The 70631-nt window shown below is 47.7% G+C and overlaps 1 protein-coding gene across 1 annotated transcript; it reads left to right on the forward strand.

Moving 5' to 3' along the window:
- The first annotated feature begins 12642 nt into the window (after nt 1-12642).
- Nucleotides 12643-46461, forward strand: SCML4 (Scm polycomb group protein like 4). The gene is made up of 7 exons (XM_054393171.1): nt 12643-12843; nt 17298-17427; nt 20332-20532; nt 22337-22528; nt 30485-30751; nt 41471-41631; nt 46336-46461. Exons 1-7 carry the CDS (start codon nt 12643-12645, stop codon nt 46459-46461), a joined length of 1278 nt encoding a protein of 425 aa, XP_054249146.1.
- The last annotated feature ends 24170 nt before the right edge of the window (nt 46462-70631 follow it).

A 70631-nucleotide genomic window follows, 5' to 3' on the forward strand; every position in this document is an offset into this window, starting at 1 on the left:
AAGCTGACATTTAATCAGGATCATTTTGCAGAGCCTGTTGCCTGAGGTATGCAGCACACGAACCACCTGCTCTGGGTTTGTTCTGAGCATTGAGCTTTCAGGTGGTGAAAACAGGGTTGTGGCCAAACAGGGTGTTAAAACCATCTAGAAAAGGGGAGATTGGGGTGTGTGGGAGGGGGGAAATGGATCAAAACAGCTCTGAAAAGTGCAGGTTATGTGCTCATTTAGAAAATGAATGACAGATGTGATCAGCCAGGGGCAAACTTTCCCCCTGGGTGCTGTGTGCTTTAGTAGCCAGCCCCAGTCAGCAAAGCTTTGCTCCCCAGTCACAATGAGTCACACCCTGCTAACTTGCCACATGATGTTCCCACTGCTCCATCTTAGCTCTGGGATATTTTGCAATTTCTCAGCATGTTTTTTATTCCAGATGTGTCTGCTCTGCCTTTTGAGAGCCACCTGCAGCCTCCCACAAAGGCAGATTGAGCACCCCAGCAGCCAGCAAGCCTGCGAGCAGCCACGCTTTGCCTTCCTAGGAAAGGGGGTGCCAGGGTGAAATCACAGCTGATGGCCTGAAACACCACCACCAACCTCTGCCAGCCTGCCCAGTGGTCACTTGGGCACCAGAGTTTTTTCTTATGGAGTGGGAAATGGTGACAATGGAGGTGACTGCCTCGCTCCCAAGAAGTCCTGGGTCACAGGACGTTAGGGGTTGGAAGGGGCCTCTGAAGATCATGGAGTCCAACCCCCCTGCCAGAGCAGGACCATAGAATCCAGCACAGGTCACACAGGAATGCATCCAGATGGGTCTTGAAAGCCTCCAGAGAAGGAGACTCCACAACCCCTCTGGGCAGCCTGTGCCAGTGCTCTGTGACCGTCACAATGCAGAGGTTTCTCCTCATGTTGAGGTGGAACCTCCTGTGCTGTAGTTTCTATCCATTGCCCCTAGTCCTATCACAGAGTGCAAGTGAGCAGAGCCTGTCCCCTCCCTCCTGACCCCCAGCCCTCAGATATTTATAAACATTTGTTAACACAGCAGACTGTGGCAAGGGATGCAAATGTTTTCCTCCTCGATGAAATGAGCATCCTTTTACTTATGCTGTCACGATGTGGTTTGAATAGAAACAGATCTCCTGTGTGTGGAAGGGCAAACTCTGAGCATCTTCAGAAGCTGTGGTCTAAAGACAGAAGTGTAAGAGCTCCTCCAGCCTATGCCAGAAAAGGATGAATCTTTTATAAGTAGTATTTTTCAAAATGTAATCTAGAAGTGCAGCAGATTCCCTAAGGAACAAGGAGAACTTTATGTGAGAATTGTGTGAGATTCCTGCCCTCCCAGAAAAGTTATTTCCCTACTGGCTTTGGTAATATCACTGCTTTGGATTTAGGGGGTTAATTTATTTATTACAGTGTGTGCTGTCCAGTCAAGTGTGGTGGTGGTGGTGGTGGTGGAGAGAAATGGTCCCAGAGGCAGTGGCTGGCTGTTACTGGTGAGAAAAAGGGAGGCAGAACCTGGGATGATGGAGGAGCAGGGGGATCAGAGAAGGCTGCTGAGCCCCTCAAGGGTCCCCAGCATGTTAACCCATTAGGCTGGAACAGGAGAAAGAATGGACTGCTGCTTGCTGCTCAGACTGCCTGGTGAGGATATTTGAATGAGAAAGGGAGGTGTCCCAAATGGGCACATCAGCCCTGGTGATTTCACAGCATCCTGCTTGGACTCCTCCAGGCTTCTCCATGCAACTCTGCCAAGACACTGGGATGCAAGCTGTGCTGTACCCCCGGTCTCCAGACATACACATTAGCCCTGCTCTTCTTTAGTAGTAGAGGTGTAGTTAGAGAGAACCTTGCTTGGTGCTGAGCATGACAGGGACTGGAATTCCATGCTCCTGTGTGCTGGGCAGTGCCCAGGCACTGGGGTGAGTCTGCCTCTTTTGCTCCTTTCTATCTCTTCCACCTTGATGCAGCCTCTTTCATTGTTTTCCAGGAGAAGTTTTGTTGCACCCTGGTCTTTATGAGAAGTGAGGTCCTTGCCTCTTCTCCCTGCCCATCTCCCACCACCTGACTTGAATATGTTGAACTGTCAGGTACCTGCTCCTTCTTCCTGCTACATGGTTTAGTGGGTTGATGGTTGGTCTTGATCTCAGAGGTCTTTTCCAACCTTATTGATTCTTTGATGCTGTGATTCTATAGGTGCAACCTTTTTTTTTTTTTTTTTTTTTTCCTGCAGGAAAGACAATGCATGGCTGGTTCAGGAAAATGCTGGAAATGCTTAATGGAAATTATTTAGATTTTTGTATCCCTAAAATCATAGAACAGTTTGGGTTGGAGGAGACCTTTAAAGGTCACCTAATCCTACTCCCATGCAATGATCAGGGATCTATTTAACAAGGTCAGGTTGCTCAGAGCCCCATCCAACCTGATCTTGAATGTTTCCAGGGATGGAGCATCCTTCCTTGAAGTTGAGCTAGCAGCTCTGGGAAGCTTATCCCATTTATGGCATACACTGGATGACTACCTCCCATAAATGTAAAAACTATGAAAAACTGGGGAGGGGGAAGGGAAGGAAAAAAAAAAGGCAAGTTATAAAATAAGAGGCCAGAGTATTGCCAGACAAGTGAGAGGAAAAAATATGAGTATTAGCCAATTAGAGACTCAGCTGGAGAAGTGAAATGGCTACAATATAAATGTTGCTCATTTTGAATTCATTTGTTCCAAATCTTTGCCCCTGACAATTTAACAGGGAGCAGAGAGGATCCCTGGCTTATGGCTGATGAAAGCATCTGGCTCCTGCACCCAGAGAAGAAAGCAGCTGCATTCAAAAGAGAAGTTGGTGCTGTCCTTGCTGGCCTGAAGGTTGTAGATAAATAGGAGAGTGCTTTGTGTGCCCACAGTTCAAGGAGGGTGAGCTTGTTAACTGTGCAAGAGCTCTGGTAACAAAGTTAATGGCAGGAGGGGAGCCCTGGAAAGCAACCTGTAAATTCCACTGGCAAAGTGTGTGATCAGCAGCGAGGGCGTAGCAACCAGCACCTCCCTGGCTGAATATGTGAACCAGGACCTGCTGGCATACAAAGCCCAATTTAAATTTAATTGCTGCCTCAGCAGCACAGCCTCATTTTACAGGCTGCAGCCCTATCAGGGCTACAGACATTCAGGTATTGACAGAAAGTTTTGCTTTACTGCCATCTAATTAACTGATGGCAGATGTCCTGGGTATCTTCACATCCCCAGCATTCGGGGTTTGAGCTGGGGAAATTGAGGTTGGGAAGATCTTGGTGCTGGAAATCATGTCTGGGAGTTGAAGGAGAGAAGAGTGATGTGCTTTGCATTGCAGTTCTCCCAGTCACTGGAAAAATCATTTGGTCCCAAGACTGCAGATGGCCAGAGGCAGAGCAGCGGGAAGCAGGTGGAGGACCTCTGGGATGTATCTTCAGCTGACTGCAGCTGGAAAGGTAGCAGCCCTCCATCAAACCTGCCTGCATCCAAGGGGATGTTGGTGCAGAATGCAGCATCTCACCAGCCTCCTGAGCAGGAGTGTAACAGCCTGCAGGGGCAATGGGGAAAGGACTGGCACCCTCTGGACAATTTGCAGCCTGGCAGTGCTGAGGGGAGGACTCTGGGGTGAGGTGAGGAAGGTGAGGAGATGAAGTGGAGGTAGGCTGATAGGAAGGCTTGGCAAGCAGAGATTTGGAAGTCTCTAGGCATAACTACTTGTTTAATAAATACCAAACTTAAAACACTCAGCCCTTGGCCTCAGCTCTGCATCCTGCTTTTCCAGGCTTGCAGAAGATTTGCACAGCTCCTGGACTGCTCCACCAGCAGTTCACTACATTTTACCACCCTTAGGATTTCAAGACAGGGAGGTTTAAGAGGCTTTTTAAAGCAAATCAAAAGAACACCTGTCCATGTTTGGCCCATACATGGGACTAAACTCTGGCAGCTGTTCTATCACCCAGTGACCCCTCCCCAGCAGGGAAGGGGGATTGGGAAAAGGAGAGAAGGCTCAGAGGCTGAAATGAAAATGGATTTAATAAAACAGCAGAATTAATCCCAATGTTAACACAAAGCAGATGAAGTTAGCCCAGCAAAGGTGCAGCAGTCACTCAACAGGAAGGCTGTCCTTGAGAGCAGGAGAAGGAAGAGGAGCAGAAGCCAAGCTCAATGAGGATCCCAGGCAGGAGAGTCTGGCAGGAGCCCTCCCTCTCCTGAGCAAACATCCCTCTTTATACAGAGTGTGATGCTGGCAGTGTGGGACACACCTGCAACCAACCCCAGTCAGCTGTCCTGCCTGACTCCAAACTGCTGATGGCCTGCAGCCCATGGCTGGGCTGGGAGTCTGTCCCAGCTGAACCAGGGCACATCTCTGCATACCGAAGTGCTGAGGCAGGAGGTTTCAAGGCAGGGGGTGGAGGGGCTCAAGTTGTTTTGCTGGGACCTTGTCTTGCAACTTGTAAAGTACAGTCTGAGGCAAAGACCTGCAAGAGGACCTCCACCCCCTCCTGCAGCTAGTGGAGGCTGCAGTCTGCCTCCAACCACTTTTCATTCCTGTTTCTCTGCAATGCAGCGGTGCTAGTAGCTCCACGTAACATAAGGAAAAGGAAGGCATTGCCTTTGTTTTCTGCCTTTTTTGCTTGCCCAGCTCAGCAGAGTGACCCTTGCCACTCCTGTGGCCTCCTTGCATCCATTTCTCACATCTCTCCTTTGGTGCTCTGCCCCTGCTCGCTCTCCGCAGAGTTTCATTTCCTCAATCCCCTGCCACAGGCTACTCATCTGCAACACCAAATGTCAGGGCCAATGAAGAGAGGTGAGATCAGGAGGCAAGGCTGGCCTCAGCTGCTCCTGGGGGTCCCATTCTCACCAGGGTTTTCAAGTTCTTCTGGCTCATTAAGCAAACCTGAGTGCAAGAAGGCAGGCAGCTACTGCCCTCCCTGCTGTCACCAGGGTGCAATCCTTCAAAAGAACTCCTCCTCAAGGACAGCACTGTCACTGCTGCTGAATTTAACTTGAAAAAAAAAATCAGGCTGTGAGAGGGAACAATTTTTGCTTTCCTTTGCTTGTAGTAATGAGGAAAATGACAGATGCCATCAATATTTTTTTTTTGGTCAGGATTTTGAAAAATCCTCCCAGCTCCCTGTGCCTTCAGTAAGGCATCCAGGTGGTGAGAGGGGGAAGAGGGCAGGGTACAGCAGTGGGCACTGCTTGTGTGAGACCCAGTCCTTCCCCACCACAATGCAGTGACTGGAGACACCACTCACAGCCCTGCAGGACTTGCTCTCAGCAGCTGAAGAGCCAACCTGCTGCAGGACCCTTTCTGAAGGGGATCTGCCACTTGTGAGCCTGGAGGGGCCAGCAAAGCACCCCTGGCAGCAATGTTAGTGATTTTTCTGCTCACTGGGACATGGTTTGCTCAGTGCTTTCCAGGGCTCATGAAGAAGCCTTCAGCTGTCCCTTCTCGGTTCACAGAAACTGACGTGTGGTGGTGGTTGGGATGTGAGTTTTACATAGAAATTTTCTTCCTGGGGTCAAAATGGGCAAGAAAATCCCTCAGAGAAGCAGTTTCTTCTCATTTAAATCCCCAGTGAAATAAGCAAGAAAAGAGAAAAACCTTTGCAGTTAGCTGTGGAAGAATTTCATACCAGGGCCAAAAATTGTCCAGACCTTTCCTTGAGCAATGGTGAAATGAGTGCTCTCCATGCAACACCATCAGGGAGTCACATCCAGACATGCAGAGAATATTGATTTAATGCTTTTATTAGCAAAACCTGCTACTGTCTGCTTCACCAAACACTTACCTTTCATGTACTGTGTGGTGCTTCCTTGGTATTCATGATGAAAAGATGTGTCATGCCTCATGTCCCCCAAGAGGAGCAGGCAGGTATAAAGCTTTGCTTCCAGATCAAGCAATGCTTCTCATTTTGGTCACCTACTCCACATGCCATCCTCTCCAAGTGGTCACAGTCAAAATGCTGCCCTGCTGTGCACAGAGAAGGGAATATAGTCCTGTTACTGGCTGGAAAATATCCCCTCCCTCCCATTTAATAACCTGCAACCCCCCTACAGAGTGTCCTCTGCTGAGCGACAGCCGAAGGAAAGACAGACAAGATTACAAGAAGTTTCCATCTCTTCCACATATGGCTGGTGGGCTGATCTGGGACACATGAAGCTCTGCAGGAGCAAGAGCTGGAGACAAGGCTGTAAGTGCTGGACGGGATTCCTGGGTCAGAATCCTGCTGCAGCTGGGACTGGGACTGAAAGGCATTCTCCTTCAGCTGCTGTGAAATTGTCTGCTCAGGTGGAGGAGAGGAAATTAACTTAGGACAGGAGGAAATGGCCTCAAGCCAGGGGGGGTTGAGGTTGGATATTAGGAAAAAATCTCTTTATTGAAAGAGTGGTCAGGCACTGGAACAGGCTGCCCAGGGAGGTGCTGGAGTCACCATCCCTGGAGGTGTTCAAAAACTCTGTAGATGTGGCACTTCAGGACATGGTTTATTGGGCATGGTGGTGGTGGGTTGGTGGTTGCACTTGATCTTAGAGGTTTCCTTCAGCCCTAATGATTCTATGGCTGCACTTTTGCATCTCTCTTTGGCTTAAGGCATGAAGAGTTTATTCCTTCCCTATGAAGAGCTTGTTCCTTCCCTGTGAAGAGTTTGTTCCTTCCCTGTGAAGAGCTTGTTCCTTCCCTATGAAGAGTTTGTTCCTTCCCTATGAAGAGCTTGTTCCTTCCCTGTGAAGAGCTTGTTCCTTCCCTGTGAAGAGCTTGTTCCTTCCCTGTGAAGAGTTTGTTCCTTCCCTATGAAGAGTTTGTTCCTTCCCTATGAAGAGCTTGTTCCTTCCCTGTGAAGAGCTTGTTCCTTCCCTATGAAGAGCTTGTTCCTTCCCTATGAAGAGCTTGTTCCTTCCCTGTGAAGAGTTTGTTCCTTCCCTGTGAAGAGCTTGTTCCTTCCCTATGAAGAGCTTGTTCCTTCCCTGTGAAGAGCTTGTTCCTTCCCTATGAAGAGCTTGTTCCTTCCCTGTGAAGAGCTTGTTCCTTCCTTGTGAAGAGCTTGTTCCTTCCCTGTGAAGAGCTTGTTCCTTCCCTGTGAAGAGCTTGTTCCTTCCCTATGAAGAGCTTGTTCCTTCCTTGTGAAGAGCTTGTTCCTTCCTTGTGAAGAGCTTGTTCCTTCCCTGTGAAGAGCTTGTTCCTTCCTTGTGAAGAGCTTGTTCCTTCCCTGTGAAGAGCTTGTTCCTTCCCTATGAAGAGTTTGTTCCTTCCCTATGAAGAGCTTGTTCCTTCCTTGTGAAGAGCTTGTTCCTTCCCTGTGAAGAGCTTGTTCCTTCCCTATGAAGAGCTTGTTCCTTCCCTGTGAAGAGCTTGTTCCTTCCCTATGAAGAGTTTGTTCCTTCCTTGTGAAGAGCTTGTTCCTTCCCTGTGAAGAGCTTGTTCCTTCCCTGTGAAGAGCTTGTTCCTTCCCTGTGAAGAGCTTGTTCCTTCCCTGTGAAGAGCTTGTTCCTTCCCTGTGAAGAGCTTGTTCCTTCCCTATGAAGAGCTTGTTCCTTCCCTATGAAGAGCTTGTTCCTTCCCTATGCATCATGCCTGGGCCAGGCCAGACATGGCTTTGCATGAGATCTGGTGTAAACCAAGTTTAAATTATTATCCTCTGAAATGACTGATATAAAACTTTATGTGACTTTTTTTTTACCTCCAGCCCTTGCAGTTACTGGAGCACAGGTTAAAAGCTGCATTTATTGCAGGCATTTATTTTTTATTAAGAACAGATCTTTGCAGTCCATCAAAAATGCTCAGCTTGGGTAGACACAGACTGCAGCTCCACTCTCAGCTGCAGCTGGCAGCACATTGAGCTGTGTGGCTAATCACACACCAACACATGATGCAGGGCAAGCACAGGCTGTTAGAAACATCCTACAGTGTTGGTCTAGGACATATTTTTCTCTTTACCCCTTCCTGCCTTTCCATGGGAGCAGACTACTGTGCACAGGGTGGTCCTCAGGATCTTCCAGAGTCACAGCAGAAGCTCTGCTGCCTGGAGGGAACAAGGCTTCTCCCTTCCTGCAGCTCTTGCCTGAGCATTGGGCTGGGGAGAAATGTTTCCCTGCTGCCTCCTCTCTGAGATCTGGTGGGGCAATGTGTCAGGCAGGACTGGAAATGAAATTTCCAGATGACAATGTCTGAGAGACAAGCAAGGAAAGGTTGCCCTGTGTCTAGCCCTGCATTAAGTGATGAGAAGCCATAAATGTAAAGCAGTTTCCTGCTGTTATTTTTACACTAAGGACAGGAAAGTGATAGACCCAGGTCAGACTGAAGCTGCACCATCCTCAGCCATCCAAAAGTAGTGCCTGAGGAAAAGTGCAAGGGCAGGGCAAGTGTGTACTGATTTCCCTCCCAAAATACTCTCCCAGGCTGTTTGTCCTGCAGTGATCTCCTGAACCGAGGCGGTGCCTTTGGTGCTAGGCTGCAATTTCCTTCCTTGAACTTGCCTTTAAATTGCATCAAGTTCTCTTAACCTGCCCTGAAGCCAGCAAGCTTTCCAGCTGCTGAGCTGTGGGTCAAGCCCAGGCTGTGGCAGCAGCTGGAACTGCCCCAGGAAAGTCTTCTGAGGTAATTTTGACTTTGTCAGGGAGCTGTCAAACAAGCCCTTGTGTCCTTCTGGTCTCTCCAGCCAAACCACAATCTGACTGTGTGTTTTTTTCCCAGCCTGCCCAAGAGTGTTCTCTGGGCTGTCAGAGGAGGTCATGCTGTCACCTCACACTGTCAGAGGCATGTTTTTGCCTGCCTGCTGTCTTCCTGCACTGTTGAGGACCATGCTTGCCTTCCAGGTTCTGCAGCAGTGTAACACAGTAAGTGCCACCAAAGGCACTCTCCATTTCCTTTAGCAGGGAAAGAAAGCAGAACCAAGTCATGCTTAGGTTTGCAATGAAGTGTAGTATCAGCAGCTTATACACTGCAGCTGACTTCTTGTCTTTGCTGTATCAATTCAGATCTGGCACACTGAGATCATTTTGGGCACAGTTCGGTTGGGTCCTGTGTGTCAGCACAAGGAATTTGAAGAGTTTTTTTCCAAGGCACAGTGTCACAGGTGTTGAGAGTAGAGAAAGAGAGGACAAAAAATATTGTGATGGCTAATATTTGGTGTGCTTCCTGACCATCACATGTTTGGTACTCCATCAGCTGCAAAGAAAGCAGCATTTCAGTCAAAGAAGTGCTTTAGGTCAGCAGCTCTTCTGCTCTTTTGCTTCAGGAGCTGGTAACTTGCAGTTTCTGAGGTTCCACCAGCCACCATCACCCTCAAAGAAGAATACATCAAAGGCAATGCGGTGTGGTGCTCAATGAACACCCACCCCATCTGTCTCATAGCCTCATGGCCACCAGTGGCCCCTGCCACAGGAACCACTGCTCTTCCCCAGGTGGGGAGCAAGCCTGGCCTGGGTAATGCCATCCTTGGCCCCTGCCAAGCTCCTCCATGGAAGTTTGTGCAGCCAGGATTTGTATAAAGCAGAGCAAACTGCACAGCCTGAAGCCCTGCTCTTTCACACTGCGCTTTTGTGCCCAACCCAGGGCAATCCTTGCACTTCCCTTCCCTGCTGAACTCCCTGCCTGCAGCCAGCCTGTAAAGAAACATCTCAGGGATGTTTTGTTTTGGGAGGTGGAAAAGGCACCAAGGGTGTCCCTAAGAAAGCACCACAGGGAGGAAAATGCAGACTGCTGAAGACAGAAGGCAAGCAGTGATGCTCAGGATAGACAGAGACTTTCCATTTGACTCCTGCTGTGCAAGCCTGATGCTTTTAACCCTGAGAGTGTACTCCCTGCACAAAAAAGTCTTTTATTTGGTGAAACTCAGAGCCTCATGGCAGGCTTTGAGGTGGTTCCCAAGCTGGCTGAGCACACCTAGAGGGTTCAACCACAGTGGCCCTGGACAATATGGTATACTGGGCACTGCAGTTTTGTTCTGATGTTAAACATTCAGTGTTTGCATGAGAGCTTGAGTCAGATGATATTGAATATGGGAGATTTCACAGTCAGTCTCTAAGTCCTGTCATGTGTAATGCATGTGGCTAGGCTGAGCAGATACCCCTTGTGTCATTGCAAACCCCTCAGTTTGTAAAAATATTGCAAATAAAAGCATTTACTGGAGGGTAGGGCTGGGAGCTCTCAGTTTTTCTTATCCTACAGCAGCCTGTGTAGCTGCTGACTGGGTAAGAGTAGAGCAGTGAGCTGCTGCTTAGTCAGTCTTGCCTACAAAGCTTTAACAAGGCAAACCACTTGTCTCTGATAGAATCATTTTGGTTAGAAAAGGCCTCTAAGGCCATCAAGTCCAACCATGAACCCACCACCACCATGGCCATTAAACCATGTCCCAAAGTGTCATGTCTACACAGGTTTTGAACACCTCCAGGGATGGTGACCCCAGCAGCAGCCTGGGCAGCCTGTTCCAATGCTACTGAAGCAGAGAAGCCCTTCCTGCTACAGAGCCTTGTCAAAAGAGACCCCTATCACAGGGGGTACCCTTCCCACTCTGGGGATGAGCAGCCCCAGTTTTATTTCCAGCGATGCCAACTCTAATCAGTCCAATCACACTGACTTCTGAAACTGTGAGAAATGTGTAGATTTTCTAGTTTGCAGGTTTGGGGTAGATTTGTAGATTTGTAGTTGTTTGTAGTAACAAAGCTTTACTTGCCTTTTTTTTTTTTTTTTTTTTTTTTGGAGCTTTGAGCATACTTTTGGAGCATACATCTTTGGGCTTTCTCTGGAGCTGAGAGGGCTATGAGTGTGCTCTGTGCAAAGGGAGAGCAGGGAGTCTTCTGTTATCACTGGCCTGAGGGAGCATGAAATTGAAGCCATCAGCCACTGCAAAGCTTATCACAGAGGCATGAGAATTGCTGAGACCCTGATGTCTAACACTGTGTGCAGGCAGGACTGGGACTAGCATTCTGCCCATGTGCAGGAGAGCAGATGCCTGGACAACCAGCATCTGAGAATGTATTTATGCAGTTTTGGGTTTTTTTTTACTGACCTTTGTTAGAACATGACCCTTGCCAGAAGCTGTGGAGGACACTCTATATTCTCTTGGTGCTCTCTCAGTGGCTGTGTATTTGTTTTCTTTATTAAAACCTGGGCAGAGGAAAACAGAGCAGGTTCCACTCCATTAGCCCTGCTCAACTTCATCAACTGCTTGGGCTTGTGGTGAACTAACAGCTTTTGATGGAGTACATCCAAAAGCCCACTACTAACATGCATGGTAAAGCAGGTGCTGTAAAACTGCAGGGAGTAAAGGTTTGGCAATTCCCCTCCAGGGTTGCTACCTCGGAGGTACCTCAGCTTCTGTGTTGTCATAACCCCAGATCCACAGGACTCATTTTTCTGCCCTGGTGTGCTCCTGGACTGGAAATGAGTAAGTTTAGTTTGAAAAAGTGGAGGCTGGGGGGAGACCTCATTGATCTCTACAACTACCTGAAAGGAGGTTGTAGAGAGGTTGATGCTGGTGTCTTCTCACAGGTAATTAGTGATGGAACAAGAGGGAATGGCCTCAAGCTACGACTGGGTAGGTTTAGGCTGGACATTAGGAAACATTTTTTCATAGCAAGAGTGGTCAGGGATTGGAATGTGCTGCACAGGGAGGTGGTGGAGTCCCCAAGCCTGGCTGTATTTAAAGGTGATTTGGATGTGGTGCTTGGGGCTATGGTTTAGGGGTGAACCCTAAAGTAGAGTAAGGTTAATAGTTGGACTTGGTCATCCTGAGGGTCTTTTCCAACCTGAATATTTCTGTGATTTCTGTGATCTGGGCTGTATTTCTTGCTGCTGATTGATGGTACCAGGGAAAATGACAGCAGGAGGAAACTGCCTTTGGATGAAAAACCTCAAGTGATGAATAAATAAAAGCATCTCCTTTCTTTCTTTTCCTTTTCCTTTCCTTTTCTTTTCCTTTTCCTTTCCTTTTCTTTTCCTTTTCCTTTCCTTTTCTTTTCCTTTTCTTTTCCTTTTCCTTTCCTTTTCCTTTCCTTTTCCTTTCCTTTTCCTTTCCTTTTCCTTTCCTTTTCCTTTCCTTTTCCTTTCCTTTTCCTTTCCTTTTCCTTTCCTTTTCCTTTCCTTTTCCTTTCCTTTTCCTTTCCTTTTCCTTTCCTTTTCCTTTCCTTTTCCTTTCCTTTTCCTTTCCTTTTCCTTTCCTTTTCCTTTCCTTTCCTTTTCCTTTCCTTTCCTTTTCCTTTCCTTTTCCTTTCCTTTCCTTTTCCTTTCCTTTCCTTTTCCTTTCCTTTCCTTTTCCTTTCCTTTTCCTTTCCTTCCCTTTTCCTTTCCTTCCCTTTTCCTTTCCTTCCCTTTTCCTTCCCTTTCCTTTTCCTTTCCTTTTCCTTTCCTTTCCTTTCCTTTCTTTTCCTTTCCTTTTCCTTTCCTTTTCCTTTCCTTTTCCTTTCCTTTTCCTTTCCTTTTCCTTTCCTTTTCCTTTCCTTTTCCTTTCCTTTTCCTTTCCTTTTCCTTTCCTTTTCCTTTCCTTTTCCTTTCCTTTTCCTTTCCTTTTCCTTTCCTTTTCCTTTCCTTTTCCTTTCCTTTTCCTTTCCTTTTCCCCTTCTCTTTCTCCTTTCTTCTCTCTTTCTCCTTTCTTCTCTCTTTCTCCTTCTTTCCCTTTTTTCCCTTCTGGTTGATCAGCAGTCCCAGGGCAGATGAGTCACCTGCCGTGCCTGTCCCCCAGCCTGGAGCCCGGGGAGATGCCATCCCCCAGGCGGGTGGGGAGGAAGCGCGGGCGGCCCCCGCTCCAGGCGGCGCCCATCAAAGTGGCTGTCCACAACCTCTACTCAGCTCCTGCAGGTGCTCTGCCAGTCGTGAAGATCCCAAAAAAGAGAGGGAGAAAACCTGGCCACAAGGTAGGTCTGTGATTTCCATGCTCCTTCTCCACCTCCTGCAGGGTTTAACACGTTTTCTCCTGGGACTGCAGGTGAAACACAGGAAGGGAGGCAAAGCTGGGCAAGCATGGGGCAGAGCAATGTAACAGACCTCCAGGTGAGGTCTCCAGTGCAGGCAGAGGGGCAGAATCACCTCTCTCTGGGCCTCACAATTCAAGAAAGATGTTGAGATGCTGGAATGTGTCCAGAGAAGGGCAGCAAGGCTGGTGAGGGGTCTGGAGCACAGCCCTGTGAGGAGTGCCTGAGGGAGCTGGGGGTGTTCAGCCTGGAGAAGAGGAGGCTCAGGGCAGACCTCATTGCTGTCTACAACTACCTGAAGGGAGGTTGCAGCCAGGTGGGGGTTGGTCTCTTCTCCCAGGCAACCAGCAACAGAACAAGAGGACTAAGTCTCAAGCTGTGCAGGAGGAAGTTTAGGCTTGATCTTAGAAGTTCTTCCCAGAAAGAGAGATTGGCCATTGGGATGTGCTGCCCAGGGAGGTGGTGGGGTCGATGTCTCTGGAGGTGTTTAAGACAAGCCTGGCTGAGGCACTTAGTGCCATGGTCTGGTTGATTAGCTAGGGTTGGGTGATTGGTTGGACTTGATGATCTTGGAGGTCTCTTCCAGCCTGGGTGATTCTCTGGTTCTCGATCTGCTGGCCACACTTTTTTGAATCTGAGATGATGTTATCTCTTGTTGAGGGATGACAAGTAGCAAGACATCCTTATATAAGCAATGCTTGAGTTTCTGGAGCTGACACTCATCAGCTGTGTAGCATCCATGGCATCTGGCCTGGCGCTGCTGATTTGCACTATGGGATCCATATACAAAGTGACATTTGCTGTGAGGCACCTTTGCATGCTGAAGTGACCCCCTCTCCCTCAAAAACCACTGCCCCAGAGTGAGCCAAAGGTTTCTTTTATTATTTTTGTTTGTGTGAGATGGGGAACTCTGGCTTGCTTTAATTAGCTGGCTAATTGTATGGCTTTCAGACACCGTGGGATGCAGTTTCAGAACCGACTCCTTGCCCAAATGGCAGACAACCAAATGCTTTATAGCAACCAGAGAGCTGAATTATTACAGAGCAGATGGAAAAATGTTTCTGAATTTTGTAGCAAACTAGGAATTTACAGCTTAGATTTAAATTTATTTTGACCAAGATGTGAATAACAGACATTTTTTAATCACATGCTCTTTATAGCCAGAGGACCTATTGCCTGTGTTCATTGATGTTAAAGAGAAGCTCTGTGTCTTTCTGAAATGGCATCTTATCATGCTTCACCACCAAGCAGAGACCTTTTTTTCTCATGATCCTGGTTCTTTTTTTTTTTTGGTGGTTGTTTGTTTTTTTCAGCTTTGATGATAAAATTTCATCAACTGTTTTTCCTAAACCTGCTTTGTACCCTATGCAGAGCTGCTTGCCATAAAATGCTACATTTTCCCTTAAGGCAATGTTCTTTCTGACTGCCTCCATGTCTTGCAAAAAGTCTGTTCTGGCAGCCAGGAGGGAGGTTAGGAGATGGATTGGGTTTATTTCTCTGGCTGTATGTGAGGGGCAGCCCTGAAGAGCTGTCTACATAGTTACAGGGAAGGCTTTGTGAGCATACTGGGGGGATTCTGTGTGTCAGAGGACATTGGAGTGACATGCACAGGGCAGTACTGCAGCAAAGAGCACCACATCCTTCCCAGAGGGCAATGAAGTGATGGCCCCAGCCAAGCAGCCTGAGGGCAGATTGTCCCCTGTGCTACTGCACTAGGTTCTGCCTCTGGAGGTGGCACCAGCCCAGGGCAAGTGCTTGGCCAGGACCTTGTAAGCTCCTGCCAGACAGGGTGGGTAGGTGAGAGTCACCCTGTGCAGGACAACATGTGGAGTGACAGTTTCCATGACAGGGCACAGGTCCTCCTGCTGCCTTACAAGTCTAGGGAGGTGGTTGAATCCCTATCCCTGAAGGAGTTTAAAAGCCACAGAGATGTGGTGCTGAGCAACATGGTTTAGCACCAGATTTGGTAGAGTTAGAGAATGGTTGGACTTGATCTTAAAGGCCTTTTCCAACTGAATGATTCTAAGTCACTCCTAATGATGACAAATAAGCAGCCAGGCTTTGGACACAGTGGGACCAAGGCTGCACAGACAACCTTACAGTGCCCTGCTTATTCACCCGTCCTGTGCCCCAGCCCTGGATTTTAAGGTTGCAATCATTCTGTTAAGGTTACCTGCCTCACTCACTGCAAAACACTCAGGGGATGTAGGAGGCTGCCTGCAGACTCCCCTGTATCATTTGCTATGTGAAAGAGAAGTATTGCATGACACAAGAAGGAAAAGTGAGAAAGACCTTGGACTGTGTTATGCCTTTGCCAGCACAGTGCTGAACTCCTCTCTGCCCTGGTGACTGATCTGAGCCCTGACTTGTCTCCTTCTGAGCCTCCTATCCTGCAGCCAAATGCACAGAGAGCACAAGTTACAGCCAAGAGCCCCAAAATATGTACTTGGGAACTCTGTGCTTCCCTGGTGTGAGTTTGGTTTAATGGCAACTTTCTGCCCAACCATCAGGAGTCCAGACTGCAGGATCACACCCACACAAGCACTCCTCTTGCTGCACATCTGCAGGGGCTGGAGGGGTTTTGCTCCAGCAAAAGTTCTCATGGCCAAGAGGTGTCTCTGTGCTGCTGGCTGGAAGGGCACAGGCCCCTGTGGATGGGCTGAACTTTCCTTTTATGTGTTTTGTTAGGACAAGGAACAACCAACACAGGAGAAGTAGGAGCCATAAAGATGAGGACCTGTGATCCAAGTGGTTTAAGAAAAGGGCAGGGAAAGTTTGCATCATGGTTCATCTTACTTCTTTCCTCTGTATTTTATTCTACAAGCTGGCAGAGAACTTGTTCAGAAGGGAAAAAAAAACCTGTCTGGGAAATGTTCTTCCCTGTCTTTCATGTTTTTTGGTGTGGGATGACAGAAATACCAGCTAGATGAATCCTGTCTGCTCTGAAGGGCTGTGTGGATTGTAAACAGAAGCTCTAGGACTCAGCAGGGTCCTTCTTGTCCTTGGCATAGTCAGACAAGCCTGCAGCTGGCACCAATGGCACCAAAGCCCATGCTCTCTCTGCATCTAATGCACTGTGACTCTGGTGAAGCAGCACACTTATTTCCTACCCTAAATCCCTGACCAGCTTTCTCTGACCTCTTTTCCATTGTGGAAGGTCCACAAGAGTGGGAGGGTTGGTTGTACATCTTGCTTGGATGCAGCCATTGCCTTTTCTATCTCATGCTGTGCATATCAAAACCTCTGACATGTGATACTCAAGAGCTGAACTCCTTACTGCAAGGATTCCCCAATGTGCTCTGACAGATTTTGTCTGTCTCCTTTTCTCTTTCTTCTTCTCCACTTCTTTTCATTTCCATGTGTATGCTCTCTCTTCTGCCAAGTTCTCAATCAGTCAGCTGGTTGCTTGGGTAGGCTTTTGGGTAGAGAAGAATCAGTCCAAGGCAAGACATCTTTAAGTTGAATACTTTGAGATTTACACTTAGAGATACCCAGGGGTTACTCAAGGTTTCAGTGTCCAGGAGGTGTTTAAGCTGTGCTTGCTAGTGTGTTGTCTCTGTAATCAGGCATTGTTTTATTTTGATCTAATGAAGGCAACAATTCTATGATTCTATGATTCTCAAGCTATCAACCAGCCAGCTGTGTGCTTGGCTCAGCTTCCCCCACCACTTCGCTTCAAAGTGGAGGGAAAAACAAGAGTGATCCCCTCAGGTCCTTTGGAATTATGAGGACCTGATCACCACCTGACTGGTGAGAAATTGCCAGGTGCCAGCAACAGAAAGACATGGTGATATTGCACCCTAAAATTCCCAGCATGTTTCACTTCTCCAAGCTGGGCTGCAGATCACAAAGACTGCTGAGTGCAACAGTGCAGCGGTTTGTATTTACTACCTGATAATGACACACTGCAGACCAAGGGGTGAGCTTATTTACATGGGTGTCAGCCCAAAGTAGACTCTTGGTGCTGCTGGATTTACACAAGATCTACATCCCTGTAACCAGGAGCAGAATTTGGCCCTAAATTATGATGCAGTTAAAGGCCTGGCCTCTTCTGAGTTGCAGAGAATTGTTTACACCCACATGAAATGGGTTGTAAAATGCCGCTGCACTGATTTGGTAGAGTGTTAGACCCAATTTGCTCAGGTGTAAATAACTATCCAGTGGGTGGCATAATATTTGCATCCTGTAGCTTAAAGCATTGCTGTCTGCTGCAAATCAGTCAGGCTTCAGGCTCCAGTATCCTCCTGGGAGCAGAATGGATGCTCCTGGCCAGGAGAGAGTGATGCAATAGCAGATTGCTAATGAACAGGAGTTCATGGGGTGTGACATACACGGAATAAAATTGCAATGTCTTGTGTATACTTTCATTACCCAACTGGTTATTTGTTTTTTCGCAGCTGAAGGCTCGTGCCCTGATGACTCCTTTAGCAATCTCTCCCCCCAGAAGCACGCCAGAGCCAGATGTTAGCTCAATCCCCCAGGATGCAGCTACGATCCCCACCTCGACCACCCCGCAGGCTCTCACAGGTACCCAGCCTCAAGTGCTCCTTGGCCAAGGTGTGATGAGGAACCACGTGCTTCCCAGAACAGGCAGAGCTCATGGAAGTGGGAGGGTTTGCACATGAGACTGGCAACCAGTGACAAAGAACAGCCTCCTGTCCAATTTAGGGGAGGTGGCAGATCCATTGCTCTTGAAACGCAGACGCAAACATCCTGTGAGCTGCACCATTCCACACCCAGCACTCACCAAGCTAAGCCCCAGGGGGCACATGAAGCATCCCTTACAGCTGTGGGGAGAGAGAAGCTTGACTGCAGGCAGGGTTACCAGCACATGGACCCCACTGCCTTAGCCACAGCAGCAGATTTGGCCATGTCTGACTGCAGGCAGGGAAAACACAGCCTCCTTCTTCTTCATTCTTTCCCCCTTTGCTTATATCACCAGAAGTAACACAGGTTGATGCTTTCAAACTGATGTAAATGAGAGGCAAATCAACAAGACAGCTGATTTACCCGGAGATTTCAGCAGAGAAATGGATTAGATAACGCTAGAATCTAAACACAACACATAAATCCCATTATTTCTTAGCTGGGATGCACAGAGGAGAAGTTTTCCATCTGCTCTGGTAGCAGACTGATACTAAATGTAGTGACAATGACACTAATAATATATTTTATTCCCATTTATGCTTCCACATGTGAAGACTGCAAAGTGCTTGGCAAACATCAGCTGAGTGGTGTTTCACAGTGCTGCCCTGAGAGGTGTGCCCTCTGCTGCTTTCAGAGGGAGACAGGCTGGCACAGTCCACAGCCTCACCAGGTCTCAGAGGCTCTTTGGGTCATTTTGGGTTTGGTGGCTGCAGTACCCCTCACCTCTGTCTGCATGTCTCTCTCCCACCAGCACCTTCCCAAGGGTGCATGCAGGCTCCCACCAGAAGAGGGTTTGCAGGAGGTGGGGGCAGGCTGAAGTCAACCTAACTGCACTGAAAGGACCATAGGGGCCCCCACTCCCCAGCCACAAACCCAGGACATTGCCTACAAGCTGCAGAGTCCATCCCTCCTGCTCCACAGCCTAGCCCCAGGCAAACCCAGGGGCTTCTCATGGCAGAAGCCACATCCTGCAGAGTTGGTGAGGTTTGGCATGGTGGTGAGCCAGGAAAGATCGCAGCCTGACAGCCCCCTGCAAGCCATGCATGCTGCTACTGCCTTCCAGAGTGTTATCCCTGTGTTTGTTTGCACCTGGGAGGCTGGCTGGTGATGAGTGTGATTGCTGTTATCCTCCTGCTCACCCAGGAGACACTGCCTGAGCCCCTTCTGCTGCTCACTGAGAGATGGGAGAGCAGAGTGCAGGGTGAGAGTGGCACTAGATTTTCATTAGGGTGATGCAAACTGTAAATTATTTCCAACTTTACACAGCTGTCATTATGTCCTCCACTTTGCTTGATGGTTTTTTGGGGTTTGCCTTTTTTTTTTCTTTTTTTTTTTTTGTCACATATCTGATTTCTGTCAGAGGCTAATGTTATATTGTCTGAAAGATGACAGCTCAAGCACACTCAGCCAGCTATTATAATATGTCTCACTTTAGCCTGACTTTAGGCTGTGTCTTAGTCGCCCTTAGTTACCACAGTGCAAGCTCTGCTTCCTTCAAGATGTAATTAGTCTTAGCCAAGCTTAAAATCAGTTCACACTAGCAAGAGAACATTGATTTTTTTTTTTTTATTTCTTTTTTTTGGGGGCTCTTGCTGGCAGGGAGAAAAACTGCCTTTGGAGGCAATGGTATAAAGGGCATGGTTTGGCACCAGACTTGGTAGTTAAAGAATGGTTGGACTTGATGATCTTAAAGGTCTTTTCCAGCCAAGGCAGTTCTATGATCCTGTGATTCTATGTGCAAGAGGATATTGGGCTCTCCACAGGAGCAGCCCTCCTATGCAGCACAGTCACATGGCTGTGGTCCCACAGGAGGGTTTAGCATCCTGTGTAGAGTTTCCCCTGAGGTGATGCAGCTTGCAGAGTGCTGGGCTGGACATGGATGGTCAGGTAGATCCCAAAGACCAGAGTCTCTGCCACCACACAGTGCAGCATAACCCTCCAGAAATTAGAGCTGCATTGCAGGCAGAAGCAGCAAGGAGCCAAAGATTCCCAAATCTCAGACCAGTGCTTCTCAGAGGACCTCTCAATGAACTAATCTGAAAACACACACAGAGAAAAAAAGCAAACTGAGACACACCTCAGGCTGTAAGGTCAGCTCTGGCAGTCACCATCCTGCACTCCCTGGCCATTTTTTCTGGTCACCAGCTGCATGGACAAGGTAGTTTGTGAGAGAGCAGACCCCAGGCACATTCAGGAACTTCTTTAGCTGCTGTAGCTTATCCTCACCCATGACACTCAGCAAGGTCTGAACTCAGCTGGCCTCACTTAGACCATGGGTGATGAGGGCAAAGAAGCCTGGTTGTGCCAGGGCAAAGGGCAGTGGTTTGCTGGTGAATGGAAGAGTTTGTGAAATGAGGAGGAGGAGAAGAGGAGACCTCACTCTCCACAGCTCCCTGAAAGGAGGTTGGAGCATGGTGGGTTGGTCTCTTCTTCCCGGGAACTAGTGATGGGACGAGAGGAAATGGCCTCAAGTTGCACCAGGGGAGGTTTAGGTTGGATATTAGGAAAAATGTCTTTGCAGAGAGAGTGGTCAGACATTGGAACAGGCTGCCCAGGGAGGTGCTGGAGGCACCATCCATAGAGGTGTTCAAAACGTGTAGACATAGCACTCTGGGACATGGTATAGTGGGCATGGTGGTGCTGGGTTGATGGCTGGACTTGATGACCTCAGAGGTCTTTTCCAACCTTAAGGATTCTATGATTCCATTCTGTCTAAACCCAGCGTTTGCCTGGGTGCTCTCAGGGACAGCTTGTAACCACCTCCTTGGCATTTTGTGCCTACAGTCTGCATTTATGTCAACAAACAAGCCAACCTGGGGCCATACCTCGACAGGAAGAAAGTGCAGCAGCTCCCAGAGCACTTTGGGCCTGAGAGGCCATCGGCAGCCCTGCAGCAGGCTGTGCAAGCCTGCATCAACTGCGCGCTCCAGCAGAAGGAGGTCTTCTCCCTCATCAAGCAGGGCTATGGAGGAGAGATGGTGTCAGGTAAAGCACTTTTGCAAGGGGCTGGTGGTTGTTTGGGAAGTGCTTGAAACCTTAACCTGTGTGGTGGGTTGAAATTACCATCCCCCCCATAAAAAAAAACCCCAAAACTAAAATTTGCCAGAGCAGCTCAGTTGGAAAGCAAATGAAGCTCTCTTTGCAGGCACAAGAAAATCTGGGAATATGGAATGCAATGAAGATGTACAAAATACACAATATTCACAATTTATAAGCAACACAAGAACCCCTACCCCTGGGCAAAACCAGGGGGCTACTAATAGCTTCCCCCTCCCTGCTGCCTTCCCCCACCCTATACAAGGTAAAAGAGAGAGAAGAGCAGAGAGTAGCTTGTTAGTACTTAGCCACAAGAAGAATGCAGCCAAGGTCAGCAACAGCCAAGCAAAAGCCACCAGCTAGCCACTGCTAGAGTGAAGAAGCCCCAAAGGAAAGAGGCAGTTTATACAACTAACTTTATGTTAGTTATCAGACCAATGGGATTATTAGGTGTGCAAAAAAAAAAGATTGGATGTGGCACTTGGAGCCATGGTTGAGTTGTCATGAGGGGTTAGGTATTAGGTTGGACTTGACGGTCTCTGAGGTCTTTTCCAACCTGGGTGATTCTGTGTGATTAGACTTTATCATTATTCTCCCTTTTACATCCAATGGTAATTTATTTACATTCTTCCACTTTTCTACTCAATCTGGGGAAAATTTTCCTAGGCGTCAGCCTGAAGCTGTCACAAGCTGATTCCCAATCCTAACTGTCCCAGCTGTCCTGTTCACATCAGCAGGCTGACAAGCAGCTTGGAAACTCACCATAGCCTGCTTGCGCACCTCTTCAAATGTGAATTCTGAGTGAGCAGAATGGTGCCAAGCAGTCCAGCTGAGCTTTCACCAGGCCTTTATATCGTGGAATGGATGCTCCTCTGTCTCTCCTGGATATGCTTTGTTCAGTACTTCTTTGAAATATATTCAATTTTTTTCCTTACTGTGTCACCTTGGTGGCTCATGGGCATCTGCTGAGCCTGTGCCCATCATTTCTCCTCCCATCAGGCCATGTTGTGCTTTCTCAAAAAAAAAAAAAAAATCGTGTATGTACTTTTTTTTTTTTAAACCATTGTTATTATTGCAGAGCTCAGGATCACCCAATCCTTTCTCTGCACTCTCTCAGTTCTCCTCTCCTACCTTACAGCACAGATCACTGCTCATTCCTCTTCAGTGCTCGGGGTCTCTTGTGTTGCCATCTCCTGAATCACCTTTCACAAGCAACCACTTCCAATTTAATGGAGGATTTCTCATACTGAATTCTGGATAGAATTCCACTGCCAGCCTCCCCTTGTCTGTAAATGCAACTAAACCAGTAGATAAAGACCCATGATGAAACTGGTGGCCCTCTCTTCAGTACAGCCTTGGTACCTTTCCTTCATTCACAGCCATGGCTTTCATTTTTGTCTCTCCAATGTCTTTCATACCCTTTGGTATTGCTGGAGTCAGTGTCTAGCTTGTCACTGGCAGATCACTTTCTTTCCCCTTCCTTGGCCCAGGGTATCAGAATTACCTCCTTGCAGTCACACAACATGGTTTCCAGGGGGATTCATGCATCAGAAATCCTTGCACAGCTGGCCATGCCGCTTCCAAGGAGAAGGTGATCAGGGTCCCTCAGCTCCTCAAGCTCCTCCAGTTTGTTTTGTACTTCGGGTGGGGGAATGATGTAAAAACAAACACTTGTGTGAAATCTTGTCCACTGCTCTCATTCTTCCTCTGCCCTTCATCCCCAGGTACTGAATTTCTCCTGCTTGTTTCCCAGTTTCAGCTTCTTTTGAGGGGAAGCAGCACCTCCTGAGCCTGCTGGCAGTGAACAGCATCGGGTATGTCCTGCGCTTCCTGAAGAAGCTGTGCCGCAGCCTCCTGTGTGACAACCTCTTCAGCAACCAACCCTTCCAGCAGCACAGCACTGCCTTGGAAAGCCCACAGCTGTATGAGAGCAGGATGGAGGCAGGTAGGCTGCTTGGGATCAAGATTGAATGGGCTAAAGAAGTTACTGTGGGGTTTGTGGTCCTGTACTCCGTATGCTAAAGAAATGCAGGACCCTGAGGGACCCATCCAGAGGGGTGGTTTGCAGTATTTTTGCCAGTGGTTCTAGAGGAGGCTTTCAGCTGAGAGCCACAGTGCTGAGCAGCCCCCAGCACTCCTAAGGATCATTTTTCAAAATTATTACTATTTTATATCTCGCTGTTTCTTTCATTTCTTCTCCTAAGGAAACAAGGCTCACATGATCTGATTGCCCTTGTTTCATTCCAGCTCTCTGCTGCCCACTGAGCAGGTGTGCCAGACTTGGTGAACCCCTGCTGCTCTGCCAAAGCCTGTCTGTGGGGCTGGGGGTGGCTGGTGGTGGGAGGGAGCTCAGCAGCTAACCCACTGCATTGCTGTGGGCCCTGGGATGCAGGCTGGAGAGCCAGGGGCTGGTTTCTGTCCAGGTAGTGTCTGGAAAATCCACCTACTGGATTCCTGCTCTGTCCCAAAGGACAGATGGATGAATTACCTCTGCCATGTAAAGCCCTTGAACTTTGGAGAGGGGAAAAGCTGTCTCTTCCCCAGGGCAGCTGATGCCCAGTTCAGGAGCTGTCTATCTGTGGCTGTGCAGCACAGGAACTGCAGTGATGGCCTTGAATCCTTCCTGCTGCTTCCAGCCAGAGCCAGGGAGATACAGAATGTTCCTGTCCATCATCTCCAGTGGGATAACTCCGGTTAGAGGCACTGGGGCTTGAGCCACTTGTGTCTGTGCTTCATGCTGCATTGCCAGAGTCTCCTTTCACCTCCTGGGGAGCCAGCACTGCTCTGCAGCAAGGTCAGCACAGGGGGGACTCAGCTGCATGGAGCAGAGGTGAGGTTCCCCTATGGTGGCAATGATAAGGAGGACAGCAGGAAACCCTCCTGCAGACAGGTCTGTGAGGGCACTTGTTGGGATGGAGCTGGCATGGAAGGAGCAGAGCCATAACAAAGCACCACAGGAAGCCATGCAGAGCAGCCACATCTTTCATTGTTTCTGTTCTCCAGCTTGTAATGGAGATGTTCTTGCTTTTAAAAGCCTGTGCTTTCCAGCCCCTGTGTGCCAATGAATCCAACACAGGTATTGACTTTGGTGCAGTTACTCTTGATTTACACTGGCAGAAGGGAGAGGAGAAGCCTGCATCGTGTCCAGTCATATTAATCCACTTACACCATCCAGGAGTCCCCTTTTGACCTTGCCCCAGAGCACAAGCCCCACAGCCATTACTCAACCCTGCTCACAGCAAGCTGCCAGATGCTAATGGCTGTGCACAGGCCAGGTGGGATTTGTTGGTATTTGCTTCTATTGCTTACAAGGATGTACTACATGCTCAGGAAGTACTCACTCACTGGGCTGTACCCACTAGCCTCTGCATTGGGCTTTGCTGGCTGTGTGCTACTCTTCCTGCCCCTGAGCCCCTCAACCTGCTCTGCCAATGCCTCTTGCACCAGCACCCAGCAGCCCTGCATGTGGGGTGAATATCCCTCTCCAGCCCTCTCCCAACACCAGTGGCTTCACTGCCTCGTCTTGGCACATCTGGGGACACTCTCCATGGCTCTTTCTCAGCTGTAAGAGGAGTTTCTGGCTCATGAGAACGATTTTTGGGCAGCAGGTATGAGATAGCTCCCAAGACTTCATGTGGGAAGTGCCCAGCTTCAGGTCTGCATTACAGCAAATGCTGAGATGTTACCTGGCCTCACAGCATATGGGTCCAAAGCATCTCTGCACTTGCACCCCAGAATCTTCCATGAGGCTGGTAGTGCAATTTGAACTAAAGGCTGGTGGCGAGACCTGAGTGAGCTCTGCAGCAAACGCTCTGAAGTGTGCCAGGATCTACACAGATGGGAAGCCAACAGAGACCCTCTGAAGTGCCTTCATCCACAACCTCTGCATTCAGCTTTCATTAGTTGTCCCATGCTGAGCTGATGGAGGCCTGGGTGAGAAAGGGACATTTCTGGAGCACCTACACACTGCTGACATGCAGCCATACCATGCCAGACTTATTTTTCAGAGGAAAACAGGTTTGCTATAAAACTTCTTGCCAACCTGCTGGTGGGCACAAAAACTGAAGTCCTTGCTCTTGTGTGGGAAGTGTCAAACTTGCTAAGCATCTTCTTTTCCCTTTGAGTCAATCCTTTCCTTGCTCTTTTTGTTCTGAACCTCAGGGTTTGGTAATTTTGTCCATGCAGAGCATGGCTGCAGGTAGCTGCAGCAGATTCGGCCTTATGCAGGGACTCCTGTGGCCATCCTGTTCCCTTGACCTCATCAGTGGGGAAGGCCAGAATGTGAATACAGACCCCAGCCTTGCTCCTCTCTCCATGGCCAAGTCCAGTTTGCATGGGTAGATGCCACATGGTGTCCCCTGTCACTGTGCACAGAAGAGGATCTCTTCCTGTGGCAGTGGCTGGAGGGAGGGCCCCAGATGGAGCAGAAGCACAGCAGGACCTAGAGGCAGTCTGTGGCACATCAGTGCCTCTGTGTACAGGCAGGTGGGCTCTAGGGGTGTCAGTCTTTTCTTGTGGGTATCTGGTCTGTTCTCCCTAGTTGTAAGTGATAGGATGAGAGGAAGTGGCTTCAAGCTGCACCAGAGGAGCTTTAGGCTGGATATTGGAAGAAACTTCTTGATTGAAAGAATTCTGAAAGGATTCTCAAACACTGGAACAGGTTCCCCAGGGAGGATGGCCGAATCCCCACCCTTGGAGGCGTTTCAAAGAAGCAAAGATGTGGTGCTGAGGGAGATGGGTTAGCACCAGCCTTGGTAGTTAGATAATGGTTGGTCTCAGTGATCTTAAAGGTCTCTCTCCAGCTGAAATGATTCCTGTCTACAGGCCCTGGTAGGAGAAGTGCTATAGCAATGACTGTGAGAGTGTGACTGGCAGGCAAGACACTGGTCTGGAGCTGGATTTTGTCAGAGACTTCCCTATTGATTGTGTGGGCAAGTTCCCCTTTCCCTGCTGTGCCTTTATTGGAGTGTCTGTCCAAGAAGGGCAATCATCCCTGTCACCATCTACAAAGCCCTTCTGAAAAAAAGCCAGGAAAAGAAAAAAGGATAGCATGATAGAAAACCACACATTGTTACAATCAATATTTTTGGTTCCAAGCATGAAATAAACAGCAGCTTAGAAAATTCAAGCCCTTAGAGGGCAAGAAAAATGTTGTTTTTTCCCTTTCTAGTACCATGGCTTGTTTAATCTTGTCTTGTTGCATGCTATGAGGAGCAGTGCTCCTGGCTTCTCAGTGCACTCAGAATAAATGGCTTTTACAGCTATCAATAGCTTCAGCTCTCTTCAGCATTTAATTACCTGTAAAGGCCATTTATTGCCTCATATATTCCTCTATCATGAGCATTATCCTTTAAACAATAAATAAAATATTAAGGTCACTCTTAAAGAGGGAGCAGAGGAGCTGCACAAGCCATCCAATCACAGCAAAGTCTAATATAAAAACTTTGTCTGCTCTTTTTGGGTATCTGAATTGACGGCAGAGCCTGCAGTAGAGAAAGAGTAGGATGGAGGCAGGCTCCCTTTCCCTTTCCCTTTCCCTTTCCCTTTCCCTTTCCCTTTCCCTTTCCCTTTCCCTTTCCCTTTCCCTTTCCCTTTCCCTTTCCCTTTCCCTTTCCCTTTCCCTTTCCCTTTCCCTTTCCCTTTCCCTTTCCCTTTCCCTTTCCCTGCCGTGCCCTTCCCTGCCCTGCCCTTCCCCCCCATTCTTCCTTTTTTGTGTCATCTCCTACTCCTCACTCCTACCATTCAGTGCTGGGCTTTGCCCCCTGACCCTTCCTGCACCTCTTTAAGTGCTGCAATATATTTCCTGTAATGGGTTGAGCAGATGTGAACTCCATATTTTAAGCAGCATGATATCATACCTTCCTCAGACCTCTCCTCTCCCAGCCAGGGCTATTCTTTCCTCATCTCCCAGTCACTTTGAGAGGAGGCAGCCACAGTGTCCAAACCCTGCTGAGAGTCTCCCTGTATGGTTTGATCTTTGCCTGCATTCTGTAGCTCCTGAGTTTGGCTCCAGCTCTCCACCCAAGGATGGTATTTGCACTCACCTGGGAGGTAGTGAGGGGAAGTGGGAGGGGATGGTTTCAAGCAACCATGGAAGTTGGAAAATCTGCTTCTCAGCCTTCATGGGAGGAAAAAAGACCAAAAAAGCAGGGGAATACAAAAATAAATTGCAGGAATGAAGGAAATACTTCAGGTAAACTCAAGCATCAGTTCAATCTAGTATAAGCAGGAGAGGGAGAGAGCAGGAAGATCTAAACAGTGTTAAAGAGTGTGAAAGACATGGCTTGGTTCTGCTTTACATCACTTCCTAAAAGATTAAACAAAGAACTTTGTGTCTGCCAAACAGCCTCACACATTTCTGTCATCAGACACAGACCATGGACCTTATCTCCCTTACAGCCTGGGCCTGCATGCATCTATCTAAAGATAAGAGCTTCCTGTGATGGATGAAGGCTTTCCAGCTCTGCCTGCTGTGATTTACTCTGGGATTACTGCACTAGCCCATTCCTTTTGGCTCCATCACCCATCCAGACATGCAGCACATCTGCTGTCACTCCTCAGCAGGTGCTCCTCCACCATGACAGCACCACTCTGCTGCATGCAGCTGCACCCTGCATGGCTGGGCAGGGACTGGACCTTTTCTGTGGCTGTCACGATTTGGCTGGGCAAGGAAAGCATTACAGGGAGGGACATCTGGTTTGTGGCAGTAGAGCTCAATTGCTTCCTGCTCACCAAGGCAGAGTGGCACAGAGATGCATCCCTGAGGGTCCACAGCATCCCTGAGGGTGCAGCAGAGAGGCAGGAAGGGAGAGGCAGCTGGCAGCAAGGGCTCAGGGCTGTCAGACTGTCTGGGGGATAACACCTGCGTGGGTGATAGGAACACACCACTGCACCCACAGGGGAGAAAAAGAGGGGGAGCTGGTCAGTCAGAACAGCAACATGTAAATAAGCCTCCTCCACTTCTGAATGTAGATAATATGAGCACTGAAACCACAGCCACATTGTGGAGATAAAACCTGCAGGGAATTCTCCAGGGCTTAGTTTGAGGCTTTACTGCACCACGTTTTTGTCTCGCTCTGTCCTAGTTGCTCAAAAATGTTTTGTGGCAACCGAAATCCCCCAAGGAGAAGCTGCCACTCAGTTAGCAGCCAGAATCTATTTTTTTTTTTAAGAGAATCTTCTAAAATCAAGTGGTGCCCTGATTGCAAGGACCTCAGCATAGACAATTTTATTTCATTATTTAAACAATTTCCCTGCAGTGTTTGCAGCCCAGACAGCAGCCACATTGTGTTTAATGCAGTAGAACAAGGGAATGAAGCTGGCTGAGAACAGATCAACTTGGTTTTATTGTCCAAGCTGAGTAAAAAGGTAGAATAAATTCACAAGCTAGCTGCTGACAAATAGATTAGATTTAATAATAAAAGGTGCTGGGGTGTATAAATAACCCATATAGGATTTTTTTTTTTTTTGTGAAGTGCTTAGGGATGATTGAAGTCTCGTGGTACACTGGAGAGGTTTTAGTCCAATCTTACAGCACAGGCAAATTGTTTGGGTACTGCCTACCCACAAGTGGAGGCAAAAAAATTTCACTGGCATAGGGATCCAGCCTCTGGCAAAAAATCTTCCTTTGGTCTCTTTTTCATGATTTCAGACTCCCTCTCCCTCTCCTTTATATCACATCAAAATCAGGTTTCTCAGGGCAGTACAGTTTTGTGCCTTAGCACAACACCTCTTCAACCTGTATGAGTTAAACCTGCAACCCCCATTCCTGAGTGCACAGTCTCCTGCAATTCATCACAGGCTTCTTTTGGGCAGGAGGAGGGGATTCTGATGAGTTGCTCCTGTAGTCTGCTAACTGCTCTTATCAACTCAAAGAGCAGGGGTTCTTTGACACCTGGCTGCTTGAGATGATCCCTGCTCCCCCCTGTCCAATGAAGACGTGACTGTGACTTTTCAAATTCCCACAGCACCTTCCCTGGGGAATGTTTCCAGCTAATGAATGGAAGGTCCTGCGTGGTCCATGGCAATAGGCATCATTATTCCCATTTTGAACCCAAAGCAGAGACATGTGGAATAAATGGATCTAGATCAAAAAAAGCCTCATAGGTAGGGTCAGGAACTGAACTGATAGTGTCAAGCTCCTCATCACAGTCTCATACACAACCCATGAGGAGATTTCACCCACACAAAGCCTTGTTTCACAGAGTGCTGAGGGACTCTGACATCAGTCAGAACCCCCCTGGTGTCTGCTCACAAACCTTGGAGTCCTTTAGATCACAAAAGCCCTGTGCCATCTATGAAGCAGGTCTCTCTTAATGTACTGTTTGTTGTTTTGATAGTCTGTGGCTTCTTCATGTTGTAATCTTATTAAAAGAGCATTCTTTTCCTGGAATAAAGAGGTAATGATTCACAAGAGGCATAATTATTCCATGTGGTGCAGGCAGGATGCTGCAGAAGGAGCTATCTTCTTTATGTGTAAGAGGCTTTTATTGCAAGTGTTCTACACAGTAATTAAATTCTTTTGAATAAGGGGCCTTGATTGGATTTTCTTTGGTTTATTGGGAGGAGTCTGAAAAGCAAGGTATTTAGCTCAATTGCCATACAATTTTGGCATCTGTTGGAGGGTAGGGAGAAAGGTTCAGAGTGTCTCATGCCCATCTCTCTTATGCTCATGTTGTGTTAGCTGAACTCTGCTGAGTTTGCCCAGGGAGGTGGTAGAAACCCCATCCCTGGAGGTTTTTAAGGCCAGGCTGGATGGGGCTGTGAGCAACCTGATCTGGTGTGAGGTGTCCCTGCCCATGGCAGGGGAGTTGGAACTGGATGATCCTTGAGGTCCCTTCCAACCCTGACAATTCTGTGATTCTATGAAAGTAGAAAGGACCTTGGATATCAAACCTGCTGGGAGAAGATTGGGGCTGGCCAGAGGAGGACAATAGTGCAGCCATTGAGGTCTCAGCCCAGGCAGGGGAGCAAGATGAAATTGGACCTAGGTCTGAGAGAAACTGGCAAAATCAATCTGTGTACTGCAAAACCTGGGGCTAGACCTGCCTCATGCCTGTGCATTAGACCTCCAGGCAAAGTGGGGCAGAGTAGGGTGGGGTCTATAAGTCTCTGAAACAGGTCTGTAAGTGCAAAATTTGGCTTATTGGGAGGAGTCTGAGCAGCTCCTACATGGTGTGCAAGGTGCAGCACAGAGGAGAGGGCCTGGAGCAGTGGTTTGCATCCATCCGTGGTGCTGGCTCCAAGTGACTCATTCACCCATCCCTGCCTGTGAGAAACCTTGGGAGTGCTCCTCTGCCACCCAGTCTCTTCTCCTTGTAGGATACTCAATGGCTGTATGCAACTGAGGATATTTTCTGATTAATTTTGTTAATTGCAGCCAGAATGCTTTGGGTTATTGCCTTCAGTCCCTTCTGCTGACTGCCAGGTGTTGTGAACCCAACAAACTGCCTGTCCTGTTCTCTGCCTTCCTCCTTTTGACTTTCAATGTCTTAAAGTGAAAGACAGAGCAAGAAATAGCTGCACAGCCTCCCAGTCTGATGACGTTTGGTGAGCACTGTGAGGCAAATGGGACCCGACAGTCAGGGGCCCAGAACTTCACGGAGAATATTGCCCTAAGCTGACACAGATGAGTCATACAGTTTCCCTGTTATGACTCTACTGACTTCTGAGTAGTTGTGCTTCCCTTCATTAGTTATTAATTCTCAGCAAGAATCCCTCCTGCAGCCAGAAAGTTGGAAATGAAGTTAAACATTTTGCCAAAAAAAAAAAAAAAAGGAAGGGGGGGGGGGGAAGGAATTTTGGTAAAAAAATAGTTGTTTTGTTTTTTTTTTTTCTAGGGCTGAATTAAAATTGGTTCTGTTTTACTGACCTTTCTTTTGTGCCTTGGCTTCCTGAGCAGAAACAGCCATACCTGAGGACTACCTGGCTGAGCCTGCCAAGGTGAAGCGCTTGGGTGTGGATCCTGCCGATCCTGCCTTCGGTTGCATGAGCTCCATGTATGCAATGCGCCAGAGTCCTGCAGATGGACGTCCTGCTGGAGCCTCCTCCTCCTCCTGTAGCCATTGGCCCACCCAGATGTCTTCAGTGGGGTCCTCACCTCCTGGCCTGCGGCATCAGACCTCCAGCCCAATGAGGAATGGGATCTATAGTGAAGGAAACAGAAGTGGTGAGTGAATATTTTCCACTCAGGATGTGTCTTGCTGTGCTGGTGCCATGCTGGAGCCTTAGCTCACCTCCAAATGCCCAGGGAGGTTTGTGAGGTAGGTCTGGGCTGACATCCAGATGGATGGATTGACATCCAGATGGATGGATTGACATCCAGATGGATAGGCTGACATCCATCCAGACCTTCAGAAGGTGGAATAGTAACCTACAAAACCCCCAAATCAACCTGTTCAGCATCCAGTGAAAGTTCAGTCATGCTGGCATTCATTGCATAAACAGATGCATTAGGGATAATTATGGGGCAATCCCAGCTGTGTTATCAACACCTTACAGGCATAAATATCAATACACCTATATAAATATATATATCATAGGATCACAGGGTGTTAGGGGTTGGAAGGGACCTCTGAAGAGCATCGAGTCCAACCCCCCTGCCAGAGCAGGACGAGAGAATCCAGCACAGGTCACACAGGAATGCATCCAGATGGGTCTTGAAAGCCTCCAGAGAAGGAGACTCCAAAACCTTTCTGGGCAGCCTGTGCCAGTGCTCTGTGACCCTCACAGTGAAGCAGTTCCTCCTCATGTTGAGGTGGAACCTCCTGTGCTGTAGTTTCCATCCATTGCCCCTTGTCCTATCCCAGGGTGCACCTGAGCAGAGCCTGTCCCCTCCCTCCTGACCCCCAGCCCTCAGATATTTATAAACATTTATTAAATCCCCTCTCAGTCTTCTCCTCTCCAGACTAACCACCCCCAGGGCCCTCACCCTCTCCTCATAGGGCAGTGCTCCAGTCCCTTCAGCAGGCTGGTAGCTCTCCATTGGACTCTCTCCAGCAGATCCCTGTCCCTCTTGAACTGGGGAGCCCAGAACTGGACACAATTTAATAACATAGTAATTGCTGTGATTGTAGTGGAACACTGGAACAGGTTGTACAGGGAGGTGGTGGAGGCCCCATCCCTGGAGATGCTTAAGGTCAGGCTTGATGGGGCTCTGAGCAAAGTCATCTTGTTGGGGATGTGTCTGTTTACTGCATGGGGGTTGGACTAGATGACCTTTAAAGGCCCCTTCCCATCCAAACTAATCTATGATTCTATGAATATATATTTAATTAATAAATATAATATATTTTTTAAAATATTAAAATATACATTTAATTAATATCTATTTAATTAATAGCTTTTTTACTATATATATATATAAATTACATAAACAGATACATTGTGTGGGATTGTGAGGCACTCCCAACTGTGTTATTATCAACTTACAGCTATAAATGTCTATCTGTCTGTCTGTCTATCTATCTGCCTAAGGTATTGCCCCTCAAGACTGATGCTGCCCACAGACAGGTGCCTTTGTTTGTGTCTGGCATTGGCTGTGTGCATACAACACAGAGCAAAGCCAAATATTTGTCCCTACTGCAAGGGTTTTGCTTCCATCCCACCCCTTTGAGCATGGACCACAAACACTGGCCAGCCAACCTTGTCTGTTTTTACAAACATTAGCTCTCTGCTCGAGGCTCTCTTATCCTTCAGGAAGCAAAGTCTCAAGAAGTTTATCTGCAAATTCCAGGGGTGCCATGGGAACCACTGCATTCAATAACCCTTCTTCTTCTTCCCTCAGTTATTTATTATTTTTTCCAGTTCCCCTGCTAGGATTTACATTTGCTGGGTCAGAAGCTCAGCCCATTAGCTCTATTCCTTATTAGCCATGTTGGTTTTTTCTTTTTTTTTTTCTCTCTGGAAATGACCTGGGTTCATCAAATGGGTTGGCTAATTCCCTGAACTTCTGGTAACTTCATCTTTGTTTGCATTTCCCAAGTTCTCCATTAACAGCTCTTTATCAGCAGTGATTCTAACAGTGTCTTCACCCCTTACTAATTAGTCTAACTTCAGTTATGCATTTTTCATCTTGAAGATAGATCTAACAAAGGAGTTGAGTGTCTCAGCCATTTTTAAGTCATTAATTTCTTTCCCCTCTTCATGTATTAATGGACTCTACTGTCACTTCAGGATGATTTTTGGAAAAGCCTTGCTGTTTGCAGAAGCCTTGCTGGATCTCCCAGCCCCTTTGTCTACCACTAGCTCAGTCCACTGCCTTTCTGCCCTTGCATTTCCCCTGGAAACTGCAAGTGGTTCTGCAAATTCTTGCTTGGTAGCCACTTCAGAGCCAATTCCAGTAGCTGCAGAGCTTTGCATAATTCCTTCAACGTCCCTCACCCCCCACCAATGTCAGTATTATTTCTTGTTCCTGAGCACTGGGGGTGCTGGTGGGGGAGAAGTTCAGCATGAGCCACAAGTGTGCACTTGCAACCCAGAAAGCTAACAGTATCCTGGGCTGCATCAAGAGAAGTGTGGCCAGCAGGTCAAGAGAGGGGATTCTCCCCCTCTACACCACTCCCATGAGACCCCACCTGGAGCACTGTGTCCAGTTCTGGAGCCACTGTTACAGGAAACATCTGGAGGTGCTGGAATGTGTCCAGAGAAGGGCCACAAGGATGAGCAGAGGGCTGGAGCTCCTCTCCTATGGAGACAGACTGAGAGAGTTGGGGTGGTTCAGTGTGGAGAAGAGAAGGCTCTGAGGAGACCTTCTTGTGGCCTTCCAGTATCTGAAAGGGGCTACAAGAAAGCTGGGGAGGGAGTTTTTAGGGTGTCAGGTAGTGATAGGACTGAGAGGAATGGATCCAAGCTAGAGGAGAGGAGATTTAGATTAGGAACAAGTTCCTCACCATGAGGGTGGTGAGAGACTGGAACAGGTTGCCCAGGGAGGTGGTGGAAGCCTCATCCCTGGATGCTGTTAAGGCCAGGCTGGATGTGGCTCTGGGCAGCCTGAGGTAGTGTGAGGTGTCCCTGCCCATGGCAGAGGGGATGGAACTGGGTGATCCTTGGGGTCCCTCCCAACCTTGACAATTCTCTGATTCTGTAATTACTCTTTTAAAATATGTATTACCAAGAGTTATCCTTCCATTTTCTTTGTTTATCCAATTCTGTCATCTGAAGCATTCAATATCTGCCCCACACCATCCCTCTGCTGTTAGTTTTGCACTCCTGTTTCCCTGGGTTACCTCACACCCAGACCACAGGGGAGTCTTTGGTTCTTCCTTTACTTACAGAAGTCAACTGTACTCAAAGCAAAGTGATTAGTAGAGAAATGTCCTGCTGCAAACAGCTTGTAAAAGGTTGTCACCAAGACCCAGAGGCCTCAAGTTACAACAAAGAAAAGGAAATTAAAAGCCCTTTGTCTCAGATCTTGTTCCATGCCTCTCGGGTTGGTGCAATCAGGTGCTGGGAGGACAAGAGGCTCACTGTGCACTGCATTCATTTGTCTTCTCCCATTGCTTCCCCAGCAGAACTTCCTCCTAGCAGAACTGGGACCCTTTTGTCAAGATTTTCAGTTGGCAGCTGCCAGGAGCCAAGCTTTAGCAGTGCTGGTGTTTGCTTTGAAAGTCTTTATCGTTCTGCTTGGGAGCAGCCATGGTGATCTCAGCCCTCAGGAAGGGTCAGAGCAGTTCAGAGCAAGTCTCTGCATGTCTAGCCACACATCCTGTCTCCAGCAGGAGACAGCAGCACCCCCCCAGGAAACAGATAAGTGTGGGGATGGTGGTGCTTCCCCACTCCCCCTTCCACCTTCAGAAGTGAGTGGCTCAAAGACTTCCTGACCCAGAGGAGGTGAATTCACATTCAGGAACCCTTCCTAGATTTGTCTTCCCTGCATCCCTCAAGTGGCTTGTTTAATACTTTATGCATGTTCAGCATCCACCTAATTCCCATCCTTAAAAATGTGTTGTGTGGGGAAAAGCCTTCATATCAGGGACTGGGGGCTATGTTCAAGGGGCTGAAGCTTAAAATCAGAGCTCTTTAAGCTGGCTCAGCTGCATTACTTTCTTGTTTTTGACTCTGAACGTCATGGTTCCCCAGACTCAGCCAACATCTTGTGAAAGCTCAGCATTGTCCTGAGCAGGAAGCTAAATTTCAGGAGACAGCTCCTTCTCTTTTAGCACATCTTCCCACAAAATCTGCAGTCTTTGCAAAATGAAAACCTCAAAGATGGCAGATCTCTTTTTCCAGAACTGAACCCAGTGAAAAGTCAGAGTGGCCACACCATAGGCCTGAAAGGAGGTTGGAGTGAGGTGGGGTCTGGTCTATCCTCTCTAGTACCAGGTGATAGGATGAGAGGAAATGGCCTGGAATTGTACCAGGGGAGGGTTAGGTTAGAGATTAGGAAAATTTTCTTTATGGAAAGAGGTGGTCAGGGATTGGCACAGGCTGCCCAGGGAGGTGGTGGAGTCACCACTCCTGGAGGTGTTCAACAAGTGTGTGGGCATGGCACTTGGGGCCACGGTTTGATGGCCATGGTGGTGTTGGGTTTATGGTTGGACTTGATGATCTGAGAGGGCTTTGCCAACCAAAACAGTTCTATGGTTCTGCATTTTTCCTCTTGCTAGGGAATAATTTCCATGCTGCTGAATCATAAGTGAGCAAAGATGAGTCAGTAAGTGGTGCATGCCAGTCTCTGTTCTTATCCTCCTCAGTCTGCAGACTTGCAAGGCAGAGCTGGGCAGGGCTCATTAAAAAGCAGACAGATTTCTCTGTGCATCCTCAAACCAATCCTCATTATTTATGGAGAGGTTTGAAACAAAAAAATAACTTGCCTTTTTTATCACAGTGAGCAGAGATCATGGGAAAAAAAAACCCCAAAACACCCAACCCATAACCACAAAGCACATCTCAGTGTATAGCAGAGCACATCCCTCAAGCAGAATGGATGAGATTAAACCTCAGAGCTCTCATTAATGCAGCTGGAAGCTTGATGCCTAATTCTCCATGATTATGCAAAAAAAAAAAAAAAAAAAAGAAAAAAAAAGAAAAAAAGAAGATTCCAACCAACAACAAAAACAACAACAAAAAAATCTCATTTCAGAAAGCCGGTTGGGGCTGCTACCAGATAAATGTGCACTTGCCTGACATCATTTGCCAAACTGAAGCTCTTAAATCAGGAAAGGAATAATCAAGGACGTCATAAACCTTTCCCAGCCTGCTGACATAACAAACAAAGCCTTTACTCCAAGTATGAAGGATTGCATGTTCAACCACAATGCAATAACCTTAACCCTGCCCTCTAGCTTGTTATTTTTATGTAGATTTTATTATCCAATATTAGCAGTTAATTATTATCACCCCAGGGCCTTTGTTAAAGAGGCAATCCTGCTTGTTAATACATTGATTTCCTGAAAACATTTGGGGGAGTCAGGGTTTGATTGTTCTTTCCTCCCCCCCTCAGGATGATGTTGCAAGCAGCCTGGGGGGGCTGGATCTCCATCTCTGGGGATCCATCTCTCTGCAGATCTCCATATCTCTGGAGAAATGGAACTGCAGGGATGTGGTGCTGAAGGATATGGTTTAGCACCAGACTTGGAAGAGCTAGAGAATGGTTGGACCTGAAGATCTTACTAAAACAATTCTATGATTCTCTCATCCAGCACCTCCCAAGGCAGTGGCAAAGGAGCTGCTGATGGCACTGGGGGCTCAGTGCTGGGTGCTCCTTCTTCAGCCCTTCCTCAGTCTCCCTGTTCTGAGGATATTTACAGCCTGCAAGTTTTGGTGCTTTCAGGGAGCTGCCTTTTTTCTTTTTTTCTCTCTTGTAGAAAAGAGGCAACGGAAGAAAAGCCCAACTAAATATTTAACACCAGTCCATAGTCACATCTCATGCAGGTGGATGCTGGGCTGCTCATGCAGAGGAGCACCTGCCATGGCTCATGCCATGCTGGGAGCAGGAGCAGCCCCTGTGCTGGTGGGGTGGGGACTCTGCCCAGACACACTGCAGGGCTGAGGCCACCAGCCAGGTGGTGCAAGGCATCTCCAGCAAACTTCTGCCAGTTCAAATGGATGTGCTAAACAATCTTCTTTCCAGGGCAATCTAATGATTGTGATTGATCAGTCCCCACCATGCCCATGAATGCCCTGTAGTGGTGTTCTCCCACACACCTGCCTTCCCTATGCCTCTCTTCCCCTCCTCCTTGGTGTGCCCAAGACTTTTAGGAAAGTCTTCCACCAAGCCTTCCTCCTGTGCTTGTTGACAGTGGGAGGTGGTTTGTTTTTCAGAATAGTTCCCATTTCTCTGTGCCTTCGAGGGTCTGCTGTTTCTGCTTAGTTTCAGTGGATCTGCTCCTCCTTATTATCTGCTCCAGTGCAATCAGAGAGAACCTTTTAAAATTTCATTCCCACCCCCTTCCCCTGAGGTAATGAAATCATTTAGGCCTGCAGCAATATTAAAGTTCATCTGTCACTCCCTTTCCACTCTTATCTATCAATGACTGTACTCCCTCTGGGCTCTGTTTGTTTGCCAAGAACATATTTAGGGAGTCTGTTATTTATCCTTCCTTCTTTCACAGGTTTAACCCCATTTTAGCAGCAGGTTTCCTTGACCTGCCTCTGCAGCCTGTTGGCTTTCTCCTTCTCCATCCTCCCACTCAGGAAGGTCCTAAGGCCACAGGTGTGGGACAGAGAAATGTCTGTGTGGGGTGAGAGCTCAGATCTAGCCAGACCATGCCTTCCCATGGGGTTTGCCAGGCTTTGGCCACCAAACTGCTATCTCCTGCCACTTCTGCATGGGCAATGGTCTTGACAGGGATGCTCTGAGAACTTCCCCAGCAGAGAAACCTCCTCAGTGTCCTTCCTCAGCACTGCTTCAGGCAGGAGGGGGAAGTGCTTCCCTCTGATTACCTAAATTTCCATATCCCATTCCATTAATTTGACAAATTTTTGCCACCTGTCAAAAACAGGAAATTGGATTTGCCCCAGATTACGATCTTTAAAAATAATTATTGGTGGTGAGCACTCCCATCTCTTTGTAATCTGAGTGTTCATTATCATCTTGATTAATTCTGGTGACAGGATGGCATAGGATACCCAGGAGACAGGAGACTTCCTCATTTATCTAATTCTTGGGTTAAAAGTGTGAATACCTTCAGCTAAGAAAAAAAAAATGTCTGGTACTTGCCCTGCTGCCATCAAACTCTGCTGAGCTTAATATCACCTTTCAGTGAAGTGATGCTGTTGAAACAAACCCCAGGCCTTTGTGCAGACAGAAATTATCTCTTTGCTTTTGTAAACAGAGAGATTTCACTTAAATAGACAAACTGTGATGGTAAAAAGGCACAGTAAATTAAGCAGCAAAGTATATGGAAAAAAAAAAATCACTGGAAACCCAGATTGTCTCCAGACTCATCAGCTGCACACTGTGTTCCAGATCTTTGTCTGCAAGCTGGAGGGATCCCAGTTTTGCTAACAACAGTTACAGGTATCCCCTAAACCACAATTAAAATAACAGAACTGAAGTAACACATGGAAAAGCAGCAGAGAAGCCAGGACTTGACTCTCGGTAGGTAAATAAAGATGAAACAACTTTTGGAAAGTTAATATCTACACATAATCATTGGGTTTGTTTGTTTGTTTGTTTGTTTGTTTTTTATCATATTATTATATTACACCTCAGATAGGGATTTGAAAGGGTTATCTTCACCTGCCAGGGCCTGGAAGAGTTCTAGCCAGGTGGTCTCCTCAGAAAGGTCATTTATATATTTGTCTTTAAAAAGTCAGATTTCTGCTATCGATTGCTAGATTGCAAAGGAGTGAATAGAAATCCCCTGTTATCTCAACCTTTTCTTCTCATCCCCCCTCCTTTCATTGCAGATATTTTCAATACCTGTGAAGGCTCCCAACTGCTCTCAGAGCTTTCTCTTCCCCTCTGCCCTTCTGCCCTTTCCCGGCATTTCTGGAAGCAGCAGGTTGCGGGCAGGAGTCACCAGGCTGGAGGCTGCATTCTCTGTGCCTGGTGTGAATCCCAGGCTAAGTCCCCTGGACTTTGCTTACATTCATACAAATTTAAGGGAAAAAAATATGTGATGCTTAGTAGGGACAAAAATATCCCCCCAACCATATTATGGCAAGAGCACAGAAACTTCTGCAGTGCTTTGGGCAAAGATAAACCTTCCTCTCCTCTCCCTCTCCCTCTCCCTCTCCCTCTCCCTCTCCCTCTCCCTCTCCCTCTCCCTCTCCCTCTCCCTCTCCCTCTCCCTCTCCCTCTCCCTCTCCCTCTCCCTCTCCCTCCCCTCCCCTCTCCCTCTCCCTCTCCCTCCCCTCTCCCTCCCCTCCCCCTCCCCTCCCCTCTCCTCTCCTCTCCTCTCCTCTCCTCTCCTCTCCTCTCCTCTCCTCTCCTCTCCCTCTCCTCTCCTCTCCTCTCCTCTCCTCTCCCTCTCCTCTCCTCTCCTCTCCTCTCCTCTCCTCTCCCTCTCCTCTCCTCTCCTCTCCTCTCCTCTCCTCTCCTCTCCTCTCCCTCTCCTCTCCCTCTCCTCTCCCTCTCCCTCTCCTCTCCCTCTCCCTCTCCTCTCCTCTCCCTCTCCTCTCCTCTCCCTCTCCCTCTCCTCTCCTCTCCTCTCCCTCCTCCCTCTCCTCTCCTCTCCCTCTCCCTCTCCCCTCTCCCTCCTCCCTCTCCCTCTCCCTCTCCCTCTCCCTCTCCCTCTCCCTCTCCCTCTCCCTCTCCCTCTCCCTCCCTCCCTCTCCTCTCCTCTCCTCTCCTCTCCTCTCCTCTCCTCTCCTCTCCTCTCCTCTCCTCTCCTCTCCTCTCTTCTCCTCTCCTCTCCTCTCCCTCTCCCTCTCCCTCTCCCTCTCCCTGACCTTTCCCTTGCTGAGGTGCCCAGTACTTCCACGTATCAGCTGTCACTCCGTCCATCAGCAGAGCAGGTAGGGCAGCAATGCTCACCCTCTGCCTCCAGGACAAATCAGTTCTCTCCCTTGTCCCTGAGGAAGTTACTCCCTGTTGCTGAGGATGCAGGGCTTGCCCAAACTTACCCTGCTGGCTTTGCACTCTTTGTCTTCATTGCTTCATGCCAAGGGCTCCAGATGGTGTCTGTGCCACTGTGTATTGCACTCATCCTGTGAGCAGTGCCCAGGGTCACCTGAGCCCCCACAAACACCAATCCTTGCTGTCTAATTAAGTGGACCTGCGGCTGTGCCTTGTCCTTTATATCCAGAACAGTGACTTAGCAAATGAGAGTGTAATTAGCATCACATTTACATCACTTCCCATGATGGAGCCCATCCACCAGCCTTGCATGCTCATAGCACTGCTGCTTTCTGGAGTGCACCCTTCAGCTCTGCAAAATTCCTGCAGCCATTGCATGGGACTGTAAGAGGAGTGTGGTGGCAGGAAGAAATGCACACACACAGCTGTTGCTGGGCATGGCTGGGCAGAGCCTCAGCTAATGTAAACCAGCACAGCTCTGCAGGAGGCAAGGGAGTGACAACGTGCAGAAGCCACAAACCCAGCCCACTTTGTTTGCTCACATGCATCAGGATCACACTATCACAGAATGTTAAGGGACTGAAAGGGACCTCAAAAGATCATCCAGCCCAACCCCCCTGCCAGAGCAGGATTACCTGTACCAGATCACACAGGAATGCACCCAGGAGGGTTTGGAATATCTCCAGAGAGGGAGACTCCATAACCCCCCTGGGCAGCCTGTTCCAGTGTTCCATCACCTCACAGTGAAAAACAATTTGTGGTTTAAGTCCTGCATGGGGATTCTCACACATTTTGTCTGCCTCTATAAGCTCAATATTTCTCTAGAAAGCTCAGCTCTTCTCTCCTCAGCACCTCTGATTGTCCCCTTGGCTACCTGGGGCTGCAGTTTAGGTATCTGTGGTCTCCCTCTGCTTGCACTCTTCTGCTTCTTTTTTTTTTTGTCTTCCATAGTGTCTGTTACTTACCATTTGTGCCCCTCATTAAAACCAAGCCTTAACAGGAAGAGATGAGCAGGTCTGGGCAAGCAATATCTTATCCATCTGTGTGCTGCTGCCTGCTAATTCCAAGTTTGCTTGGTGTGGATACAAACAAATTTAAACATCCTTCCTGTAACCCAGCATAATAGAGCTCTTCTGTAAGTGGGGGTGCAAGTTACATTCATGTGGAAGCTGAGATTTATGGTTCTGCAGAGACTAAGAATAAAAACATAAATGCACTTTCATTCCAATGTGCCTTTATTCACATGATTTAAAGCTACAGCAAGCCAAAGTGACCTTAAATCATCAGGGCTCAGGCCATTAAAAAGTCACATCTGCAATGTTCCTCTTTGCATGTTTTAGTAGCTTTCCAAATAGGCTTCACTGGGGACCATCAGTTTTGTGAGAGCCTAAGATTAGGAGGATATGGACTAGAAACCTTCCTTTAAGCTCTGAGATAAGTCTGGATACCCAAATGAGAAGAAGAAGAAAACCTGTTTGCTAAACCCTGGGTTTATCCCCCAGCCTTTGCAGGCAATGGCAAACTCCTTTGTGCAGTGCTGAAGCACTTTCTCTCCAGGTGGCAGGGTGGTGTCTTCTTGAGCCAAGCTCCCTGCTGCTCACACATCAGACAGCAGAGGCAGCTCTCTTGAAGAGCCTGGCAGCTGGCACATTTTTTTTTCCTTTCCCAGCAGGGACCTGAGGGTTTCATGTTTTTTAATACACTCACCAGCTGGGATTGTGCCTCCCGATAAGCAGTCGGATTGGAAACTGCTCCCAGTGCCCTTCTCTCCCCACCCTACCACCTCAGGCTGACCCTTGCCCACACACACCCAGTGTCTGGGGTTGCAGTGAGGCTGCCATACCCCTGACACCCCTCCCCAGCCAAGGAAACCACTGCATGCCATTCTAATGTGCCCTTGTGGGCTTTTCTTTGTACTGATAGCCTCGAGTCCTTCACCAGAACGACAAGACCCAGCTCGACAAGACCCAGCTCGGCCAACAAGCAAGAATCCCTCGACCTGGACGGTGGATGACGTGATTTGGTTTGTGAAGGATGCAGACCCTCACACCTTAGGTCCTCATGTGGAGCTCTTCAGAAAACACGTATGTAGAAGGCTTCCATATTGCTCCTGGGTAACTGAAAGCAAGAGACATCCTCTCCTCTCCCTCTCCTCTCCCTCTCCTCTCCCTCTCCCTCTCCCTCTCCCTCTCCCTCTCCCTCTCCCTCTCCCTCTCCCTCTCCCTCTCCCTCTCCCTCTCCCTCTCCCTCTCCCTCTCCCTCTCCCTCTCCCCCTCCCCCTCCCCCTCCCCCTCCCTCATTTTTCAGTGTCAGATCAGCACAAAAAAAAGTCTCATTTCATTGATTTTTTTTTTCCATCAGGATACCTATGATTCTCCTCTGAAGAGTATGTTCTGTGTGTCTCTAGATATTTAGCAGAGGAAGCTCCAAACTGCCAAGCTTTTAATCCTTCCCCCCTTGGTATTGTGTAACTGTCTAACCAAAGTTTCCAGATCTGCTGACTCACTGGAGAATGTGGTAGTTGCTTTTGCTAGGCAGTCTCCAGTGGTGGAAATGATATTAGCCTTAATTAGTGAAGGGCAGACTGTAAACACACATCAGATCCAGTGCTCCTTGTTCTGTAGCTGTGTGTGGAGCTGGCACCAATGCATCTGATAGCATCCTCAGCCTCCTCTCTCTGTGAGTTCAGGCTGGCTATGGAAAGGGATTTTAGTGATTCATTTGTGTTCAGCTGGAGGTCACAGCTTTGAATGTAAGTACCCAGACCTAGGTATAAATGAGAAGAGCTCCCCAGCCCTCACTCCTGAACAGCAGCTCAGGTTGTAAAGCAAGAGGGCTTGATCACCAGGTCCCACTCCTTGTCCACCTGCCAGCAGGGACAATTGGGAATGTGGGGCTGCAGGCAGGAGCTGAGGGAAACAACTGAAGGACTCTCAGCTACACTCTGGCTGCAGGGTTTCCAGACACTGAGGAGAGGAGGTGTCTGAGGAGCAGATGAAAATGAAGCTGAACACAGGCCTTGGTGTCTGCTCACCCTAGATAGATAATGAGGCCATCTGCCACTCTGCAGACAGGCTGGTGGGATGAGAACAACAGGGCAGGTATGGTGGTGCCAGGACCAAATCTGCAATTACAGGTCAGGTGCCAGCCTACTTTCCCTGCCTCCTGCAGAGGAGTCAGACCTGCCTTGAATGCTGCTGCTGAAAACACAGCCTGTGTGTGCCATGGGGTAACCAGGCAGACAGGTCACCTTCAGATTTAAAGGAACTTGCTTCAGCATGAGCTTTTGAGGCCATCAGAAGTGACTGTGCACCAAGAGAAAGCTCTTCATGCAAGGGAAAAAGAACTGCCCTGGTCTGAGGCATGCAGGTACATCCCAAAGGAAAGATTCCAGGTGAACATTTGAAGTTCAGCTTGCGGATAAGGACAATGCAAAAGCACCATTTCCCCCCTAGTTTCCACCTGTAGAAAGGGATGGCACAAAAAGCTTTTTTCTAGCACCAAGGCAGTGACAGGCTCCAGGCAGCCATGGGCCAGCTGCAGTGGAACATGCCACAACACTAGAGCTGCTGTGTGACCAAGGAGATCAAGCTAAATTGCCTCTAAAGGCTGTCCCTGTCATCCTTTGTTGAACACCCAGCACCCATGGGCTCTACTTATCATTGATTTCCTTGGAAAATATGCCACAGGTGTGAGAACCTGGGTAAGACTGCCACACAACTCAATTCAATTACTCCTCTGAGTGATATATGTCCCTGCAATTTTTCAGCCTTCAGAACTCATCTGGATTAGCATGGAGACCTCAGGGTGAGAGACAAGTGATTAGTCCATTAACCTTAGCCACATCTTCCTGTATGTTCCATCTTTCTGTGAAGCAGGGGCATAATTTACATGGGAGCACTTAACTGTCACTGCCAGAGCCCCAGCCACCACCTGAAATCACTGCACTGGCAACCAGCTCATCCCAGCTCTCACACTGGGAATGGTGGGAGGGTGGTGGGACCACCAGGAAGGAGTGGCTGGGGGGAGACATCCTGCAGTGTGCTCTCCCACTGCTGTATTCATAGAGTCATAGAATGGTGTGGGTTGGAAGGGACCTTAAAGATCATCTAGTTTCAAAGGCCCTGCCATGGGCAGAAACACCTTCCACAGGCAGAAAGACTTTCCACTAGACCAGGTTGCCCCTGCTAAGCCCTTGGGTGCTGACCATGGCCCCAGCAGCCAGCTCCCCCAGCATGCAGTCAGGAGGTGCAGCCCACATCCTCCACAGGCATTTCAGGATGGCCTGGCTTTGGCTCTGTTCTTCCCACCAGCAGCAAGAAGCTTTTCTTCTTGCCAAGACATCCAAGGAGCTGTGTCACAGGTGGCTCCTGAGAGTGCCCAAAAAGACCGTGAAAGTGCCTGCTAGCTTTCTCTGCTGCTCCCTTGGCAGGGCTGTGTGCCAAGGACAGCCCAGCCTGGAGCTGATAGATCTTCAGGTCTCATCCAAAGGAGCTGCTGGCCTGAGAGGCAACTCCTGGTGACACTGAGTGAGAGCCCTGTGCAGTGCTGCCTCAGCAAGGAAGCCTTGATGGGCTGGGGGAGGGGAGATGGAGGAGGGGAAAGAGTAGCACAGGAAATCAGCAGGTAGAAACCTCGAGCTGGAAGGGATGGAAGCAATGTTCTGGTCTGGCAGTTTAATTACAGCCAGTGATTTGCAAATGCATGTGTGAAGGAGACAAACCCCTTTGACTTCAGCAGAATTATTCAACTAGCAGCCTGCCTCCACCAGTGCTAGGCAGCAGGCTTGTGAGCATCCATCCTTCTCTAGACCTTCCTCTTGAGTGTTTGAGCACTGAGTGGTCACAGGTGGTGGCCTTACAAGGGCTGGAGTCTCTACATGGGATTGCAGAATACAAGAGAAGGGAGACATATCTCCATATACAAAGCAGGATATAGGTCCTCATGCCCTTGGTTTTACTCAGAATTAGGTGCTTCAACATCCATGAGGATGGAGACTTTAGTCTTTCTCATTAAAAGCCTCATGCCAGGGGACATCCACCACCAGGTGCAATTCCTGTTTGCACAGCACAAGGCTGTTTAGAGGCTCCTCTGCTTTTTCAACAGTATCCTCAGAGTAAGTGCTACAAGAAGCAAACATCACAAACAGTAATCTTCTTTCTTTCAGGTGAGAACTGTGTTTTTGTATCCACTGTATCATGATCTCACAGCTCATACACTTGCTGCTCCCACCCCTTTGCAGGAACACAGCAGTGAGCCAGATCTCAACTCATGGGACATTGGACCAGATCTGGTTTGAGCTCTTCTGGTGGGACTGCTGCAGACTTGGGGACCATGCAATAGAATCTTTCTTTTTGTAAAAGGGCTGGCACAGTAGAAGTGTAGAGAAGTCAAGCTAATAATCTGCACAGGGACATGGCTAATAGGGGATATTTAATTGGGCAGGAATGCTCCCTCTGGCATACTCTTGTCATGGAGTTTCATTTTGACCCCTACACAGTAATAATAAAGGAAAAAATAAAATGCTGAACTCCACATTTTGGAATAGCCACCTCCACACCAAACCCTTGACAGGGTTTTTACCCTGTGGCATCACAGCTCCAGGACTTTTGTTTTTCTTTCTTACACAAATATTAATTACAGGTAACACTCAGTTGTACTTTCCCTTAGCTTCCTCAAAACAATAGGAGGAAGAGGGGGAGGTGAAGAGAGCTTCTATTATGGATAGAGTGGGGGCTACAAAATGAAGAGCATTAATTGATTGAGTTAATCAGGAACTGACCTTAACTGCTCACCAGCTAAATTACCCACTGAATGGAATAATAATTATCAGGGCAAACTAGGATCCATAGTATTGTTTAATTAGTAGGTAGTGGATCACAGAGGAACAGAGACTGCAACATTAGCGTGTGTGTATGTGTACCTGTGCACACACAGTGTGTATGTGCACACACTCCTAATAGCTGTCTTTTAGCTCTGATGGTCCAAGTACATAAGCCTGGTGGAGACTGGGGTGAGTGTTAATACTTTTAGCAGATCCAGGAAAAAACAGATAATCTTAGGATGCAAGGAAGGACAGTGGCAAGCTTCTGTGTTTTACAGTCCATGGCAAAACAGAATCTGTCTCCCTGTGCACCCAAGCTACTCCCTGCTCAGAACAGCACTTTGTAATTTCAAAAGGCTTTCCAGCCAACAGGTCTGGGATAAAGGTGTCAATTTCCTCCACTTACATGAGGGTTACATTTGAACAAATTTTTGTAATAAATTCAATGAAAATAAGTTACTACCACCTTCAGCTGAAGAAAAAGAAACAGATATACATCTATAGCATTGGATATGTGTACTGGAGCTATGTGAAACATGCAGATAGCCAGGGACAAAGCTGGGACTGAGATTCAGAGGTGCCCTACAAGCAGTTCTTGAGGCCACATCCATTTCTCTTTCCATCTCTCCCTCCCTTCTCTCAAGGCTGACTCAAGCTTTTCTCAGAACTGAGCTTAGAGCCACCCTGATTCTTTAAAATAATCCTCATGTTTGAATTGCAAAATAATTTAAAGCCCAGACAAACCTTATGGTGCCTTGAAGAACAAAATGTATCAGTTGATTACTCCCTCCTTTAGAGTTTCCTTCTATCCCAACTCAGATTTCAAAGTGCACGACATTTCAGCTAGCTCTAAGACATCCTCGTTCTGATTCTCCTAGTTTAAGGTGTGAGGATGCAGCACTGGAAGCGGGGTGGAGGGTGTGTGTGAACACATTTTGATCCTCTTTCTCTCTTTCTCAACCAGGAGATTGATGGCAACGCTTTGCTGCTGCTGAAAAGTGACATGGTCATGAAATACCTGGGGCTGAAACTGGGACCTGCGCTGAAACTCTGTTACCACATCGAGAAGCTCAAGCAAGCCAAGTTCTAACAGCTTCTTGAACAACAACAACAGAACTTGCCCTAAATCGAGATGGAAAACTGAAGGTAACATGTTGCCTTATGGAAATGCATTCTCCTGCAGATTGGTTTTCCTTCCCCTTTTTTTTTTTTAACCAAGACTTTGTCTTTTTTAACATTTTGTGCATCGTCACCTTTTTTTTTTATTTTAATCCAGTGAGGTCTTTTGGGCTGCTTCATGTGAATAATTTGCCCAAAAGGGTAGGTTTACAATAATTATTTTGTATCATTGCTATTATTATGATTATAGGAAGTCCTATTTTTGTAATCAGAAGTGGGAAATCAAAACCAAATGCAGCTGTGGCATACGCTGAGGACTGCTGAGGGACTCACCTGCCAATGGGGCTTACCTGTATCAGCTGGGCTTCAGCTCCATTCCCAATAGTCTAGGGCTGGAAAAGCCCTGTTCTTGGTCACTTGTGGTCTGATGGGAACTGCCCCATGACTTGCACTGTCTGGGAAACTTGAATTCTTCAGTTTAAAAAAAGTAAAAAAAACAAAATATGGAAGAAACAGGAGAGAGAAAGAAAAAGAAGAGAGAAAGACAGGGGGAAAAAGATGGAAGGAAGAAAAAGAAGAGAGAAATTAAAAAGGAGAGAGAGAAAGAAAAGAGAGAAAGATGGGGGAAAAAGATGGAAGGAAGAAAAAGAAGAGAGAAATAAGGAGAAAGAAAGGAAGGCAGAAAGAAAGAGAAAAAGAGAACTAGAGAGAAAGAAAGAGAGAAAAAAGAGAGAATGGGAGGAAGGAAGGAAGGGAGGAAGGAAGAAAGAAAGGAAGGGAGGAAGGGAGGGAGGAAGGAAGGGAAAGAGAGAAAGAAAGACAGAGAGAGAAAGACAGAAAAAAGAAGAAAAGAAAGAAAGAGATAGAAAGAGAGAAGGAAAGAAAGAAAGAGAGAGAAAGAGAGAAGGTAAGAAAGAAAGAGGAAAGAAGTTTTTTTAGAAAGTGGAAAACGGGGACAGGCTTTTTCCGCAGCTCCAGTACCTTTTATCTCCACTAGAGGGAGCAGCCCCAATAGGGTTGAGGCCGGGGCTGTGCTGCCATGGTGCTCCCTATCTGATGAGCTTTGCCCATCCAGTCTTTCCTATGGAGCACAGCCTAAACAGCGCCAAGGACTCGCAGGCTCCCGGCAGGACAAGCCTGTCACTACTCACCGATAATGAATTCAAGCAAAGCCCCAGTGCAGAGTGTTTCTGACAGGATGTTTCCGTCAGGCTGCAGAGGCGGAGGCTGGCTCCCACGGTGTCTGGCGCTCGGCTCTCGGCTCCCTTCCCTCCGCCGTTCCTGTCTGGCGTGCGCTTTGTGGCACTCTAAGAATAAGCTGAATTTCTGCTTTTGGTTTTGTTTGCATTTTTAGAAAGCGAGGGAGCTGGGGAGGAGCTCTCCCCAGGTGGAGCTGGCACTGCAGGGCACATCCTCTGCACTTTGCAATGATGGTCAAGTCCTGGGTGGACGCTGCAGGGTTGGTTCCCGACTGTGCTGTGGCTTTCAGCACAGAGGCAGGGGTGCTGGGTTCTCCATCTCCAGTGGATGAAAAGTAATGCTCTTCTGCCTCTTGCTCTAATCCCAAAGGTGCTCCTTGGTCTTTCTCGTAGCCAGGTGGGAGAGGACCAGACCCATGCTGAGGAGGCAGTTTGTGGTGTGGGTATGCCCTGATGTTCATTCTTCACAAAGGAGGATGACAAAGGGACACATCCCTATGATGTAAACCCTTAGTGTGTGACAGGGAGAGGTGGCAAGTGTTCACCACTCATGCAGGTCATTTTAGAGCTAGCCTCAGCTGAGTTATGGGGCCTTCAGCAACCTGGTCTGGGGAGGTGTCCCTGCCCATGGCAGGGGGGTTGGAAGTAGATGATCTTTAGGCTGCAAGTAGATGATCTTTAAGGTTCCTTCCAACCCAACCCATTCTATGGTGAACTGAGAAATGGAGTCCTGCTAACATGCAAGACATCACACTGTCTGACCTTGTTTACACACAACAGAGTATTACCAAAAATACCTCATGGAATAAAATTCAGCTTGATGCATGCTGCTAGACTAGAACTCCGACAAAAAGATACCAGTTCAAGACCTAATCCTGAAAATCCTTCACCATATGGGAAACCATATCCCACAAGACTTTCACTAACCTCTTGGGGACTGCTCCCTCAAATGAAAACCTCTTAACTGCACACATTTGCAAGACTGGATCTTTACAGGACTGCCCAGCTTTCAGCAAGCCCTGTCTACATGCTGGATCACCTTTAACAGGAATAGCTGAGCAAAGGTGGCAAATGAAAAGCTGTTACTACCCAGTGATGTAATATACTGACCCCTAAACCTGCTGATGCTTGGAAGGTAACACCCATCTGCATCACCTTGGGGTAGAGAATGGAAATGTCTTCAGCCAGCTGTCTGGTTGAGGCAGAGGTGACTTCACATCGACACCAAACCTGTACAGTTGATTTTTCACTCTTAAATCTTTTAAAAGGTGAATCTTTTCCCCACAAAGATCCCTAAAAGATGTAAAAAATTTTCCTGTTTCAAATGTCCTCAACCTTCAGAGAGTCCTCAAATGATCTATTTTTTTCTCCTTGATAATGTTGAACTTACTTAACCAAAAGGTGATATTAATTCCTCCACTTAGAAACCCTCCACCTGGCAGTAGCCAGAAGTCAAATCTGGTTAGAATTTATCAGGTGGCTTCAATGCTGGCAAATCCCACTCTGTCAGAATCAAAACTCTTCATAGAAGCACTTCACTTTCTACTGTAAAACTCTATTTAATTGAAACCACAGCTTTTCAGCATGTCAAAACACCATTCTGACATTCTGGAAATGGAACTTTTTTTTTGTTTGGTTTTGTGTGGGGTTTTGTTTGTTTGGTGTTTTGGGGTTTTTTGTTTGTTTGTTTGTTTTGTTTTGTTTTGTTTTGTTTTGTTTTTTGTTCCAAGAAGATTTTTGCATGTTATAGTATTTTCCTGGAGAATCTCTAACCTCACATTTTGTTCTGACAGTGGGATCAAAAATGACTTTGCTGAGAGAATCCTTCCCATTCAGGTCTGTGTTTCGCCCCTTCCCTCCACTTGCCTTACTCCAGAGATTACAGCTCAGAGGGCTGATGACACCGACACAGACTCCTCAGGGGCAATGATGCTTCTGCATTTAATATGCTGAAATAATTCTTATGTATGTCTCTGATCTGTACACTCAGTGCTGCTTCTTATTTGGTACAACACTTGTAGCTACGACAGGACTGCCCAGACCATGACATTCAACATTCTGTTTTTGCACAGGGGGAGGCACTCAGTGAATAATTTTATATGTTTATAACAAAGATTCCTCACTGCATGGTTTGTGGTTGGTTGGCTTTGGTTGTTTGTTGTTTTTTGGTTTTGTCTGAGTTCTTTTTCCTGTGGTTTTGGTTTGATTTTTTTTTTTTTGTTCGTTTGTTTGTTTTATTTTGTTTTTCACCCAAAGGCAATTAGGAGGCAAACACCACCGCAGTAATATTGCAATTATAACTAATTCTTCTCTCTCAAGTCTTGTCAGAGAGGTTAGCTAAGCAGCTGTGCTGTGCTGAGGGTGTCAGGCCAGAACAAGTATGTTTCCTCAGAACCAGCACTAAAGAGCCAGGAGATGTCTGTCAGCTGCTTCTCCACTAGCTGCTGCTCTAGACAGGGTTTGTACAAATTCCTTCACTTTCCATTCTGTTCAGAGCTCTCACTTCAGACTGCAGCCAGCCCAGTTGTACTTCTGAACTGTTCCCAACAGGTGGGTGGATGTGTGCACCCTTAAAAGCAATGCATCTGCCTCTTTCTCTACTTCTAAGCACTCATAGCTGGATCAAAAGGCTCTTTGATTGCTTTAGGTAATTTCAATGCTTTGTGAACAGCTGCTTTAAAACCCAAAGAGGCAAGCAGGTAAAGGTGAAGGATTTGGGGAGAGCTTTTCCCTTGCTCTGGTGCCAGGCATTAGGAGCATGGAGCCAGTGGTCCCAGGCAGATCATCTTCTTGCACCATGCGTGGCCAGACACTGCCTTGCCACCCACCTGCTGTCACAGCCTCTTCTCTTGCACCAACAAATGCCTCTTTCCCCAGCCAGACCTAACTGAGGTTCAAGAAATGCCTGTGGGAATGCTTCCAATGCTGTCTGACTTGGCAGGCTGAGGAGCACAGCCACCTTTGCAGTGTTAGCAGCTTCCCTCAACATGATGAATGCAGGCAGGCACCCTTGGGACCAGCATGGAAAGTATCACTCTGGGCTCTTATTGCCCTCAAACTGATCACTGAATTTCTGCAGGTTGTCAGCAGCCTTCCTGAGTACATTCCTCTGCTTTGTACAGAAAGGATATCTGTGAGAGATGAAGCAGAACATTGTCAGCAAACCCAGCAGTGATCAGCACACAGTAAGAAAATGGCCAATGAAGTTGTTGAGGTGGAAAGATGCCTCTGTTGGATGAGCAGAAGGAGCACAAACCATCCTCCAGTTCAAACAGTGCTGCCCAGGCAAGGCAGGATGAAAGGACAGCATGGCAGCAGCTGTAGGGTTTTGGAGAGGGAGCAGCTCTAAATCCTGGCCCAGCTCCAGCAGCCATGGATGGTCTTTCTTCTTACCCCAGCAAAGCCATCCCAAGGCACCTTCCTGCCCACAGGCTGCAGTGCTCTCCCCTTCCTGGCTGCACCATTCCAGGGCTGAGCAAACTCAATGAGTAATTTGTCATCTCTTGCCCCCCCAACATACCCCAAACCCTTCAGTTAATTAGTGCCTTCTTTCATTTACTGCTCCTCTCTCTCTTCCTTTGCATGGCTTCTATTTGGAAAACGATACCAGGAGGGGAAAATTCCAGATTCCTCCCATCCAGATGAGCCCTGGATGACATCCCCCCCCAGCTCACCCCATGGAGGAGCACCTCTGGGATCTGATATCCACCAGGATGCAACTGGTCCTGGCTTGGCACTGGGGAGGGAGGGGATAATGACATGCTCTCTTTGTATCAATTAAACTTAAATGCTTTTGAGGCACTCTGAACTGCAGCCTCTCACTCAACTCTTCCCCATGAGGCAAGGAAGGAGGCAGAGGAGGTGCCCACTGGGGTGGCAGCTATGGCAGGACCAAAACCAGCCACTCCCCTGGCTTGAAACCAGTTTGGCTGCAGAGAATTGTTGTGCCCAGGGCTTCAGTGCCGAGGATTATGCTGTCAGTTGTTCATCACAGGTTGCACTCCAGTGTTTTGCTCTGCATGTTCAGTCTGTTGCTGTGCAGATTTGGTCTCCAAATCCACCCTCTTGAGCTTGTGTTAGGGCTCTGCTGGCACAGACTGCTTCCCCATCAACAGGCTTGGGGTTGCTAGGGAAATGAGGCATAATAAGCACTTGGGGAGCAAAAACTCAGGGAAATGGCAGGTCAGCAAGAGTCTCCTTCCCTTTCCAAGCCCTGGTGTGTGCAGCAGCTCAGAACGGGGCTCACACACCATCACTCCTCATCACCAGTATTTGGGTCCTATGGAGCCATACAGCTTTTCCTTCTCTCTCCAAGAAATGTGGTCTCCAATCTGCATACCTTCACCAGAGAAAGCAGGCAGGTCCCTGCCCACACTGCCCCTGATGCGCTGCAGTAGTTGCATGCTGCTCTCTAACCCCTGCTCCCTTCACAGGCGATTGGAAACCGATTCCCCTGGAAATCTAAAAAAATGTGCTTGAAAAAGGGCCACTTTCACCACCATGAGTTAAATATTCTGGAAACATGTCTGTTAGCAATTTGCTTTGTGTAATTTGTACTAATGCTAATAAGCAACAGCTGCCACGCTTCCTGTTGTCAATTCTTTTGTGGCTGCAGCGGTATTATCACATCTGGACTTCCCAAATCTTATAGACCCTCACACAACTCACTCATTCTGGCCCCAGCTCCAGCAAATCCCTGTGCCTCGGAAGGACAGCTCTGCAAACAGGCATTTACAGTCACCCTTTGCTCCCAGAGCCTCTGCTTCACCCCTCCAGGTGCCTGGAGCTAGAGGGGTGGGTGGGGATGTGGTAGCCTGGAGGTCAGCTGGAGCATGCCTGGCGTGGTTGGAGAGGATTGCTTTCAGCAGGGACATCAGTGACCAGCCAGGTTTGCTGCAGTTCCAGCAGACAGGTTTTGGTCAGAGGCTAAGCAGCAGGAGAAATGTGATTTATGAAAGAAAAAAGAAATATGAGTGTGAGATACGCTGCCACCAGAAGACTTCAGCTGAAACCCAAGAAGCTTTCAACTGTAACCTAAAGAAAAATGTTTCCCTCACTCAAGACGCTAAATAAAGCGTGTTAGGCCAAACCCAGGTCCCACTGAGGTCCACGTAAGCTGTTCTGTTGGATTCACAAGACTGGGGCTTGGCTCACAAACCAGGTCAAGCTTCAGCCACGTCCCACAGTAACCAGAGCCTAACGACCTCTTGCGTTCTCCCTTACACAGAGCAGAGACAGCCGCCGCTGGCCAGCCCCCTCCACCCCGCTCTGGGGAGAGCTGCTGGCTTCCTGGTAGAGAGCTCTTCCAGCTGCACCTCTACCTGATCCCAACACCTTCTCCAGTTAGCTTTGTGTGTTAGCTGCGCGTTTCGTGGAGGGTGGTTTGGGTTTTCCACTTCACTGCAAACCAAAGCCTGTGCGCCGAGGGTCTCGGCCGTGCCGCTCGGCAGAACCCTGCCCTGAGCCGAGCATGACTTCACTGGGAGACTTCCTCACGTGCCTGGGGCACAGCCCTAGGTGGAATGTATAAATGAAACTTTTCAAAAGCAGTCCCAGTGACCCATAATTTTTGGCTCCTTCAGCATCCACAGCACTTCATCATACTTCAAAGGGTTAAGTCTCTTGGTCGTGCCATAATCAGACAGGGATAGCTCCTGGGACTTCAGAAGACATCTCTGACTGCAGAGCCTTCCTCCTCCTGGTCTGTGAGCAGCTGCCAAAAAGCAACATCTGAGGCTGGCCAGGAGAGTGTGTGAGCATGTGTGTGTGTGTGTGGTGCTCAGAGAGGCTTCCCTGGCTGCACAGGCAAGCTGTGAAGTGAGCGAAATGAGAGCAGGGCAGAGCACCTAGGAAAGATGGGCTGCAAAAAATGGAAGAGTCCCAGGTCTCCTTGGGGTTCCCATGGAGTTTGTGCCCTGTCTCAGAGTTTGTACTGAACTTCCCCTGTGTGGAATTGTGTCTTTACTGGCCAGAGTTTCCCCTTGATCTTGTATAAACTGGGATCGTGCTGCCCTTTTCTTTTTGAACATGAAATGTAGGCAACCCACTGCCTACTGTCAGAGGCCTCTACAAGAGTGGAGAATGGGAAAAACCTGAAATCCAGGTGGGACAGGGATGAGGACATTTCAGAGTGGAGAACTTTCACAGCTTTCAGTGTCTTTCAGCTGAAACATAAAAGAGGAGAAAAAGGACTTTTGAAGTGCAGTGAATCCAAGTCATTGGAAGACTCATGATTAATTCTATCCCACAGGCTGATGGTTTCCTGATCCATAATGTGTTTTATGGCCCTGAGCATTTGCTGCACTGGCAGGATTGTGAATTGATCCATGTGCCCAGGTTCCCCTGGAACCAAATGATTGTCTCTAAAACCTATCTGTCTTCTTCATAGCTTTTCTAATGTGCTGTAGCATCCAGAATGTTTCTGACCAGCTTGGTAAGAATCAGTATTTCAAGGAAAACATTTCCCTTCCCTTTCCCTTTCCCTTTCCCTTTCCCTTTCCCTTTCCCTTTCCCTTTCCCTTTCCCTTCCTCCCCATATTCCAGCCTTTCTTGCTGTGCTGTCCACTTGTGACATTCCTTGTATAGCCCTTGGCCAAATCTTCCTTATGCCCCTGAAAAACAGCACCCAAATGGGCCTTTAAAGGTCAGTTAGTTCTTCACCTTGCCCTCATTCTTCTTCATCTTAGTCCTCCTCTGCTCTCTAGTCTTTGCCCCTGGAATTTCCCACCCCTTTCCATTCCTATCCCCCACTGTAGTAACTTCCATTTTTTTCTCCTCTATTGCTTTCTTGCAGTACTTCTTCTTTTCCATGCTTTCCATCTTTGAGTGACCACATATGTGTCCCCTTCACCCCTGCTGCAACTCTTTCTCTATCTTTTTGGCTCATCTCTTCCATGTCTGTGTTTCCCCTCTCTCTTTCTCTGTGGTTTTCTGCAACCTCTTTCTTTCAAGTGCCCCTCAGAGGACAGTCTCATGCCAGTTCTGCTGTGACAAAGACTACCATGCACTGACAGCTTTGAATTAGGTTGCCTGAATATTTTTTTTTTACATAGTCTTCATCTTGCACAAAAAACCCCAACAAAAACCAAACCCTTCCACTGCTTTCATTTGCCAGCGTGAAAGGCACTTTTTGAGGATGTTTTTTAACTAACTGGCTGCAATAAATACCTCACTAAAGGCTCAGCACTTGAATGCTGGATGAGTGCAGTTCTCTGCTCTACCTTCCACCTTTGTGCTGCCTCTTGGTGCTCAAGCTGCTTAGATGCTCATTGACCAGTGCCAGTTACACTGGCATGAACCCTTGGCTCCCACCCTGCTGCTGCTGGCCACATGGACCAGGCTTGGCCCTGTGAATGGCACACCATTAGGCAGGTGCAAGCATTGATGTATGCTAGACACAGAGCCACCAGCACTGCTCCCCCAGTCCTGGAGAAGGTCCAGCTTGCTCTCAGCCAGCATCAGAAAGTTGGTTGGAAAGAAGAGGTGCCCACTGCCAACGGTCAGGGCACCAGGAGGTAGGAAAGAGCAGTCCAGCTGGAGGAAGAAGAGAAGCAGTGCTGGCCAGCTGGGGGGAGGTGGTGGGACAGACAAAATCAGCAGTGAGGGAAGGCCGTGCTTGTAAGCCTCCACTCAGAGTCGTGAGGAAATCCATGTGGCAAGTGGCACTGCCATATTTGCAGCAGCACGCTGCGTGCTGAACTACGTGCAGGAAGGCAGGGCAGAGTCACACATGGATGCACAGGTGTGAGCTTGGAGTAATGACTGGAGCTTCTGTGGGGCTACTGCAGACTTCTACCAGTGGGAATGAGATCAGATCTTGGCTGTGGATCTCTGTTTCCAAACAGTGTGAAGGACGAGAGCAGAACAGTTTCTATCCAGCTGGAAGGTGGCAGCCTTAAATCAGGCCACAAAATAGCACAGCTCCTGCTCACACTTTTTTTTTTTTTTTTTAGTGGTGTTTTTAAATGCTGCTCTGAGCTCTTCCAGCTCCTCACCATTAGCTCCCAAGGCTGGTGAAGCATGAGCAGGGCCTTTTTGATGTATGTGAAGCTATCAGGCTGTGTAGTGGTCTCAGAGCTAACTGGGCTTTGATTTTTTTAATGTTCTGTAATTTGCTAGATAAGGCTCAGTTTCTGCAGCAGCTCTGTAAGCAGGGCTGCTTTCATCACATCTTGCAGGCACTTTATAATCTTGGGAGGTTTTTTTTTTACATATCTACTACATATTTAATCTTGAAAGGTAGGTGACATCTCTTTCTTGGTACTGTAGAACCTTAGAAGCAGGCATTTTCTAAGGGACATCAGAAATCAAGTCACTGCATAGCTGCTTTAATTTTTTCAAGCATATACAAAATCTCCCAGAAAGGGAAAAAAAAAAAAACAACCAAACCAAACCCAAACATACAATTTGGTTACAATCAAGACTTCAAACTCACATCATCTTGCATTCAGTCACTCCCAAATTTACCACTTACTACCCACAGACACACCATCTTCACATCTCACAGCACTAGAAAACTGCACTCATCCAAACCCCATAGGAGCTAGCTGGAGCCTCTCCAGCATGTGGCACAGGCTTCCCTTCTGGGACTGCTCTCAACACAGAGGAATCAGCTCATGCACAGCAGCTCAGCAGGCTTCCTTCACCTGCCAGCCTTTATATTACAAATAGAAGGTAAAAAAAAAGAAAAAGTTTTCCTGTTTAATAAAACTGTGCTGTTGTGAGGAGATTATAGACTTGAGCCATGCTGACTTCAGGCTTAGGTCTTGTGACTTGATGTGGGGTGAGCATAAGGCTGATAGGTCTTGAAAGCCCTTGGCACAGACTGCCCCACGTGTTCTCACTGCTCTGCCTGGTTTGGCTCCACCAGCACTGCCACACTGCTGTCACCAGGCTCCTGGTCTCCTCTCATGGAGTTTGTTTCACTGGGAGCAGAACATTGTTAGCAGCAGCAGCCTCATGGGCTGTGACATGAGTGATGCTCCCCCAGAAGGAAAAGGTGGGATCCATCCCATCAGTGCATCTACCACTGCTCTCCCAGGGTAGCTCCTGCCCCATCCCCAGGGCACAGCACCACCCAGCTTTCCAAGCTGTTTCAATCCTGTCCTGCTGTGTGGACTTTTCTAGGCTGCTTCTTTTCTGATGCTGACAAAAATCTAGACTGTTGTTAGGTCGATGGTTGGAGTTGATGAGTTTAGAGGTCTTCTCCAGCCCAAGCTGATTCCTGTCTGAGTCAGTGAGAGGGTACTGATGTCACACTCACTGCTGAGAGAACAGTCAGGACTTCTGTATCCATCTTTTACACAGCTTTGCCTTGCACTCTTCTGTTCTGCCTGCTTTCAGTGACAGAGGAACAAAACAAACATCTTACCCTGTGGCCACCTCAAGGTCCCAGTGCAGCAATGCAGGCCTGTGCCAAGCTTGCACCTTTGTCTCCCTGCCATGAGACCTGAGCTTTGTTTCAAGCTGACCACCTGAGATGCATTTCTGGAGCTAGGTACTTGCTAAAGCTGTGAAGCCTGAGTAATTCTTGCACTTCATATTCATCCTGCTCTCCGTCTGTTTTGCTTAGCACCATATTTAGCATGACTTCTATTTTTCTGTTATTGTCAGGAGGTGATAAACAATTTGGCTTGCTTAGATGCCCAGGACTTTTCTTAATGCAAGGCTTCTCCATTTTTGACCAAGAATTCTTACTAAAGGTGACATATAGGCTTTGTTATTAATCATGTCAGGGTTACCACATGATGCTAACAGTAATCAGGGAAAAGGCATCTGTCCCTTAAGTTCCACTTAGTGGAAAAGCAATGCAAACCCTTTAATACTTGGGTTTCTCAGCTATCAACACCTCCCCTAATAAATCATCTCCAGCAGTGAATGCTGCATTATATTGAACAGTTTTATGCAGACAAGGGGAGAGCTGGAGTAAAATGAATGTGGAATTTACAGGTGAGAATAAGAGGCAAATAAAATGCCTGGAGTCCCAGGAGCAGCAGGATTATGAGAAAAAGCATATTAGTGTTGCTCTCACCTGCCTTAGAGGGTTTCATTGAAGTGATTTGTCTTCAGCTGTGGAGGTGTGTGCTTTCCTGGGTGTATAGACCCAATGGTCTGATGTATGTACACACAGCAGGTTGCTCAGGGTCCTATCAAGTCTGATCTTGAATGTCACCAGGGAAGGGACCCCAACCACATCCCTGGGCAACCTGTTCCAGTATTTCCCCACCCTCACTGTGCAAAACTTCCTCCTGGTGTCCAACCTGCTCCAGTTTCAAACCATTGTCCTATCACCACAGACCCTTCTAAGCAGTTCCTCCCCAACCTTCCTGCAGGCCCCCTTCAGATATTGAAAAGCAGCTTCAAAGTGTCCCTGGAACCTTCTTTCCTCCAGGCTGAACAGCCCCAACTCTCTCAGCCTACATTCCACACCCCACTGTGAACGGCAGAAGGTGTTCCTGCTTCCCCAGGAGAGAGGCAGCACAAATGTTGCTCATCACAGATAGGAACCTGCTGCATGCCATATGTACACCTCACACACATCCACACCAGAAATCACCTGCCCACTTGGCATGTTCTCTGTGAGTGGGTCCAATACACTCACTCTGAGCCTTGAGTGCTTTCAATTCACACTATGGTTGGGAAAGACCAACACAAGCATTCAACAACTGTGATGCCTTTTGAATTTCTTCTTCTTGGGGTTTATTGTTTGTAACTTACTCCTCCCAGTGGACTCTCTGTCACTATTTAGAGGCATGTTTTAATGTATAGCTGTATATGGACTGTTCTGTGAGCTGTGTGCTACTGTTTGCATCTTAACTGAGCTGAGTGTTACTGGTCTGAATGTTCTTTATCTTGTCAAACAGAAGATTTTTGCTTGGGTTTCACAGTTTGATGCAATACGTTGAAGACTGTAGCACGAAGGGGGATGGGCTGTGATAGTTAAAAAAAGTCCCAAACCTTCAGTTTTAAGTTTTCATAGGGAAAAAAAAAAAAGCAAAAATGCCAGTACTTTCTTCTACTATTGCAAAATGATTTCTGTATTTTTTAATAAAGACTTGGATTTACTTGGTTCTATGTATGTTTTATCTAATAAACTCTATTTTTTAAACAAGGGCCTGGCCTCAGTCTTTGCACACCTGCAGTGCTCTGGACACACCAAGCATCTTTACCTCCCAGCTTCCCTGTATCTGAGCCTGCAGCTCTGCTGATGCCAGAACTGCCTCCTATCCTGACCAGTGCAGAGCTAATCTCACATTTTTATTCACATTTCTCTGCTATGCAAATAAGAGATGGATATTGAGGTGTCAAGCCTGTTGATAAATCCCCACTGCAACACATTAGCATCAATGCTCATTTGCAGGGCAAGCAGTTTCTTTGGTTCTCCCCTGAATTAAGGCTAGGGTGTCAGTTTGAGGCAGGGGTACAACACAGGCAGATCCCTCAGGCTGCATCTCATGGGCAGGCTCTGCCTTCATTTATGCTGATGTGAATCTGAAGTGGCTCAGCTGAAGTCATTACTGTTATTCTGGATTCACACTAGGGAGAAAACAAGAGCAAGATCTGTCCCAAGACCACAGTATTTCAAGGTCAATCTGCCCACTTTACACACTGGCAGCCAGTGGAATACTCCAGCAATGTCTCAATAAAAAGCCTGGGGGAAAAAAGCCCACCCCCCAAAAAAAACCTCCAAAAAGCTCTGCTCAACTACCAGTAAAAAACTTCCTCTAGAAAATAAGAGATGCTTTTCTCTGTTCTGTAGAGTCAGCTCGAGCTATACAAGAAATACATTGCACTGAATGATTCCTCTCTCTTCTGCCCCTTAATTACACTTTCCTCTATGATGTTATCAAGACTACAGCATGATGAAGTTTCCCTGGAGGTCCATTTGCCATCCACATCAGTGAAGATGAGAACAGGCCCCCAGATAATAGCCTTTGGGTCCTATCTTCTTATTGCTCCCTGTAATCGGAGAGAAATCAGCTGCAAAACCTAATGCTGCAGAGAAGGTGAATGAATGTGGGTTCAGGTCACCCCTTTTACTGATTCTGGCCCCTCTTTATGAATCCTGAATTTAAGGCAGACTTCACCAAAATGTTTTAAAATTGTTTCTTCTTCTGCCATTCCTTCCCATGCTGAGACCCACAGCTGTGCCCTGTCACTTGTGCCTCTGCTTGAGGGACAGGAGAAGGAGCAGGGAAGTACATATCCCATTGCTAAGGCAGAACTGGCACCCAGACCTGGGCCAATCCACTGATGGCCATAGGGTCCTCTCCCCTGGCATGTGGCCATGCCTTAGGACCCAGCTCATACAACAAGTCTGACCTCAGCCATACACCTCCCTTGTGCCCCTCAACAATCCACTGCAGCATTTTGGGTCTTCTGGCTATGAGAAATTTGCCCTTTTTTTTTCCCCACCAGAGTTCTTTTATCTCCAGGCTTTAAAGCTAGAAGAAAGTTTTCCTTCAGACTGCATATATTTAGAAGCTGTCTGAAGTCATTTAGAGCCTGGTTTCTGAGGTGAAGCAATTTAACTTCATCGTTGGTTTCTCTGCCTGCAAAGTGCTCCGTTGCCTTGGTTGGAAGCTCAGACACTGTCTGTAATAAATACTGGGGGGAGAGAGAAAGCTTCTTCCTTTGATTATAAGAAGTCTGTAGAGTAGACTGGACTTCAGGAAGCCAGCATTGATCTTGGAGATCACTGAAAAACATGGGCCACGTGGCACCTTCATTTACTATTCTGTCTAAAGATCCCAGTCAGGGCTCACATGAGGAATCACACAAGGAAATAAGACATCAGCATTTCTGCCTTGCAGACTAGGATTTAGATTTCAGGCAGTGGATGAATATATGTATTTATATACATACATTTACATATAAAAATATATACAAGCAGGGAGAGAGAGAGAGGGGGGAACAGCATTGGCCAGAACTGGTTGTGCAAAGCAGAGAGAAGATTTGGGAACACTTTATAATTGTTCTGGGTAGCAGGATCTTTTCTTCCCCTAATTACTTGGTGTGATGGCAACAAGTGGCCTGGCTGTCCTTCCCAGGATAAGAACTGGCCCACGTAAGACCAGCCACTTGTCCATACAGCTGTCTACCTCTCCCACATTTGTTAAGCACCTATGGTCCAAGAGCTGGGATATGGCATCTAATCAAGCTTTATGCAGCCCCCTGCACAGAGAGTTTATCTGGTGTTACCAGACTAAAGGGGACTGCCCTATACCAGGGGCACTGCAGCCTTTTCAGATCTCTGCAAGCAGTCTGTCCACCTTTGCCATGGCCATTTACTTCCTGGGAAGGATCTGCATTTGCCTGTATTTTGAGGAAAACCACTGGTTAAAATGTATGTTCTGGCAAGATGAGATAATAAGCTGGAAGAAGCTCTGGGGAGGCAGGAGTTGCTTCCCAAGCCTTTGACTCACTCTGCACATCCAGAAGAAGGATCAGAGAGCTGCAGATATTTACTCTGGAGGCAGCAGTGTGCACTTTTCCGACCCTGTAAATAATTCCAAGATCTGTCTGTGCAAGAGCTCTTGGGAAAAAAGCAAACTTCCATTCCTGCCCTGGCAATGAGACTCCTCCTAATGAACACATCTGTCTGCCAGTGCCATCCTGACTGCACACACCACTGACAGCTGGGCAGCACTTTCCTTCCCAGCTGTGTGTAGACCACTGTGACATCTGGCACAGAAGCTAAGAGAAAGAATATACACATCCCTTGCAGACTTGCTCAGTGCCCAGAGAGCATCAAGGAGAAAAATGCATCCCAAGCAAGAGTGGAGAGCAGGGTCTGAGGTGGTAGGACCTGAGTATGTTCTGGGTGACCCTGCTCTAGCAGGGGCATCGGACTGGTTGATCTCTAGAGGTCCCTTCCAACCCCCAGACAGCAGACAGCTGTGTGTGGTTGCAGGCAGCAGCAACCACAGTGGTATTGTCCCCCTCTGCCAGCACTTCAGGGGGAGCTGCAGCTGGGACCAAATCCCTGCCACCCTGCAAACATCACTTCACACTGTGCCCTCATGCTGGCCACAGCCTCCTCCAGCAGGGCTGGGAGCACAGATAACCCCTGGGCATCCAGGCTCCTCTGCTCTCTCCAGCAGCCCCTCTCCCAGCCCTGCTCAGACCCTAGGTGCTCCCTCACCACTGCTGATTTTTCCATTTCTCTCTTAGTTTCAATTTTTACCCCTCTGGCTCTGCAAACTGCCAGGAGCTCTTTGTTCCAGAAGAAGCTGTTTTCTGCTACAGCCTCACATCTCTCCTTGAACTTTTCCCTGTGAATGACTTGACATTAAGCTGATAGTTGCTCTTAACTAATTGTTAACTTATTAGTCAAGACCATAAAAATTATTGAAAGGCCAAGGCTAAAAGCTGTTTAAATGAGAAATATTTCTCCAGAACTCCCCTGAGATGAAATATATATAAAAAAAAAAATCCTCCCTCTGGCAGAGCTGCTGCCAGGCTCAGACTAAGGGGTTTGAAGATGATGTTTTGCTAACAGCAGTTAATCAGTAAATTCCCATTACTAATAAGGCCATCACTCTTGGCTGAAGCCACAAATGACATGCTATGTTTCTCAGTGCTGAAGACAGAGTGTTCTTTACATTACTTTTTTTTTTTTTTTTTTTCATCTGCAAATGAAAATGTTTAATACAAAAAACACCACTGGGGAAAAACAAGAGGAAAATTGAGAAAGTGTCACATTCATTCAGCATCAATTTGCTTCCCTGTCACTTAAATTACATCTCTCTTTTTTTTTTGTTGTTGTTTTTGTTCCAGTATTTATTACCACCTTGAAATTTATATTTAGGAAGGGGAGGGTGGGAGGGATGGAAAGCTAGAGGGCTGATCTCAGGCACACTGCTGCTGCTGCATGAGTAGCATCCTAAAGCCTGATGTAAGCCAAATCAGAAGGTGGCCTCAGTCACTTGAGACAGCATTAGAAAGGAAAACAAACCCAAAAGTTTCATGAGAATGTTGCATCTTGATTGGCAGTCAGATCTTGTGCTCACTTACAGCACTGCAAATCTGGCCTCCTTCCACCCATGCAATCATCATCCCAGATTTCAGCTCTCTTAGTAGGCAGCAGGATTTTTGCAATCACTGTCCAAAGAAGAGCAGAGGAATGTGGTTTATTTATGGTTAGAAAGTTGGAGGCACTCCTTGGTTACCAGTCCCTTTTGTACTGCTTTCCTTGTCCCAGACACAGCCAACTCAGCATCCAGCCACTTGGCTGGAGCTGGCAGATGAAAAGCACCAACAGCCAACTCACCAGCAGGGCTCTTTTTTCCAGGATGAAATCTTCTTTATCTACATTTCCAGAGAGAGCCATGCAGAAGTCAGCTGCTTCAGGCAAAGCTCCTCCTCCTTTGCAGAGATGTGGCAGCCTCCTTTCTGCTGACTGCTTCATATGAAGCTGCCTCCATGCCTAGCATCCCCCCAGGATCTTCAACAGCATCTCCAGACCTAGACACTGGTGAGAGTGGGATTTTGCCCTGCACTCTTAATCTGTGTAGAAGCATCCAGACAAACACATGCCAGCCTTGAGGCAGCCCCCATGGGTGCCATTTAATGTTGCTGGATGTTGGTTTGAGTGTGGAGCACATTGTGGTGGGGTGGGTGCAGGCAGATGAACCTTGGCCTTGGCGCTGCTGGGGATGTTTCCCTGCTCTCCTCTCAGTGCTGCAAAGGCTGTGCTCAGGACCAAAAGCTTGCAGGGCAGCCCCTTTCTGGAGCACACACAGAGCGCTGGTCCCCTGGGGAAGGAGGGATGGTATAATGGTGTCCAGGCAGGTCCTTGTGCTTTGCTCCAAGGGAAGCTTATGCCCTCACAGGGACAAAGTTGAAAGGCAAGAGTTGCTTTGAAGGAGAAGCATATGTGGGCTCAGGAGAGCACAAAAGAAGCTGTGCATGCCACAACATCCTCACTGCCTATGAGGAGCCAAGAAGGGCTCAGGACCAGGGGGTCAGAGCCTGGTACCAAAGTGCCTTTAGACTCCTCGGTGCTGTTTGCTTTGGCACTGGGATTGCTCAGCCAGGATGATGCTGGCTGGTGATGTCTGATGTTTTCTTCTTCACTTCCCTTGCTCTTAACACATCTCCTTTTGCTGGTATGGCTCAGAGCTATGTACAGTTTCCTGCTGGGTGGAACTCTGTGTTTTTTGGCCATGCTCTACTCTCTAGGTTTTCTGCCCATATTTTCCCACTTGTGCTTGCACCTCTGTAGCTTTCCTTCACTGAGCCACTAACATTGTATTAATCCTTGCTTCCCTCTCCCTTCCTCTTCCCACTTAGAATTGCTTGCTGCTTCTCTCACAACTTTGTCTTTTCCACCAGAAGAATTCACTTCCAGGTGGATCCCTCTTTTGGGATTGAAACAAGATTTCAGCTGGCAAATTCAGGCATGAAATTTGAGTTCCATGGAGCACTTCCAGAAAGCTGGGAACTCATTTTCTGTCTCAGCTGTACAAGATAAAGGCTGCACACAGCCTCAGAGCAGGCCAGTGACTTCCACTGCAGCTCTTAGTTCTGCTCCTCCTGTTGCCAAGCAGGTTTGGTCTTCCCTTGGCCACATTACCTGAGCTTTGCCTCAGTCCACCTACCTGCAAAGGGGAGTTAACAACAGTTCTCCTCTTGATGAGTAACTGTACACAGTATTTCTCAGGTGCTGGCACTCAGCTGAAGTCTCAGCTGGTAAAAGCATAAAATCAGGGCCAGTAAAGTAGCACAAGCTGTCTTACAGATAGAGATAGATACACATCTATCTGAATGTTACTGCAGCAGTGATCATCACAGACAGCAAACTCTGCATCCTCCTGGCTTGTATTTGAAGTCTCTCTTGACCCTGGAGGTGCTTTCCCAAACTGCTCTACCAAGAGAGCTTCCACTGGATGCACAACAGTCAGATACTTTCCAGCTTGGCTTCCTGAGCAAGGAACAGTGTCTTCCTGTCTATCTGCTTTTGACCTTCTCCCTGGTAGCCCTTAGAGCATTTGACACAACTCAGACAGAAGGTAGAGGCTGAGGGATGCTAAGGTCCTGCAGGTTTTACCTCACACCACCACCACAGCCTTTCTCTGAGATGGAGCTGGCCATGCTGTCCTTATGACTGATGTCTCCTTTACCATGAACAGCTGCTTCTACTTCATGGTCCCAAAAGGTCATCCTCAGAGCTTTTTATTTTAATGCCACTTCCACCAAAAGGTGACATAAGGACCTCAGCTTTCACCAGGGAAGTTCCCTGGAGACCCTAGCAGCCTTTTTGGGGGGCACAAGCAGCAGTTCCTAATGCCTCACTTGGGTAAGAAACTGCACCTTTGTTCATACACAAAAGAAAAGCTTCTGGCTTATTTCACCTGCAGGACCTCAGCTGGGAGTTTTTTTTTTTTTTCCCCCAAGCATTCTCTTGGGAGCTGCAGATTTTAATCACCTCACTGGGGCTGAAAATTTATTAGGGTTTATTCCACAACTCATCAAATCATCCAGCCACCAACCTGCCAAATAAAGACCTGTCACCAAGCTGCCTTTTAGAAGGACTGAGCTCCTCTGAGCTTTTGAACAAACAAAGCTCTGACCTTTTGTTGCAGCAGGTTTAGGGCTGTGAATCCTGACTGAAATAAAGCACCTACTTCATCATGTAGAGCTCATTCACCAGGAGAGAGGAGGCATAAAACTGAAGATGAGCTTTTGTCTGTAATGTTTCCTGTCAGCAAGCTTTGTGTGATCTCTGCCTTCACACACACCGAAATGAAGAGGCTCTGGCATCCTCTGCAGAGACCAGGAACATAAAGTCAGATCTTACAATTTTTAGCCCTGTTATGAAGAGGATGGTTTACGAATCTCCCCCTGAGTAGTTAATAGTCAGCTAAGCTTAGCTGGGCCAGGAGAAAGCCTCCTCTGAAAACAACAAATTCACACTGGACTGCAGGATGGGGGATAGTAGGAAGGGGACAGATTTTCTCTAGTCTTTCTCTCTCCTGAATCTCCCTCTCATCATTTTCCATTTCCACACATGGAGCTGGCTGTCTCCTGTGTTTTAATTACCTAGTTTGAGGTATTTCAACTTAGTCTTGACTTTATTGACTTGGGTATTTTTCTTGGCTCCACCACCCACCAGCAGCAGGGACTGAGAATGGATTCTTCACAGCCAAAGCCATGTCCTGTTACTGCCTATGTGCAGGAAGCATCACCAACAGCCATAGGCAGCAGTGGCTTCTATCTTCTCCAAAGAAAACTACCCAATCTTCTGTTTTCTCCAGAAAAAACTACCCAATCTATCTTCTATCTTTCCCAGAGAAAACTACCCCAAAGAGGATGCAAACCTCCAAGCCAACGTGTTATACAAGAAGACAAAACCCAGCTCCCTCAGAGGAAAAGGATTACTCTGGGTTTCCTTCACTGCTTAGTGGAAATGTTGATGAGCTGGCTGGTTGTTTCTTTAGCAGAGAGCCATGAAGCGTGGGTTTTCAAATGTGAACTGCTTCATTGGAAGCCAACTGTATGGCTCCACACAGCAGCTGCAGAGACCTACAGCTACAACCCTTGTTTAGCTCAGAAACAATCTCAAATGAGCAATCTGGGCAAGAGTCTCCAGGTTAAGAAGCAAACTGAATTAAAAAGTACGATCAACTCTTACAGCTTGGTTAGCTCCAGAATTCTCTGCTTTCCATGCTCACCAGAGAAATCACAACACCTACATTTAGTGCTAATAAAAACCTCTATTAATGCTAATTGATTTTTACATTGCAAATTTATTACCTAGAGTTTCATGCTTCGTGGCTCTGTGGCTTAACAATCTGATGTCTGCAGACCACGTTAGGTTGGGACAGGTACTTGCATTAAAGCCTCACATGGAGGATACTGCAACTTCCAGACCCAGTCCAAGACACATTCCAGCACAACAGAGGCATTAAAGCCTCACATGGAGGATATTGCAACTTCCAGACCCAACCCAAGACACATTCCAGCACAACAGAGGCATTAAAGCCTCACATGGAGGATACTGCAACTTCCAGACCCAGCCCAAGGCAGAGTCCAGCACAACAGAGGCTTCCAAACATCACCAGACTATAGTGGTTTAAGCTTTTCCTGGAACCCCAAAAAGCCCAACAGATTTAGGTTCCCTCCCCTTTTCCCAGAAGGGAAAAGTAAATTAGGCAGGAGGAGAAGAGAGAGATAAAACTACGAAACAACAGTCTTGAACTGATTTGGAAGTCAAAAGGTAAGTTTAACAAAACATGGAAGGCATTTGGATAAAAGGAAGGTTACAAAGGTGTAAGGAAAAGAGGTAATACAAACCCAGATGCAGCTGGCAAAGGATTCTCTGGATGTGAGATGGATGCTCTTCAGCTGCAGCTCCCTTGGGTGTGTGGAACAGCATGGAAGAGGCCCAACCACGTGGCTAGCAGCAGCAGGGCATCAAAGAGGTGTGGCAGTTTAGGCTGGGTGCCCCCTGCCACTGCTACATGAGATACAGCTCTGGTGTGCAGAAGAACGAACTCTGCGTCGCTGGGAGGTTCCACAGGATGAGGGAGAAGAGCTGGACTGAACTGTGACCTGAGCCCGAGGGGGAGACTCTGCGGAAGGACGCCCAGATGGAGACTTGGACTTTGCCAGACATGTCATCTGAAAGTTGTTTCTAATTTGATGATATGTTTTGGGTGCAGGAATTATGGGTATGAAATAAGGGGTGGCATGTGGCAGTTTAGGCCATCTGCAGAGTCATTCTCTTCCTCTTTCTTCCCTCTCTGCTCCCACGGGAGATGTCCTCTCTTATCGGGTAATGCCGGGGGAGTATCCTCAAGGCCTCTTAGGCCTGTCTAGGCCTAATGCCAGGAGGAGAATGGAGGGGGGGGGCAGTCTCAGACCTGGCCAGCCTGAGACTTGCCTAGCAGTGGGAGGGGGAAGAAAGAGCCCTGGGGGTTTGGCTTTACCCTCAGGTGGGGAGAAGGGAAGGATTGGGAAGCCTTTGGGAATTCTGTGAGGGGTTCTGTACGTTTTGGGATACTCTTTGTCACTATGCTTTGTAGTTTGTAGTTCTCTGTAGCTTCACCAATTGCTTTTCCATTTAAACTTTCCATCACTCTCCAATCCGTTTGTGTGAGTCTCATTCTTTTGTCCCTTTCGGGGCAAGAGACGATCTGTCTGGCCCCAAACCAGCACAAGAGGTAAGGTAGGCAATGGTCTCCTCTTAAATAGGCTGTGGACAGGAGGTGGGAGTGGAACAGACTTTGACCCCGGGACCCCTCCCCTGGGAGGGGGCCAGGTCTCTCTGCCCACCTGGGTCAGGTTTCTTTGTCCACCTGAGGCTACTTTTTTTTCAGCCCACCCGAGGCTATTTTTTTTTCAGCCCACTCCTCCTGGGTTGGGCTTAACCTAGCACACCAAACCTATCCTCAGGTGATGGAAACAGTCACTAGGCTGACAGCAAAGGTGCATGGGGGAAGAGCCCTGTGGGTCACAGGCACCATCCAGGCTCTGTCTGGCTCAGTGGATTTGTGAGGAATTTCAGGTTGCAGAGCTGGTATCAAGGCTGGAGCTGTGGCCAGGGCAGAGAGAGCTGGGGGAGGCAGCAGGAGGCTGAGCAGCACAAGGTAGGCATAAGAAACCCTGAGCTGAAGGGAAGGATGCAGCAGGGTTAAAAAAAAAAAGGGGCCAAGTAAAACTTAGCTGTTTGTCTTAACATTAAAAAAAAAAAAAAAATAAACATTTGGAAATTCATCCAAAATTCTGTGTCAGTCATTTCTGAGGTTGCAATAGCACTGTTTGCTTGACTAAACTTTGTTTTCTTAAATGATCACCTCTGCCTGGATGCTGCCATTTCAGAAAAGGAGAATAAATTTCTCTCTCTCTCTCTCTCTTTTCTTATTTTTTATATTATTCCAACTTTCCACAAAACCCTTCACCTCCAGCTAGAGAGGAGGCCTGGAAAATTTCACAGCCTTCTAGGTGAAACTTTTGGATGGTTGCAAGCAAGTGAAAACAGGGAGATATAACATAATGGAAACACTTTGGCAGCCTTAGGCATAGCTGTCACCAACGCTCCAGCCCTAATGAAAACTTTCCTGCAGTAAGGCTGGGGCAGACACATTAACCCAAAGAGAGCCTTTCCTGACCTAACCCTGCTCTGCAGAGCTCAGCTGAAGCAGAAGGGGCATGCTGCAGAATGGAAGGGGTTTGCATGTGTAAATAAAAAGGTATTTTCAACCCAGGGTTTAATCTCCTCTGCCTGGGAGTAAAAGGCCATGACAACTCGCCCAGGATGAGAGTTTTCTGCATGCCTGGAGAAAATCCTGTCTGGGGTTCCCCAAGCACTGACAGCACTGCTCTGGACAGCTTCCCTGGACCTGCTCTCCCACTGCCAGCCAAGTTTCCCCAGACAGGACCATCTGCCTTGCCTGACAGGAGACAGAGATGTTGTGTAGTAAAGTGTTGGACTCCCAAACAAACAACCTTTGGATCCTGGTTGCCTTCCCTTGCAGGGCAGCCCCGTGCCCTGCAAAATCCAGAGAGTAATCCCCAGTGCAGGGCCCCAGCCAGACAGCAAAGGATGTTCCATTGTGTCTTGTTCCTCCTCTGCCCTTGAAAGAAGGAGGTTTCTGGAACCACAGCTAGAAGATTGCCAGACAGTTGATTTTGTATCCAGCATAGCTGAGGCACAGAAAAGAACAGCCAAAGAATCCTCTAACAGCAAATCTACCATGGGTGAAGAAACTTCTTGTGTCAGAAGTGACTGACACGAGGCTGGTGCCTCTCCTCTTTTCATTGCTGATTTCTGTCTCCCCTTCTCCACATCCCTTCCTCCCCACAGGATGAATCAAACAGCAACAGTGACTTTTGCAGAGCTTGTCCAGGCCAGGGCTAAGAGCTTCCAGGTGGGGTTAGGAACAAGGAGCTGGGGCTGCTGGCAAAGGTTAGAGAGCAATACAGAATAATCCTAAACCCCAGTTCTCATCTGCAAAAGGCTGCCTGGCTCCTGTTTAACAACCCTACCAGTGACCAGCATGAGACTAATATTAAACCCAGGAACACCAGCAGTGGAGAACATTACATTTAAGCACAGAGGCTCTTAAAGGATCAGTTCACAACATCTCTCTGACATGCAGCTATCAGGCCACTCAGAGGGCCTAGATATATGAAGCAATTGAAAGGACACATACTGTAATTACAGGGATATACAGATATGCACGTTTCAACCTTACCCTCAGAGCAGTAAATCTTTGCTAGGGAGATAAATCTTTGGTTGGTAAGAGAGGACTCTTGCAGCTGGTTCTTGTGAAGCAAACGTGCTCTCCCATTAATAAGCTTTAATAGTGAATGGTTGCATTGATTTTGAGTAGGGTTCCTTGCAAAAGGGAAGAATTTTTCAATGTATTTCAGGCACATTTGCAGTGAAACTTACTAACTTTTCCAAGCTGAGGGTTCAGTGTGTTTCTCTTCCACTCTTCCATCCTTAAACCAGTGATCTGTAGCAGAGAGCATTTATCTACAGAGTAGTCCTTGATACTTTTACTGCCAGCAGGTAAGCTACAACAGTTTTACTATCAGGCCAGGAAATAATTCCACCAGTAGCATTCCTTCTCCTGTCCTGCATTTATTGCACTGAGGGGTTAAAAACAAATGTGCAAGGCTCACAAAATGCCAGTACCTGTGTAAGTATCTTGAGCATTTACCAGTGTATAGACAAAGGATTAGGCTGATCTGGTTTTCCCTTGTGCAAGAGGTTGCCTTACCCTTGGCAGAACAGCCCAGAAGCTCCAAGTCAGTTTCAGACCTGTAATCTCCCTCTGGCTGCCACTCAATGGGGACATCAGAAGAAGAAGCAAAGATGACAAATCTGTCCAGATGTTTTGCCAGTCACTATCAGCTCACAGCAGGCTTGTGGCATGGAAAACATAACCTGAATTTTTGTCCTTCTGCAAACGCAGCATCCTCTTGAAAATAC

This window comes from Indicator indicator, chromosome 27 (genome assembly GCF_027791375.1).
Source record: "Indicator indicator isolate 239-I01 chromosome 27, UM_Iind_1.1, whole genome shotgun sequence".
In the NCBI taxonomy this organism is placed as follows: domain Eukaryota; kingdom Metazoa; phylum Chordata; class Aves; order Piciformes; family Indicatoridae; genus Indicator; species Indicator indicator.

What these genes read in the sequence shown, in the direction of transcription:
- SCML4 (XM_054393171.1), top strand. Translation starts at nt 12,643, where the DNA reads ATGAGTCACCTGCCGTGCCTGTCCCCCAGCCTGGAGCCCGGGGAGATG. An exon ending in TGGAGGAGAGATGGTGTCAG is followed by an intron (nt 20,533 to 22,336) that starts GTAAAGCACTTT and finishes CTTGTTTCCCAG; the next exon opens with TTTCAGCTTCTTTTGAGGGG. An exon ending in TGGAGCTCTTCAGAAAACAC is followed by an intron (nt 41,632 to 46,335) that starts GTATGTAGAAGG and finishes TTTCTCAACCAG; the next exon opens with GAGATTGATGGCAACGCTTT.